At 62.7% G+C, this 67,859-nt stretch overlaps 2 protein-coding genes across 25 annotated transcripts; both read left to right on the top strand.

Annotated features, from left to right (window-relative positions):
- Window positions 1-19,523: 19,523 nt before the first annotated feature.
- POP4 (POP4 homolog, ribonuclease P/MRP subunit) lies at window positions 19,524-26,192 on the top strand. 2 transcript variants are annotated; one of them, XM_072783084.1, is made up of 7 exons: window positions 19,524-19,715; window positions 20,173-20,225; window positions 21,744-21,967; window positions 23,217-23,294; window positions 23,451-23,512; window positions 24,960-25,061; window positions 25,741-26,192. In XM_072783084.1, exons 1-7 carry the CDS (start codon window positions 19,709-19,711, stop codon window positions 25,875-25,877), a joined length of 663 nt encoding a protein of 220 aa, XP_072639185.1. In that variant the 5' UTR covers window positions 19,524-19,708; the 3' UTR covers window positions 25,878-26,192. The 2 variants fall into 2 exon arrangements, with proteins under 2 accessions (XP_072639185.1, XP_072639194.1); XM_072783093.1 differs by lacking the exons at window positions 19,524-19,715; window positions 20,173-20,225 and adding an exon at window positions 21,189-21,345.
- A 6,609-nt stretch (window positions 26,193-32,801) lies between these two features.
- Window positions 32,802-64,331, top strand: PLEKHF1 (pleckstrin homology and FYVE domain containing 1). 23 transcript variants are annotated; one of them, XR_012010263.1, is made up of 9 exons: window positions 44,615-44,923; window positions 45,271-45,341; window positions 51,631-51,757; window positions 57,192-57,278; window positions 59,673-59,743; window positions 60,127-60,218; window positions 60,959-61,402; window positions 61,821-62,424; window positions 63,330-64,331. XR_012010263.1 is itself a non-coding variant. In XM_072783202.1 (5 exons), the coding sequence occupies exon 5, from the start codon at window positions 53,984-53,986 to the stop codon at window positions 54,833-54,835; it is 852 nt and encodes a 283-aa protein (XP_072639303.1). In that variant the 5' UTR covers window positions 44,691-44,923; window positions 45,271-45,341; window positions 51,631-51,757; window positions 52,288-52,513; window positions 53,971-53,983; the 3' UTR covers window positions 54,836-55,399. The 23 variants fall into 23 exon arrangements, 18 of the variants coding, with proteins under 18 accessions (XP_072639254.1, XP_072639284.1, XP_072639265.1 ...); XR_012010248.1 differs by lacking the exons at window positions 44,615-44,923; window positions 45,271-45,341 and adding an exon at window positions 47,445-47,526 and having other exon boundaries at window positions 63,330-64,321; XR_012010251.1 differs by lacking the exons at window positions 44,615-44,923; window positions 45,271-45,341; window positions 60,959-61,402 and adding an exon at window positions 47,445-47,526 and having other exon boundaries at window positions 63,330-64,108.
- The last annotated feature ends 3,528 nt before the right edge of the window (window positions 64,332-67,859 follow it).

The following is a 67,859-nucleotide window of genomic DNA, read 5'->3' as shown; positions in this document are numbered from 1 at the left end:
CACCCGACCCCGCCCAGGCGCTGGCGTCAGCATCTCGGACGGGGTCTCGGGGGCGCGCTGGGGTAACGGCGACCCTCGAGGGTTGCTCGGAAGCAGAACGACGTGAAACGCGTAGATGTGGGGGCGCGGGGGGGGGGAGGGGCGTGACCCCGGGGTCCCGGGATCCAGGCCCGCGTCGGGTCCCCGCGGGGAGCCTCCTACTCCCCCGGCCCGAGTCTGACTCTCAGGGATAAAGCGTCTAAAGCAATGACGCACGTGGAGGCTGGGCCGGGGCGTGGGCCGGGGCAGGTGCTCAAGGACCGTGGGTGCTGACGTTGCGGCACCACTTCCCGGCCTTTGCTCCGCGCCTGGGACCCTCGCAGCGCGTCCTCGCTGGGGTAGCTCTTGAACACAGGCCTCCTTGCCTCCGTCCCGTGGAGGGAGAACCAGGCCCTGCGACCCCTCCAGTACAGCAGCCTCCGTGTGCTGCACCGCAGGAGCTCGGCCTGCTCAGCTCACCGGGGAGCTCGGGGCTAGCGGAGCTCCCGCGGGCCACGTCAGCCGCGTGGGCCAGTGTTGGGCCCTGAAACCGGGCCTCTCCCTTATACGCACTACACTGACACCCACGCTCCGTCCCCCGAGCCGTGTTGCTCTTCTTCAGACAAATTACGTAAGACACGGGAGCGTGCAAGCTTTAGGCGTGGAAACCACATTGAGACTAGGTTTTGAGCGTGAACAAAGACCTTCCGTGCTTTATCAGACCGTCTGCTGTATGACATCCCCGAGGTCACTGACCCTGCGCTGTGAAAAGTCCCTTTGTTTCCGAACATCTTACTGTTAACAAAACGTAATACTTCCAACCCTCCGCGTCCCAGGAAGCTCTAGCACGTGACTTATTTTTTTTTAAGTTTTACGAGTTTATTTCAGAGAGAGAGAAAACGCAAGACCTGGGGGGAGGGAGAAGCAGACCCTCCTCTCCTCCCCCTCCTCCTATCAGGGAGCCTGATGCAGCGCTCAATCTAAGACACTGGGATCGCGACCTGAGCTGAAAGCAGACGCTGCACCAAGTGGGCCTCCCAGCGACCCCTATCCTACAAGTTTCAACTGAGTTACTTAGATTTCTAGAGCAACCGTTCAAGCTCCTGACTTGCCGTATTCTGCACCAGTCACCTCCTGGTGTCGTCTACTGACCCGAGGTAGCATCTGAACTTGTTGCACGTGCAGGACCCGGGAGTGAGGCCCAAGTATCTACATGTCAGCAGGAACCAGCGATGGTTCCCACGTGAATTAGCGTTTGCAAAACACCATTTTATTTTTATTTCTTCTACCGAATGTCTGCTGGAAAGCACCCAGAAGCCAAACTGGCAAAGTCATTTGAGGAATTGCACTGCACAGGGACAGAGAAATGGAGCAGTGGCTAGAGAGGTAAAAGTTGCTTTTTAAACAGCTGTATTGGGATAAATCTCACATGGCAGAAAATCCATCCATCCGTTAAAGTTTGCCGTTCAGAGATTCCTGGTGTATTCACAGAATCGCGTACCCGTTCCCACTACTTGATTCCAGGGGATTGTTAACACCCCAAAAGAAACCCTACACCCGTGGGCACCCAAGCACATTCTCCCCTGCCCCAGCCCCTGACCCCTATCCATTGGTCTTCAATCTCTGCAGATTGCCTATTCGGACACTTGCTACACGTGGAATTGTGCTCTGTGTGGTCCTTTATGACGGGCTCACACTTCTGGTTTGTGTCACGTCCTGTTGCAGAGACACCAGAGAGAAGACCCCACATCCCAAAGGGCCCCCGGCTCGGCAGGCCCTCCTGCCCGGAAGCCTAGGTGCCTGTGCCACCCGCCTGGGGATGAGCGGGACCCGTTCCCATGCCAGCCGGGCCAGGCCTCCTAGAGGGAGGGCCTCCAGGCCAGTCGGGGCGGCGGTGGACGGTCCCTGGAGGCAGCCCCGGGAGCTGGGGGCCTGGCTGGTTCTTGTTTGGTTTCGGGACAGGTGCATAATCCACGTGTTTACACCCTGGAGTCCCCCCGGGCACGAGGTGCCACACCCGGAGATCCTGGTCCACCTGTGCGGCTTCCTCTGAGCCAGGCTCTCACTGCCCGGGAACCCGAGCGGTCCCCGGCACCAGTTCCCGTTTGTCTTTCTCTTTATTCCCCCCAAGCCCGTAAGTGTGAAGTTGCTGTGGGGCAGACGCGGTGTAGGCGGCCGATCTGAATCCCAGAGGCCAATCCCCGTCTCCTCCGCGTTAAAATCAGTGATGAGGCTGCCCAGGAGGCACCTTGACTCCCTCCCTGGTGCTCGGCCCTGGGGCGGCTCCCTCCTCTCCCGCGGCCCCAAACAGCAGGGCCCTGGGCATCTTGATCTGGTTTCCGTTGAGATTCTTGTCTCATCCTGTCTCCCTGAAGTGCAGTGTGTTGGCTGGAAAGTGTGCAGCTTCCTGGTTCCTGAGCCTTTTCTTCTTCAAGTCGCTCTCCCAGAGGACGGTGTCCCCGCGTGTGGTCGCTGCCGCTCTGTGTGCGTCGTCATCCTACGGCCCTGCCAGTTTGGGTTGGGTCTTTTGTATGGACGTTCACCCATTAATCGTTCAGGCCTTTGCTTCGTTGCACAGGAGAACGGGGAAAGGCCGTCCCTGAGACGCACACGAATGAAAGAAAACAGCCACCACGTCAGTACTGGAGAGAAACCCCTTGCGGCTCCCTGTGCCTGCCAGCATCTGGGGTCCCCACGGCCGCCCCGAGGCTGCCAGTCAGGCGGCCGGGCCCCAGCTTCGCCTCCTGACCTGCTGTTAGCAAGTCTTCCGAGAAGCCTCCTCTGCCCAGTAAAGCCATTTACCTCCCCACAGCCCCCTTCCCGGGGTGGTTTAGGCCAGTCCTGGCGGATCTTCATTCCCATATGTTGATTGTTCGGGATCGAGACTCGTTCTGGTTTCTCTGCAGACACGTTGCAGGACACATGGTGACGCTGTGTTCGTGGCTTATTCAAACCTCAGGAAAACCCCAGCCCCCTGCCCAGGGGAAGTCCTAACAGGGCATCCTTGAGGAGCCACCTCCTGGCCCGGCAGGTGACCCAGGGAGGCGGGAGGGAAGAGAGGATGCGCCGCCTTGCCCACTAGATGGCTCCTCTCAATGGGTAACAGGGAGAGGACCGTCCAGCCCAGACATCTCAGAAGACGGAAAAATAAGAGTTCATTCCAGCTAAAAATACAACCATCTGCCTGTGAAGAGCCTTGCTCGGCGCTGTCATGTCCACACCCAAAGCAGGTTAAAAACTGGCCTGAACAGATGATTTCTTTCTATAATTACCGGGTCCCCCCCCACCACCAAGGCTCCTCCTCGGCTGCCTCTTTGCCCTGCTGGCAGCCCCCTGCTGTTTCCGGCCACCCCGTTGTCACTGCCCACCTGGCCACCACCCTGCCAGCGTAGGGGCCAGCCCACAGCCAGCCCTCTGCTCAGGCTGGGACCCCCTCACCCCCTGCTGGGAGTCAGCCACTGGGCCTGGGGGGCGTGCGTCAACACCACCTGGGGAGAGGGCCAGCAGGAGGCCACCCCGGCCTTGTCACCCCCACTAGCAAAGAAAACCGAATCCCACCAGGATGTCCATAATCACCCATCTAATGAGGAATTTTGATGCACCATCCTCCTGTGTCTTGGTGCAGATGCAGTGAGATGTGTACCCCAGACCCTGTGGCGGGGAGGGCACCTTATGGACACTCCCTGTCTCGAAAGAACTTTGGTTGAACATAAGACCTTCAGAAACACCGCAGACTTTTGGCTCCGGCAGTCTTACTCTGGGGAACGTGTCTGTGCGAGTCCAAGATGTGAAGGAAGGAGGTTAACACAAAATGTTCGCTGCAGCAGGGAAAACCACACCGGGGACCCGGCTCAGTGCCGGGATGCTCCACGGCCATGACGCATATTTACGAGACATTTTAAAGGATGACGTCACAGATGTCAGTGTTAATTGGTAACAATGTTCAGAGGAGTCTGAGCGGGAAGAATGTGAGTATGTTGGAGATGCCAGATGCCGACACGAGGTGTTAGAGGGTGGGCTGAGCTGGGGGCATGTGTTAAGGGTGATTTTCTGGGTGGTGACACTGATAGTGGTCTCCTGATCCTTTTCTGCATTTTTCTAAGCTTTCATCAATAAACACAAGCGCAAGGAAATGATTATGGTTTCCAAAGACCATTTCAAGGGGAGTAAGGGAATACCCAAGACCGGGCACGGTGGCTGCCCCTGGGGAGGGGGCTGGGGTAGGCCTGCATGCTGGGGGAAGCCTCGCCTTTCCATCGGTCCTCTCTGGAGTCTTCCGAGTTTTGCACCAGGCTCTTATTACCTGTTAAAAGAATAAATAAAGGAAGATTTTGCAAAGGAGACACAGAAGGAAACACTAAAGCACAGGAGGCGAGGGGAGAGCCGGAGGGAGAGCCAGGAAAGTGCTTTCTCCTCCCAGGTTAGGACTGGAGGTCTGCTCTGCCCTCTTGGGCCCAAAGCCCATCCCAGGGCACCGCAGGACCCCGCTGGTCCCGGGTGACTTCACTCAGGAAGGGCTGCTCCATCTGCTTCAACTCTGGTCAGGAGTTGGGTCAGTGTCTTTCCCAGGAATAAAGGCAGGCGGGCCAGGGGGTGGGAGGGGCTCCCGGGGACATCAGTGTGGGCGTCTGAACCAGGACTCTCATATCTCATGGGTTCAGAGAGTTGAGCCCAACACATGAATAACGAATGGGTGAGGCTTACCCCAACTTCCCAATCACCTATGAATTAGGAGAACCATCTGATTGGCCTACTGTGCTATAGGTCAGGAGAATCATTTAGACAACGTACTGAAGTTTATTCGTTGAGGTACTTTTTCAGCTTCCACATCAGCTGCTGCTTCAGGTCCTCACTACCCCTGAACAGTCTGTTCAGCATCTTGTCATCTCCGGACTTCAGATCCCTGATGATGCCCTTGCATTCATCCAAGAGCTTTTGCTTCTTATCAGCTGGCAGCTCCATTAGGGCCTGAGGAATTGGCTTCGAGAGTCTGCTAATCCATGCATCTAAAGGACCCCAATCCGCCTCCTCTAAAAACAAGGAAGGTTGAATTAGTTGGGCCTTATGCGTGCACGAAGGCCTGGGTTCCTGCTGGGAGCACGCCCGCGGCCGTGACGAGTGGGCACATTCCCGAGCAGGCCAGCACAGCCTCGGCCTCGTGTCCCTCCACCCACAGTCGGGGGGCAGAGGTTTATGGGGACTGCGGTCCATTAGGCTCGGATAATTGACACCCAGCATGCCCTTCCCTAAGCTCTGCCCTCCCAGGTGCAGCACGAGGAGTCTCCTCGCAGCTGCGCCAACTGAAGTCTTCCCCAGGGCCTGGAGGTTTCCTGCCTCCCGCAGAACCCTCTCGTCTGAAAGCAGAGCTGAGAAGCAAGTGCATTTTCAAGGAGCATCATCTCCGTGGTGGGGCTGGGTCTTCCCCATCATCGCTCTTTGTCCCTGAACTTTGGAAATGTCAACTGAAAGCACGTGCTTAAGGGACCCTGGGCACAGAGGAGACCTGTACTCTGGAGGCCCTGGTTGTCCACGCCAGCCCCCCAGAGTTGTATGGTGATAATCATCCAATGTAGGTTACCTGCTCCTACTCTTCCCGTGACCCCAAAGGGGCATAATCGACATTTTTAAAGGAAAATTTAGGACCCAGTTTCAGGTGCACGACTTGGGGACTCGAGGGCTGTGTCGAGGGACGGTTGTATCTGGTCGGGTGGGCCGCAGGTTTGCTACAGGAAGGCGCCCTGGGGCGGGGGAATCACACTCGGGTGCCCTCTGGGGCCAGGCAGGAATGAGGGCGGCTCAGAGAGCCCGTGGGTGACCGGGAGCTGGGTCCCTGCCTAAAGGATGTGGCTACCCCTCGCCGGCCCACGGCTACCCCTCGGATGAGAGGTTTCTTCATTAAAAATCCCATGATTCTTAAACATCATGACGAGATGTTAATGGATGCAGCTCAGCCACTTAGTGACGCTGAAAGGGCAGAGCCTGGACAGGGGAGACGCTGGGGTCACGGTGGACAAACCTGGCAAGGACCCCCTGAACCAGAGGTCGTGGCGGGCGTCCCCAGGGAGGCCCCGTGGAGGTCACGTGTCCCTGAAAAGGGGCCATGAGCCGGGCGCCCCCCCTCCGAAGGTCTGGGACAGGAAGGGACCGTTGACGCGAGAACCAGCAAAGTCCCGATCGAGCGCGGGAACGGAGAATAGTGACGCGTCGGGGTTGGTTGCTGACTTGTGACAAATGCACCGCAAGGACCCAAGATGGGAATTTGGGGGAACGGAAGCGGCTGAGGGGTTTGGGGGGTTCCCCGCACGGTCCGCCAACCGCTCTGTGCTTCCATGGCCCGGTCCAAGTGAAGGTTTCTCTGAAAGGAGACGCCGGGGCCAGAGGGGCCCGGGCCTGGGTGGACCCCACCAGGAGGCGGGAGCCTGCAGCCTCCCAGGAGGCCCAGCGTGGACGCAGCTGGAAACCCGCTCCTCCCCGGGACGCAGCCAGGCCGGCCTCGGGCCCGGAGGCAGAACGCGGCCCCGGCCAGGCTGCCCCTCGGCTGCAGAGGAAGGAGGACCCGGGAGGGGAAAGCAGTCGTTCCCAAGGTCTGCTGAACGTCCCCCACGACGCCGGAGAGACGCTTCGAGCCGGCGGCAGGTGCGCTCCTCTGCACCTGGACGGCTGTTGCTGCTCCGGCCTGGGACCGTCTGCTCCCGGACCCGGCGGTCTCTCCCCACGAGCAAGTGGAGAAGGGCCCCCTCGGCCGTGCCAGCCTCCCCCCGGCTCCCTCTGCAGGGACACGTGATGGTGCCAGGGCAAGGAGGCTGGCGGGGACCCAGCACAGCCCCACTGTCGGACGCTGGGACACGTCCCTGCGGGGAGAGGCGCCCCGGGTCTGCGTGGACACGTGCCATTTGCAAGGATGCCCGGATTCCTGAGACATTCACACTCAAGCCCGTGTTTCCCATAGGATGAGTTAGGTACACGGAGACCGTGTCACAGAAGCAACCTCAGCTCAAAGCATCGCACACGGGTCACCCTTCCGTGGGGTCTCTGTGGTGTCAGGGGCTGTTTGTACGACACTCTGGAGCCTGGCTGCCCCCCGCGGAGCTTGCACTTACCAGCAGTTTCTTTGGGTTTTTCTGCAAAGAAATCCCAAAACCCTTTGTCCTGCTTTTTAGCTATCTTCTTTCTCCTCTCCTCAGCAATGGAGCAGAACACCATCATGATGTCGTCTTGGACAGGTTCCTTGGTGAGCCTGTAAGGAAGCATTTCAAAGGGAGAGTGTTAACGAGCATCGGAGTATTTCCGCCCAAACGCTAGTCCTCCTAGAGTCGAGGCCGAGTCTCGCGTGGACGGCAGCAGCTCGGCTGGAGCAAGGCCAGGACGCGCGTCCCCCGGTCACCCGTGGAGGCCAGTGTGCCCTCCTGGCGTCCGCGGCCTTCTGCTGGCTCCCGCATCCCCGGGGCCTGGAGCCTGGCGGGGGGCACGACGGCCCGGCCTCGATCCCGGCCCTGGGACAGGGCAGGGGAAGGCGCTGGACGCGGGGACCGCGTGTGCCCGCCCTGGGCCCCTGAGCACACTCGCCCAGTCCTGCGTGTGAAGTGCAGACACACCAGCTACAGGCTGGGCTCCCGAGGGTCCGAGGGGATCGGAGGCGGGCACCCGGCGGGGGTCAGGGTGGCCCTGGAGGATGTTCTCTCAGCCATACACGCTTCTGGCTTTTGTAGGAGCAGCCCCTCCTGATGCCAGTGGGGCTCCGCATGTGGGCTGCGAAGGCAGGGCCAAGTGACCCGGGAAGGGCCGCGACCCGAGAGGTGACACAGCCGCGGAAATGCAGGGGGTTGCACGTCGGGACAGACGGACCTTTGCAACGATGAGCTTTGAGGAGCTCCCTGAGGTCAGGAAGCTGTTGGCCACATGGGTGGGAAGCAGGCAGGCAAGCGGGGCACAGGCAGCGTGGGCTCTGCCCAGGTGGGGCGCGTGGGGAGCACAGCGCTGACGGGCCACCTGACGGGCCCCGGGAGTAAAGCCCAAGAGGCCGGGAACTGCTGCTTCTCCCCCGGCTTCAGCTGGACCCCAGGCGGGAAGGGCCCCTCCCTTCCATGACCCCAAGTCCTCAAGCATCCCTGAGGGACCTCGACTCAGCGGGGGGCAGACCCTGTTGCTCAGTAACGTCTGCTGACATCTTTCCCCCCAAGGGTCTTCCAGCACCAGGCTCTAAGGCGACGGTACCCTCCCGGTCCTGGGAGAGAACCCGGAGCCCTTACCACAAGTCTGCGGGTCTGCGGTGTGGCCACGGGCAGGCTCCAGGGCTTCTGTGCAGTCCTAGGAGGGGTCAGAGCATCCCGCACTCTGGCCCCCGCAGTTCCTGAGGTCCCAGGGTCTCCACAGTGCACGGGACTCCCTGCCCGCCTTGCCACGTATAGCCACGATGCGGGCTGAGCTGCTGCATTTGCCCTGGAGCTCACAAAGCGCCACCCACATCCCCCCAACGTGTCTGCTTGACCGGTGGGGTGTGGAGGCCGCGCAGGGTGCTCCAGGGCCTGGAGGAGGTTGGGTGCGCCTGCCCCGCCCTGGCTCCCTGCGTCCCGGACCTGCCAGGACACCCGTGGCGCCCCGGCTCCTTTCCCCCCACTGCAGCCCTGGCGCAGAGTCCAGGCCCATCCGCCACCCTGGAAGCGAGCCGCCGGGACGGGCGAGCCCCGTGCACACACAGGTCACAGTAATGCACTAGCGTCCTAACAGCAACCGGACTGCACCTGGCGCGAGTCACCGAGAGAGGAGGGGGCGCGGGGTGTGACTTGGTTTACCCAGTCCCAGGTGCTGCGCAGCTATGCCAATAAAATGAGTTTTGTGTCAAACACTACTGCATTTCGAGTATTGAGAACCCACGGGTCTCATTTCACGGTAGGTCCCTTGGTAGAGCGACGGTCCTCCCGGGTCCCCGCTGTGTCGTTCACACCCGGCTCATGCCGGCTTTCTGGCCGTCCGCTGTGCTGGGGAGCAGGGAGACCGCGGGCCGTCCTGGCAGGCCCTCTGGAGGCTGCGGTGAGCTGCCCGCTGCAGGCTCCCAAGGAGCCCACCATGGGCTGTGGGGCTGGCTGCCCGGGCGCTGCCCTCACCGGTGGGGAGGATGCACCCGCACTCACACTGCGTGGCGGGCAAGGAAATGTGCTAAAGGGGCAGGAGAGGCCCCGTCCCCCCCAGTGTCCCTCAGGGAACCTAGCTCCCCAGCTGCTCTGAATGACTTCCCAGAAGCGCCAGGGGCTAGGGAGGCCTCGTGGTGCAAATGGCACCCCCGGGCCCCCGGAGCCCAGCAGGGCCGCGCAGGGCACAGGCCAGGGCTGCGCAGAGCTGGGGAGCCAGCCGGTGTCGGGCGGTGGACGCGGCCCACCTCTGGCTGGGTGCAGGGGCTCCCCACCGAGGCCTCAGTGCGAGACACCCCTGGGTGAAGCTCCTTGGGGCCTCATTAGCAGGTAGAGCATCAGCCGACCCCGCGGAAGGGCTGGGACCCGGGGCCCGGGGCCTCGCTGAAAGCCCGGCTCCTGACTCGTGACTTCACCACGCGGGGCGGGAAGCCGGTGCTGCGTCTCCCCACTCCTCGCCTGCCGTCTGTACCGCAGGGACGCGGGGGGACAGGCCCAGGGTGGGCGGCACCTCCCCACGGCGCACCTGTGTCGCCAGCAGGTTCACACACAAACGGGCTCTGGGCCCAGAGAGCCCCTCTGCTGCCCGGGGGGCGGGGGGGGCAGCGCCAACTGGTGGCCCCGATGTCACCAGCACCAGGCTGGGGTGCTGCACCGCTGGTTCCGGGGAGGAGGGAGGTGAGCCCACCCGGGAGCGCAGCGCGGCTTCTGAGCTGGACCAGGTGGTGCGAGGAGGGGGAGGCTCCGGGGAGGAGGTGGCTCTGAGGAGGGGAGGCTCGGAGGGCACCTGGCCTTGTGGAGCCCGGATGCGCTCGCCCGTGGCCTCAGGCCCGCCTCTTCTCTGTTGGGCTCTATAGGGTCCTGCCCTGTGGCCCCGGCTCCCGTGGGCCTGTCTTCTTCCTTGGCAGGCCGGGGCACATGTCCCTGCGGCCCTGTGGCAGCAGCCCTGACTCCTGACAGACTGGGGGTGGCTGGTGCTGAAACCCCAGCGTCCACGGCCATCTGCGCTGACTTGTCCTGACCAAGCGCAGGGCCGCCCTGACCCCTCGCCCTAGGGGAGCAGGTGCCGCCTCCCTGTGCCCCAGGCCCTGGCTGAGTGGCTGTCCCTGCCCTCCCAGCTGTAGGGAGGTCACTCTGCGACCTCTCGGCGTCTCCCCGTGTGTTCTCATAAAGGCTAACTTCCAGCCCCCGGGGAATCTTTACCATCTTCCCATCCCCAGGACCTTCCGGTGGGCAGGCCGGGGTGCTGACACCCGCATCCTCCTAGGAGGCCGCCCTGCTCACCCGGAGGGGCGCACAGCCCGTGACCCTGGAGCTCAGGCACACCCGGCCACTGCGGACACCCCACTCGGCGCCAGCGCCCTGAGTCCCGCCCCCGGGGTCGCAGCCCACTAGGCCGCCTGTGTGCCTGGGCCGTGACTCGGCCTCTCCGTGCCTCAGCAGTTCATACGGGCCCTGGACACCTGGCGCCGGGGGCGGGCCCCGCAGCCCGTAGGTCTCCTGGCACCGCGCCCCGGGCGCTGGCCTCTCCCGTGGGTGCCCAGACCCTGCACCTGCCGGGCCGTGACCCCGGGGATGCAGGCAATGGAGGCCTGCACTCCCCTCGCCTCAGGTAACCCTCCCAGTGCGTCCCCCTTCCTCGCACCCTCCTCCAGCCCCCGCCTTCTGATCTCCAATCACCTTGGTGCCATGGCCACCACCGCTGTCGCCACCAGCAGCACCACAAATTGCTGCTCCACTGGCATCTGCTTCAGCAGTGTTGTCATTGTCTGCTTCAGCATCTCCAGTAATGTGTCCTGAACCCTTGTCCACGGCGGTTTTTCCTCTTCTGCCCTCATCTTCGCTTCCTTTGTAGGTGCCGACGTCTCCATCAAGTTGCGCTGCGCCGTCTTTGCCTCCACCGGCTTCCCCTCCTGCGCCATCCCCATATGTGTTAATTTACTCTGCAGCCACACCATTGGCATCACTCCTATCATGATCAATATCAACACCATCATCATCTGCTTCTTTGGAGCATTTTTCATGCTCTGCTTCCCTGGAGCCTTCTTACTGCTCTGCTTCTCTGCAGCCTCCTCCTTTGCCTCTGCTCCTCTGGAGCCTCCTTCTTCACCCCCTGCTGCTCTGCAGCCTCCTCCTTCGCTTCTGCTCCTCTGGAACCTCCTCCTTTGCCTCTGCTCCTCTGGAGCCTCCTTCTTCACCCCCTGCTGCTCTGCAGCCTCCTCCTTCGCCCTCTGCTCCTCTGGAGTCTTTGGCCTCACTCTAGGTGGCCTTAGCCTCTGCCTCCGGACCGGGGCTGGCCTAGAGCCTAGAGCCTGAGGGCTCTCCTCCTCCCCATGCTCTCCCTGAGGGCAGTCCACCACACCCACCGCCTGCTGGCACTCCAGCTGGCACTCCATCGGCACCTGCAACCCCAGCCCTCTACCGCAGCCTCCGCTCACTTAAGATGAGCTTACTTTGGACTTTCCTGAAAGGCCAAGAGGCCTCTCTCCTTGGCCTTTGATGCCGGATCTCTGAGCCTTGGGCCCACAGAAGCCCCTCCCTCCATTCATTGGACTGGGGAGAGCTCAAGGTGCTGAGTTAATATTTGCTAAATGTTTGGCCAAAGTCCAACATCAGGGGCTTTCCACGAGCTCCCCACTTCCGTCCTGGCAGCATTTGTCTCTGGGTTTGAGAGCTTCAAAGGCTAAGGGTGGGCTTTACTCCTAGGGTGTCAAGGGAAGGGGTGTCCAGCTTCCAGGACTAAGCTGGGGTTGGGGAACCTCTAGGGAGGGTGCAGAGGTGTGTGTGGAGGGACGCAGGGAATACACTACGGGGAGTATGGAGAACACCCCCTTTCCCCAGCCACACACGCACGCATCCCCCCCCGCCCCCCATGAACCGAGCCATCGGCGGGAGAACGACCCTGGAATTCTCCAGCACGGAGACGCCCCCACGGTGGGAGCTCCTGGGAGAGGGGCGCCCCGCAGTGGCCGGAGCTCTGTTGGGGCGCCGCAGCCTTGGGAGCTGCCTGGGGTCTCCCCTTGCCCCCACGCCCCTTCCCGCCGGCAGCTGGCTGTCCCTGCTCCCCTGGGGGGCACCCACCGGACCTGAGGCTGGAAGGCGGCGGGGAAAGGGGTGCCGTGGGCGCACATCCCTTCTCAGGCCCCCTTTCTGCCGGGACAGCAGAGACTCCGTCCGTGTTCCCCCAGGGCTTCCCGGCTGGGGCCTCAGGTGCACGAGGCTCCGTCACCCCCACGCGCGGCCCTGAGCAGGAGGACTCCAGGGGGGAGGCCTGGGCGGATAAACAGGCGGCGTCTGTGCGGCTTCCGTGGGTCGGGTCGTCAGCGATGCGAGGGGCGCCGTGTCCCCCAGGCCCTGCTCCGGCCACGGCTGCTCCCCCGTCCCCCTGCCTACGCCGGACCCGCCACCGGGGTTCCCTTGGCAGCTGCCCTCAGGCTTGGCCGCGGAGCCCACGGAGGAGCCAGCCCGGGGCGAGGCCCGCAGGCCCGGGGGCACCTGCCTGGGGGGCGGGGCGGGGTGGCTCGCGGGAGCCAGGCATTTCCGTCGCGCGAGCTCCTCAGAACATCTCCAGGAACCTCGCAGACGACAGGCCACGCGGTGGGACCAAAGCCACTTCCAGTGACGCCGGGGAGCCCCAGGCAAGGCCGAGGCGCAGGGAGCTCGGACGCGGCGGGCACCCCGTGCCCCACTCCCAGCGCCGGGCGGGGACCCCGCTGCTTCCCCCGGGGCCTCTGCTGCGCGCAGGGGAGGGCGCTGCTCTGCACCCCCCCCCCCCAGCAAGCACGGAGCCCCGGGGCGCAGCCTGGCCAGAGTGCGCCGGGCCTGCAGGAAGCCCCCGCGGACCCTCGTGTGTGTGGATCTGCGCAGATGGGGTGGGGGGCAAAGGGAAGGTGTCCTCCGGGCCAGAGCCCTTCAGTCCTCTGAGCCAGATCACGCATTGATGTCATATCCTGCCACATTGCTGAATTCCTGTATGACTTCTAGCAATTCTGGGGTGGAGTCTTTTGGGTTTTCCACCTAGAGAATCATGTCATCTGGGAGGAGTGAGAGTGAGCTCTTCTTTGACAATTTGGATGCCTTTTCTTTCTTTTCTGTTGGCCGATTGCAGAGGCTGGGACTTCTACTGTGTTGAACAACAGAGGTGAGAATCAACATCCCTCGTGTTCCTGATCTTAGGGGAGGGACTCTCAGTTCTTGCCCATTGAGAACGACGTTCACTGTGGGGTTTTTATAAATGGTTTGGGTGATATTGAGATATGTTCCCTCTAACCCCACACTGTGGAGTGTTTTCATCAAGAAAGGTTGCCTTATTTTATAAAATGCTTTTTCTGCATCAATTGGGAAGATCCTATGGTTCTTGTCTTTTCCTTTATTAATGTGATCTGTCGCGTTGATCGATTGAACCACCTTTGCAGCCCAGGAATACATCCCACTTGGTTGTGATGAATAATCCATCCAAGGTATTGTTAGTTCCTTGGTTAGTGTCTTGCTGAGAATTTTGACATCCTTGTTCATCAGGGATACTGGTGTGTAATTCTCCATTTTGGTGGGGCCTTTGGTTTGGGGATCGAGGTCATGCTGGCCTCATAAAACAAGTTTGGAAGTTTTCCTTCCATTTTTATTCTTTGAAACAGCTTCAGAAGAATATGCACTTGTTTTTCTTTAAATGTTTGGTACAATTCCCCTGGGAAGCCGTCTCTTCTCTGAACGGTGGAACGCTTGATCTGTTCCACCTTCCTTCACTGTCTATATCATTGTTTCTGCGCTAATCTTTATTAATTCTCTTCTCCTGTTGTGTTTGCTGTTCCTTCTCCAGCTCCTTTAGATGTAAGGTTAGGATGTATATGTGAGACTTTCCTCATTCCTAAGAAAGCCTTATATTGCTATGTAATTGCCTCTTAGGAATACCTTTGCGGTCCAGATTTTCAAATGATTCCATGAATTTTTTGAATACTTTAATTTCCTGGGAGATGCAATCCAGACTTTTTATACCCATTTAGGATTTGATCCTGCCTCTGCCCTCCGCAGCCTCTGACAGCTGTGTGAAAGCTCTAGGCCTTCCAGGCCGAGAAGGGATGGCCGCCCTCAGAACTCTCGTAAAGGGGCTGAAGCAAAGAAGTTTGAGAGCTAAGCTGCTCTGAGGGGCCCTCCTACGCTGCGCTGCCTCCCCACCCACACGCGACCCAGGAGGGGGAAGGGAGGAGGGTACGAGGCCGCTGTCACCAGGTCCCCGGGAACCAGCTTGGCAAAGCATCCGAGGGGCTGCCCAAGGTGCGAGGACGTGATCTGCCTGCAGAGCCTGCCCAGCTGCACGGCAGACACGGATCCCAGGGGAAGGCTCCTCTGATGCGTCTCGGCCCGAAAGCGACAGGCTGAGCAGACGTGAGGACTCCTAAAACCCACAACTGCTTTGAGACCAACTCCCTTTTTATGTAAAACAGAAGAAAAGGGGAAAAAAGAAATAGGTCTGTTTACTCTTTCTCCACATTGAGCTTAATGTTGTAGAAGCAGTTTTATGAACAGGCCCACAGACCATCATCTCTGCGGCATTAGTTCCAATCGCATTATTGCCTAATCGCAGAGCACTGGAGTGTGTAACGTGGGAGCTGCCATCAGGCGGGACACGGGGGAAGGAAGGTTTTCACGCAAAGCCCAGGGTTCAGGAAACTGGACCAAGAACAGCAGCAAGGATCCAGCTTCCCCCCAGCTGCCCTCTGGGATATCCCAACCGTCCACGTCAGGGAGGCAGCAGAGAACACAACGTCCTCAGGTGGCGCCTTATGCTCCCTTAGAGCAGAACCTCACGAGGAGATGCAAGTCCAGGAATGCTGGGTCATCCAGCAGCTACCGTGTCTGTCGCCAGGTGCATGAGCGGCAGGGACACACAGGTGAACGAGGCTCCTTTCTGAACACAAGGCAGCTGGTCTCCTGAAGGAGGCCCGTGTGTCAGCAGAACTCGTTGATGGAGACACCTGGAGGAGGTTTCTTCCAAAACAGGAAGCCTAGCCCCGAATCCCTAAAGGACGGGGCGGGAGGAAAGGAAAGGGGCAGCGAGGCCACTAGGTCCCCGCCAGCACTTGCCTCCCTTGGGTGTGACCGACTTGTTGAGAACGAGCTTCTGAAGAAGCCAGTGAGGGGTGGCAGGGAAGCAGGAGGAGAAGGGAGAAGACAGCAAGGGCGTGATTCCCAGTGAGCGGCACATTGGGGCGGACCCTTGGGAGGCTCCGAAGGATCCCTTACACCCCAGAGTTTGACCTGCCTCAAGGCAGAGATGGAAAGGGTTTCTTCCCCTACAGCGGGCACTCCTGTCTATGGGCTGCTCCAAGTGAGAAGATACTCTCCCCTCACAAGGAGGAGGCTCTGGGGCTCCAGCACATCCCACAGAAGGTTGTGGGTGTGGTCTGTGAGCCAAATCCCAGATGGTTGGGGAGAGGGGGGTGTGGTAGAAGAAAGGGACCCCAGGAGATCAGCTGGCCAACACCCAGTGTGTGCACAGACGGACTCACCTTGGCAATGAGATATGGGTGGACGACTGGCTCCACACCTGGCCATAAAACTCCAGGCCATAAAGCTCCAAGCGCAACTGGCAACACACCTGCTCCCTTTCTACTTAGTGCAGGTTTTCCAACTGGATTCTTCCTTTCCAAATCATGTAGGCGACCCTAGGACCTTCGCACTTACGTATACATTTTTAATTAACGTGTCCGTTTCTACAAAACACATCTAGGATTTTCATGGACATAACGTGAAATCCATAGATCAAGTTGAAGAGAATTGACAGCTTAACAACATTGAGTCTTCTGACCCATGAACATGGCGTACGTCCCCTCGTTTCTGCGAGTCCCCGATTTCTCTCAGCAGTGTCTTCTAGGTGTCAGTCTACAGGACTTGCACATCTTTCACCAAATTTATCTGTCGGTGGTTAGAACTTCTGATGCTATCATAAAGTGAGTGGTTTTAACTTTAAATTTCTCACTATTGCTAGTTTAAGGAAATGCAGTGTGCTCGTTCACGTTGATCTTTTTCTTGCAACCCTATTAAACCCCCTGTATAAGTTCAATAGCTGTTTTCTTGTAGATTCCTTATAATTTTTACTTAGGTGGATACTGTCAGCAAATTCATACAGTTTAGCTTTTCCCTTTATGAAATATACGCTGGCTTATTGTTTTTTCTTTTCATGTCTTATTGCACCAACTACCACCTCCAGCATAGAAGTGAATGAAAGTGGTAAGAATGAATGTACTTGTCTTGTTCCTGATCTTATGGGAAAAGTGCTTCCTCTTTCACCATGAAGGATGATGTTAGCAGGTTTTTCACAGAAACTCTCTATCACCATGACAAAATTGTATTCTATTCCTAGATCACCATGGATTTTTACTATGAATACTATTTTTTTTTTACAAGTTTGCCATGTTTGGATGTTGGGTTTTGTCAAATTAGTTTCTACATCTATTGAGATTATAGGATTTTCCTTTTTCTTAAAAATGACTACATTGGTTTATATTCAAATGTTAAACTGTGCTTGTGTTCCTTCCTACAATAAATGCCACTTGGCTGTGATATATTCTTTATGTTTTGTTGGATACAAGTTGCTAAAATCTTAAGAACGTTCACATCTGGGCAGCCCGGGTAGCTCAGTGGTTTAGCACCTGCCTTCGGCCCAGGGTGTGATCCTGGAGACCCGGGATTGAGTCCTACATCGGGCTCCCTGCATGGGGCCTGCTTCTCCCTCTGCCTGTGTCTCTGCCTCTCTCTCTCTCTCTCTCTCTCTCTCTCTCTCTCTCTTTCTACTGTGCCTCTCATTAATAAATAAAATCTTTTTTAAAGAAGAATGTTCACATCTAATGTGCATGAGAAATTTTAATGTGCCTTCCTCCATTCTTTTGTCTTTTCTGGTTTCAAATTAAAGGTAATGCTGGCCTCAGAATAAATTAGGAACTCTTCCCTCATCTTCATGTTTCTAGCAGAGTTTGGATTGAATTGACTCTATTTCTTCTTCAGTGATCGGTAGACTTCTGTACTAAAGACACCAGGGCATAGAATATTTTTAATGAGAAGTTGTTGGTGGGGGGGGTGGTTGTCTGTTTATTGTGTTTCATTTTGAGTAGGCTCCACACCCAGCATACAGCTTGACCTCATGCCCCCAGGATCAAGAGTCACACACTTTACTGACTGAACCAGGCAGGTACCCTGGGCAAAGGTTTTAAATTATACATTTATCTTCTTTAATAGATATTGGGACATTTGGGTTATCTACTTTTTTTCATGACTAGGCATTAGTAGTTTGTGTCTTTCAGGAAATCAGTCCATTTCATGTAAATTGTGGAGTCCTGAGTATTTTAGTACACAGGGCATTACAAGGTTTTTCCATGTTTGCTGTTGGGAGCAAGACTTATTCCAGCCCATAGGAGTCCAGAGATTTTTTTTCTACCTGCTTCTTTTCAGAAGTACTTTCAGATGCCTCAAGAATTTTCCTCCCATGCGTGACTGACTTGAGTGGAACGTGAGGACTCTGGGTGCTCCCTCTCCCTCCTTCCCTTCCTAGCTCTCTCGCTTCACACCCCCACCCCCGCCCCTCCTCTGGTAGGCTGCCTGAAAATGCCAGTCACTTTGGCCTCCCTGATTTTCCAACTCCGTCTCCTCATGTTGAGGAGAACCCTGGGCTCTGTATGGACCTCGCTCTTCCTGGAAACTCACTTACCTCATGGGGGAGGTTGGGACCAGAAATAAATATTTGGGAGCAAGTACACAGAGCTAGTAAATAAAACCGCAAGGGCAACTGGAAAGAGCTTGTGGTGGAGGCAGGACGGTGTCCTCAATATAAAACCCACAACGAGGGATCCCTGGGTGGCGCAGCGGTTTGGCGCCTGCCTTTGGCCCAGGGCGCGATCCTGGAGACCCGGGATCGAATCCCACATCAGGCTCCCGGTGCATGGAGCCTGCTTCTCCCTCGGCCTATGTCTCTGCCTCTCTCTCTCTCTCTCTGTGACTATCATAAATAAATAAAAATTTAAAAAAAAAAAAAAAATAAAAAAAAAAAAATAAAACCCACAACGACAAAGTACACACAAAAGAGACTGTGCTGTAGGAGGAGAAGAAAGACACCAGTAGAAGGAAGCTTGTCGGAGAATGAAGTTCTGGAAACCAGGGCAGGGAGAGTCTTAAGAAACTAAAGGGCTCCGAGTGTCCTTGCCCCAGAGGCCCTGGGTTTAGCGCCAGAGGGGCTTACGGGCACAATGCCACCCGTGCCATGGGCACATCCTGGGCTGTGACCTTCTATATGCCCTACATGCTTGTTTCACTGGTTTTGCCAACATGGAAAACTGGTCCCCTTCACCAGAGAAGACTCGAGGGGGGCGAGTGAATGAGTCGGGCAGAAGTGGCACAGGCCAGACTTTGAGAAGCTTGGCAGAGAAGAGGAGGAACGGGGAGCCAGGGCAGGCAGGACCAAGAGGCTGGGTGGGGAAGGGACGCCTTCTGCTCAGTATGCAAGTCTTCCGTCCGTGCGCGGTCTGAGCAAGGAAAGGCCCGGACGGGGCGAGCCTGACCTATGGCAGAAGGCGGATGACCTGGAGCCGGTCCCGGAGGTGGGGGCTTGGCCCTGGGCGGGAGGGAGGAAGGAGCGCCCGGGAGGAAGGCTGCAGATTGGAGCACGAGCAGGTCTGCAGCCCCCGCGCTGCTCGGTTCACCGCGACCGCCCGGAAGCAGGCCGCGCGGGTGTGTGCAGCGCGCAGGACCGCACCTCCGAGCCCTGCCCTGCAGCCGCGCAGGACGCCCCATCACGCAGGAGCCGCGGGCGTCTGTGCTGGGGCCCAAGGCCGCGGTCCGACCCCCTGGGCTCCCCACGCGGCGCGGCACAGACGAGACCCCAAGGACGTGCTTCTCCGGCCGCACGGAGGCAGGAGGCTCCACGGGGAGGTGCACCCCGAGGTCCACGACGCGGCGGCGGGCCCTGGGGGCAGGAGGCGGCCCCCCGAGGCGGCGGAAGCCGAAGACGGCCGATGGCGCTGGCCTGGCGCGGCTCAGGCCGGGGCACCCCGGGTCCCCGACGCACGGGCAGGGGCGGGCGGCGCTGAGCCGGGGACGCGGGCACCGGACCCCACGCGCTGCGGCGGCGCCTGCTTCGGCCTGGCCTGGCCGCGGGGTCGCTCCTCGGGACCAGTCGCCAGGGCCAGGGCCAGGGGCAAGGAGCCCACGCGCGCCCCACGCCGCCCCCGGAGCCCCGCCCCCCGGAGCCCCGCCCACGCCCCGCCCCCCGAGCCCCCGCGCGCAGACCCCGCCTCCCACGCCCTGACCCGCGGAGCCCCCTCGGGGGCGGGGCCGGCCTCCTGCGCAGGCGCGGCCGCGGGGTCGCGCGTCAGTGACGTCACAGGCGGCGCGTCAGAGCCCCGCGCCCCGAGCCCGGCTGCCGGCTGGAGCCTGCGTGTGCGGCGTCCGAGGGGCGCGGCGACGGGGACGGGGACGGGGACGGGGACGGGGAGGCCCGCGGAGCCCCCGGCGGTCGGAGGGACGCGGAGGCCGAGACGCGGGGCCGCCCCGGCCCGGCCCGGGAGGACCCGAGGATGAAGGGTAAGGGACGTGCTGGCGCGGCGCTGCGGGGGGAGGGCGGGGGGAGGGGCGGGGCTGCGCGGGGGGAGGGGCGGGGCTGCGCGGGGCTGCGGCCCCTCCTCCACCCGGCCCCGCCCAGGCGCTGGCGTCAGCATCTCGGACGGGGTCTCGGGGGCGCGCTGGGGTAACGGCGACCCTCGAGGGTTGCTCGGAAGCAGAACGACGTGAAACGCGTAGATGTGGGGGCGCGGGGGGGGGGAGGGGCGTGACCCCGGGGTCCCGGGATCCAGGCCCGCGTCGGGTCCCCGCGGGGAGCCTCCTACTCCCCCGGCCCGAGGCCCTGCCTCTCTCGGTGTCTCTCGTGAATAAACAAGCTCTTTAAAAAAAAGAAAGAAAGAAAGAAAGAAAAGCCGCGGGTCTCGGCCCTGCCAGCCAGAACTGATCACTTCTCGTTCTCTCGTCTGCTTGGATCCCGCAGGTGCCACCTACCGTGCGTTTTCCCAGAAAGAGGCGAAGGAGCTGGAGGTTCAGGTAGGGCGCGGCCGGGCTCGGCGCCGCGGGGCTGGTGTCCTTCGGAGCCTTCCTCCTCGTCTCCAGCGCGCGTGTCGGGCCCAGTCGAGGCCTGCTGTTCCCATGGCCCTGCCCGCGCTGGCCTCTTTGCCCCCCTGTCGGGTGAACTGGGACGCCCGGACCCGGTGTCGTCTCCCGCCGTGTAGGGACACTGGGCTGTGCCCCCCTAATCCTGCTGCTGAGCGCTGGCACCTCGCGAGTGCAGTTTACGGGGGACACCTGGATCCCGCGCACCTTCTTTGTCAGTTTGGCCGAAGCTCCACTGGTGACTCGTAATGAGGGACCCAACGTGACCACAAGGTCCTACGGGACCGATAGACCTTCACTTGGTTTCTTCATGAAGGAAGGCAACTTGAGTACCTAAAGGAAGCAAATAATTGTCCTGTCGCTGTGATAATAACGGTGATAGTGAACCTAGGTAGAGTCTAAAGCCGGCTGCCACCCTTGCTGTGAGCACCCTGAGGGTTAAGTGGATCCCATCTTCATAGCCCCGTCACCCCTGCTTCTCCATTACAGAGAGCTTGATGCCCGACACATCGGCCTCACGTACGTACAGCCTGGTTAGCATGTCAGGGCTTCAGGGAATGGCTCGGCCAAGAGGCAGGACTCGGGAAGACGGTGCTCCCCGGGGCTGGGGCCGACCCAGGACACAGGCGCCTGAAGGACGGGCGACCAGTGGAACTCCCACCCCGAGAGGCGGTGATGTTAGGAGTTCTCTCGGGGATCGCGCACAGCTGTGGCAGTTCTGTTGCCCACAAGTCCGAAGAGCCTGTGCTAGGTCAAGACCAGATGACACTGTGCCCTCTGTGGGGAGAGTGAGCATGGGAGGCTGGGATGCCCTGGCACCCCCTTTCTGCCGGTGATGTGCGAGCCGACTGAGCGAGCAGCCGTGATGCGTCCGTCCACAGGGCCCCGCGCAGGAGGACAGGAGAATTGCAACAGGGACGCAGCGTCCCGATTCCTACCCCCCGAGGCCCGGCCCACTCCGGGGCACCACGTGGTGCCCTGTTCCCAAGTGTTGGGATCATCTCACCCTCCAGGGCGTAGCTGGGCTCTACTCTGAGCTTGCGTTTGTCGCACTGTGAGTGAATGAATACCGTTGTCGTACGTTTCTCAGCCTTTCCTCCCTGCCAAGAGTCAGAGAAGCGTTTTATTCCAAGTATAAAGGGTCGGTTGTTATCAGGGTGTTTTTTTGTTTTGTTTTTCAATCCATACCAAAGTATGCCTCAGAGAAATAGGGTAGGAAGTTGAATTTTGACGAGGCTGTTTTGTGGGGCGGTCACGAGTCTGTACCTGAACGTGACTTTTGCATCTGGACAGCTGTGGGTAGCTGACCTGGAGCAGATGAGAGGCTGTGTGAGGCCCGGTGGGGAGGCGGGTGGTCAGGAAGGCACCCCGTCTGCGGGGTGTAGCGGGGCCCGGGATCTGGGGCTGCCCCAACCAGAGCGGTGGACAGCGAGCCGCCTTGTCCCCGTGCAGCTTCCGGGAGCGCAGCAGGCCGAGGCCTTCGTGAGAGCCTTCCTGAAGCGCAGCATGCCCCGCATGAGCCAGCAGGCTTGCGAGGACCAGCTGCAACGCAAGGCTGTGGTCCTGGAGTACTTCACCTGCCGCAAACGGAAGGAGAAGAGAAAAAGATCCAAAGGCCTGTCCGCCCGGCAGAGGAGGGAGCTGCACCTCTTTGACATCACGGCAGAGCAGCAGAGGTATGCCCGCCTTCCGGGTCCTGCTGGGCCTGGGGCGCTCCTCCTGCGTCGGCCACGAGGGGGCAGCCGGCCTTCACTTGGCTTTGAAAGCCTGTCTGGCGTCTGTCCGTCTGTCCGTGCCGTAGCTGAGGCCCCAACCATACGTGAGCCTGGCACCCCTGGCAGCAGGCCGTCTGTCTGTCAGCTTTCCTAGAGAAAGAGGACCTGATGCATCTGCACGTTACTCTTACAGCTTTCAGTGGCCCTAGACGGAGCCCTTCACTGGGGTTCTGCTGCCGGAGAACGTGCTGCCCACGCGAGCCAGAACTTTCTGGGCAGGATGCGTCCCTCTGGGGGGGGGGGGTTCCTCCCTCCAGCCCACGCTACATCCCTCCTTGGCCGTGGTTCTGCGTGCGCGTGTCTTCAGACTGTGTAGACTTGGCTCCAAGTCAGTAGCCAGAAAGCCGCCCACGTCCCTCGGGACCAAGTCAGTCACTTTGTCCGTGGCCCTTCTTGCAGAAAGAGCTGGGCTTCGGGTGGAGAAGGAGGAAGGGGCCACTGCTGCCCACGTTTTCCTGGCTGGTGTCTGCACCAGTAGAGCCCACTTGGAGTTAGAGCCTGAGGTTCCCGTTTGTCTGACCACAGTTTCCTGAAACAGGTTCCCCATGAGGCGCCGGGACCGTCATCATGACCCCAGACAAAGCCTTTGAGGTGCCCTCACCTGGTCCCTCTCCTCGGGCCTGCCCCTTGCTCACTCACCTTCCAGACGGACCCGTTACCTTATGTGGGGACGTGCACGACAGCCAGCAACTCCTGTGTACCCCCCGCCTCCCCCCGGGGTCAGCTCTTAGCACACGACCTCACAGCAGCGCTTAAGCGAGACAACCCTCATGAACGGAAGTGTGGGTGAGCACCCCCGCGGGCTGGTGTGTCGCCCTGGGTGCATCCTCGCTGCTCCGCGTCTGCGTGTTGCCTCGTGGTCTGCGGGATCCACTTGGGCGCCAGCTGTCCAGGCTGCAGCCGGCCGGCAGGAAGGACAGCGGGGCCAAGGAGGCCAGCAGCTTCCTCCCGCCGTGGCCTCGAGAGGGCTCTGGCAGTGGGACCGCTAGAGGTTCAGGGCCCGAAGTCCTGATTGTAGTCAGGTTCCCCACGGTACCACCGGGATCCGACCCGGCTCGCAGTCCTTGGCCTCAGGTTACGCGCTGGCTCTTCCGATGTTCCGTCCCAAGCTCACGTCGCCTGACTCTGCTTCTCTGTAACTTTGCCGCAGGTACAATCTTTTTCTCCCTCTGCATGAGCTCTGGAAGCAGTACATCCGGGACTTGTGCGGCGGTCTCAAGCCGGACACGTGAGTTGCTCTTCCGAAGCCTTGCCCTTTGCACAGCCCCAGTCCTACGACCACAGTGAATGGCCTCGGGGCCAGCTGGCCGCACAAGTTTGCGGACTGTGTGCTCCCTTCGGGACTCCTGATGGTCGTATACTGAGGCCTCTGTTTACCTCCCAGGCAGCCACAGATGATTCAGGCCAAGCTGTTAAAGGCAGACCTTCACGGGGCTCTCATTTCAGGTAACTGGCCTGAGAGCGCGTGGTCCCCCGCACGCCCGTGCCGTCACTCGGGGGCCGCGCGGCTCTGCTCGGAGTCAGGCACGCCCCTTGTCGCGTGATCACCCGCATTGAGGGTGGGAGGTGAGCAGTTCTGGCCACTCTGTAGATCCTCTAATGGTCTTTGTGCGCCCTTCCGCACGGGACCCTCCTGCCCCCCAAGGGCACAGCAGCTGCCGGCACTGCCCCCAGCCCTGAACAGAACACAACGTCCCTTTGGTCCGTTGCCCTGCAGTTTCGAGGATCCGCTCACAGTCCCCTCCGCAGGGCAGCCCTTCCCTCGCCTCTTCACTCCTCCAGCTGCCCCCTCCCCCCACAGCCACCCACAGGTCCAGAGGGCGCCACAACCTCCAATCCCACAACAACTCCGCCCCTCCTCACGTCAGCCCCTGGCGTTCCCATGTCCGCTCTCGGTACCGGTGCGTACCCTGGCTGTTCAGGCCCAAACCCCAGGCGGGATTGCGTTTTCTCTTTCCTGAGCCTCAGCACCAAGCCCTCCCGTGTCCTCACCGAAGCTGAGCCCACACCATCTCCTCTGCATGCCTCGAGCCTAACCCCTCCCCGCGGGCACGCCGCTTCACCCCCAACAGGCAGCCAGAGGGAAGGTCTTGTCCCAAAGCTCAGGCCGTGTTTCTCTCCTTGCCGCGTCTGAAAGGCACCCGGTCTAAGCACAGCCGCCTGCTTTCTGCTGCTCACACACCAGGGTTGGCCCCGCCTCGGGGCCTTTGCACTTGTCCTCTCCCTGTGCCAGGGTTGTGCGTTCACAGACTGACCGCTTCTCGGTGTTCAGGTCCCCAAGGGCCTGCCATCGCTAAAGCTGACCTTCGTCTCCATTACCGTGGCAGTTACGTGATCAGAAAAAATCGGTTGTCTGATTTGGTCCACGTTCCCCTCCTGCTCCTTGAGAGCAGAGCCCAGAACAGCCTTGGTCCCTGCTGCGCAGGCGCCGTCCTCCCGCAGTGCCAGGCCCATAGCTGCTGCTCCGTGAACGTCCGCCGGCTACGGGGGCGCGGGTCAGGAGAGGCGAGGGGCCGGCTGCCTGTTCACCTCGCTGCTGCACAGCCTGTGGCAGGATTCCGTTGTGGCCAGAGCTCGGGAGGTGGTGGGAAGGCCACGACGGACGGGTGCGCTTTCAGGTCCCGCCAGGCTGCCTCTGGGTCTCGGTGCTGCTGGACCCCGTGACCTCTTGGCTCCACGGCCCTCCCAGGCCCCGTGGCCGCAGGCCCTCCAGGGGACGCCGCGTCAGGGCAGCCCAGAGGCTGCGGAGCCACAGGCGGGGGGGTTGGGACCTTGCTTCTCATCGTTTGGGCCCCGTCCCGCTGACGACCCTTCCCCAGCCGCCCCCACCCCGCTGGTTGTGGCTCCCCCAGCACCAGCGACGCTCAGGCCTTGAATGTGCTTCCCTCCGCAGTCACAAAATCCAAATGCCCCTCCTATGTGGGTGTCACGGGAATCCTCCTACAGGAAACGAAGCACGTTTTCAAAATCATCACCAAAGAAGACCGCCTGAAAGGTAAGTGCGTGTGTCTCGGTGACGTGGCCCGCGGCCACCCGGCTCCGTCAGCCCTGTCCTCGTGGCCCCTCGGGGCAGTTTGGCCTCCCACGTCAGCACAGATTGCAGGTCGCTGCTGACTGCGTGCCCGGCTGCGGAGGGCGCCCCTGACCCTGCCCTGTGCCTCTCCCTCAGGCGTCCGGGAGCGCGGCCAGCAGCCTCGGCCAGATGGGATCGCAGGAGGGGCCGCCTGGTGTGCTTGCAGCCACGGGGGTCTGTGTCCATGGCTGGGGCGTCCCTGCCCAGAGGCTGCTGCCCCGGAGGGTGGAGCTTAGCTAGCGCCTGCCCCTGGAGTTGCAAGACCTGGGCCTGCTGGCGACCCTGGGGCTCCGGAAGCAAGTGCAGGCTCTCGCTCCAGTGTGTTGGCACGTCCACGCCCCTTGCCCACGGGCCTGAGACCAGCACCACCCCGGGAGCTGTTCCTTCTGGAGCTTGGGCCTTTGACCCTAGAAGCTGGGTATCGAATTGTGTTTAAATCTGAATAACGGCCAAGAGCGCCTGTCGTCCCGGTGCTGCCAAGCTCTGTGGGTCCCCACTTCTCGAGCTTGCGTTCTCACGAGATGTTTTAGGGATGACGTTATGTGCCAACGTGACCTTCACTGTCGGGATTTTTTTGTCCTTTTTCCTCCTTTTCTTCCAGTTATCCCCAAGCTGAACTGCGTGTTCACAGTGGAAATCGATGGCTTCATTTCCTACATTTATGGAAGCAAATTCCAGCTTCGGTCAAGTGAACGATCAGCAAAGAAATTCAAAGCAAAGGGAACAGTGGACCTGTGAGGTCTTTGCTGCGGAGGCGACTGTGTGTGCCCCGAGGACTGGGACCGCCTGCGTGCCCTCCTTGCACGAAGAGGTGGCCGGGCCGGCTGTGGTTCTCGACCAGCGCGGCGCGTCACCACCAGAGTTAGGAACCATTCATCGGGGGGTCCCTGGGTGGCGCAGCGGTTTGGCGCCTGCCTTTGGTCCAGGCGTGATCCTGGAGTCCCGGGATCGAGTCCCACGTCGGGCTCCCTGAGTGGAGCCTGCTGCTCCCTCTGCCTCTCTCTGTGTGTGTCTATCATGAATAAATAAATAAAATCTTTAAAAAACAGAAAAGAACCATCCATCATCTGGAAAGAAACCCTGCCCTGAGCTGCGGAGCAGGGAACGCGGGGCTGCATGTGTCTGGATGGCGTCGAGTCGGTCCCGCCCCCGGGGGAGAAGAGCCTGGCAGGACCCGCACACCGTGACCTGCCTGGTGGCAGTAGTTGGGTTTTACTTCTTTTTCATCCTTTTCTGTGTCTCGTGAATGCTCTGCGATGAACCCGTCGTTGACGTCACAGTAAAACATCCACGTAGGCGCTGAGAGGCTGTTGGTGAAAGGTGGTGCCTGCTGGCGGCGCCGCTTCAGGTGCAGACAATTGCCCTCAGGCGCCCGTTCCCGAGGACAGTGGCTGCTTTAGCTCACGCCCGCCCTCGACCTCTGGCCGACTGCGGTTTCCTTTGCTGTTCCGGGAAAGCAGATGAGCGACGGCGACGTTGCCGAGGGGCTGGGGCTCGTGGGCTCTGGGAGGGAGAGCTGGGACGGCCCGGGGGCAGGGAGCCAGGTCAGCGGTGCTCCTGGTGGCCCTTCACCGGGAGCCCGGGAGCTCGGTCCACAGGGATCCGCCTTCCCGTGGCTCTTGGGCTCCTGGACTCCGGGGCAGGGGTAGGCGGACGGGGGCGGGACCGCAGCGCCCCCGAGGCTGACCCCAGGGGCGTCCCCAGCACTCCCTGCTCAGCGGAGCCCTCGCCTTCTGCGGCCGGAGGCCCGGGCTCTGGGGTCAGGCTAGGCCCGTGTGGCGGGCGCCTATAGCCCACGAGCGCGGCCCCGCGGGGCAGGCCCGGGTGGGGACGGGGTTGGGCTGGCTTCCGTGTGCCTTGCTCGGAGCGCCGCGCGCTCAGGACCGACGGCCCCTTTCGGGGAGAAGTTGTTGTGCCCCCGACCGGGCGAGGCCAGAAACATTCCTGGCCGCAAACCCGCAGCAGAGCACGGGCTGCTGCTCCCTTGGCTCCAGGAGCAGCAGCAGGGCCGGACGCGTGGTCCCTGGGTCCCGCGGGGCTTCCGCCCGGGAGGACAAACCCCCTGGGACGGGAAACGTGAACTGGGACTGGCCGGGCAGGAAGGCCTGCCTCGGCGCCTCCCAGGGCTCGGGGTCGCCGCGTCCGTGCCCACGGGGCCTTGCCCCAGGGGTGGTCGCTGCCCGGGCCGCAGCTCTCGGCCCCCGGCACCGCCTGAGCCTTGTGCGCCCACAGCCTTGCGGCACCGCGGACTGGCTGCCGAGCCGGGGTCTGTGCGCAGGGATGAGGAGGCTGCTCTGCGGCGTCACGCGGGCCTTTAGCACCTGCGCTCCCGCTGGGGCCGGGGGCGTTTGCGACGCCTGCCTGTGCCCGGTGCCCACGGCCGGGGCGCCGTGACTCCCTAACCGCACTGCGCGTGCCAGCCCTCAGCTGGGGAGGGCGCCCCTGGGTGCACATGCGGCTGCTTTCCAGAAACGTGGTGGTGCCACTTGCCTCGTGAAACCCGCTCTTGTTTGGTGCAGACTCACGTCTGCGGTGAACGGCTGTTTCCTCTGTGGGCTTCCGTCCCCTTCCCCCAAGGACGCTTGCGGAGAAGGCGCCTGCCTCTTTCTAGGATGCCCTGGGGTCCTGTGCCCTGAGGACCGGCCATCCTCCAAGGGCCCAGCCCAGGCGGACACTGGCTCTCAGGCAGCGCCCCGGGAGGCCGAGGCCCAGGGAGGTGGACGGGGCCGCTCGTGGAGGGCGTGTGGTCGTTTGCAGCCCAGGCCCCTCCTCCACGGCTGGAGCAGGACCGAGCAGGGCCGAGGCCGTGTCGGCCTCCTGCGCCCACCGTCGGGCACCGGAGACCCCGGAGGGCCGCACGGCAGCAGAGCGGTCACCTCAGGGCGAGACTCGGGAGCTGTGGGCCGGGGGGCATCAGCCCGGGACCCTCTGTTCTCCCAAATGCGAGTGGGCCGAGCGGCCAACTGCGGGGCCCACAGGACAGGCCGGAGCCTCTCCAGGGATGGTGCAGGACGGTGGGGCCGGCACGGTCGTCGCCGCGGCGCTGGCTCGGGCCGCCTAACCGCTCTGCCGTCGGCTGCGTGGACACCAGAAAATTCTTCACCTGCTGCCCCACGGCTGGACGCCCAGGACTCGGGTGGGCCGCAGGCTGGGCCCGCTGAGCGCCGTCTCCCTGGCCGCCTTGTTGCCGTGTCCCCACCTGGCCTCTGCAGCTGCGGGGAGCGCCGTCTGGCGTCTCTAACTCTTGTTAGGACAGCGGCCCTGCGGGTTACGGCGCCACCTTTAGGGCCTCCCTCCACCTCCGGCACCCGGGGCAGGAGGCCTGCAGGGAACTCGTGGGACGTCGTCGAGTGCACGTGCCGGGGCCCCTGCTGGAGCCCCTCCGCCGCCTGCAGGACGCCGTCCCACGAGCCCGGCCGGCTCCCCCCAGCGCTGGGTCAGCACCGCTCAGGAGCCCAGCTGCTGCCGCCCGCCGTCGCCAGCCCCGCTCCCGCGTCCCCAGACCACCGAGCCCCTCCGTGCCCCCGCCAGCGGGCCAGGCTCGGTCCCCTCCTGCCGCGGGAGCCTGGGCCTTCCTGCGGCCCGCGCTGCTCTGCTCCGTCACGCGGGTGAGGCCCGTGGACTCCAGATGGGGTCTGGCCGCGACGCCTGCCTGTGACGGAAGATTGGGGCTCGGGGTGACGGGTTCCAGATGCTGGGAAAGATGGTCAGAAGGGCTCATCTCAGGTTCTGAGGAGGAAACAGTCACATTCCCCAAAAAAGCCATAAATTACGGTAAAGAGCTTTCTTTCTGGACAATGGCTTTTGTTTTAATTTAGTTTGCATTTCTTCGCCATAATGCCTAATTAGGACATCTGTTAAATGTCTATAATATTAATTTAATGGGGGGGGGTTCCTAATAGAACTGTTCTGGAATTGTCCGTTTAATTAACCTCACGGGCCCCTAATGGATGTCTTAAATAGGCGTCATTAACACGAGTGCTAGACAAATTAGAATTAGAGTCAATAACATTCTTGGTAATTTTTCCTGAGCCGTGAAGGACGCGCGGTGCTAAGTAGACCCGCAGAGGCGGGCGCACAGGGCGGTGTGGGGCTGGGTCCCCAGCAGGGTCCGGAACCGACCAGGCCCCCCCGAGGGGCCCAACCCCCGTGGCCTGGCCTCCCCTTGGTGCACCTGCCACCGCGGAGCCGGAGGGCTGGAGGGGGGGCGGGGGGCCGGCGGACGTGCCTTAGTGGGGGCGCACCGCGTTGCCCCCACCCTGCACGGAGCAGGTGCGTTGCTGTCCCAGAGCCAGCGCTCGCTCCCCGTGGGCACATCTCCTGTGGCCTCTCGGGGCACCTGCCGTGGCTAAGCCTTCACTCCGTCCTGAGGCGTCTGTGTCCCCCGCCCCCCACCCCATGGCCACAGCACAGCCCGGGGCCTTTGTCACCGTCCTGCTCCAAGCCCACACGTGGGTCTGACCCGGGTCATGGCCCCCCCAGGGTCCCGCCCCCCAGACCCACCCTCTTGAGTTACAGCGACCACAGCGGCCTGCCCTCCCTGTCCCCTCCATCCCCTCCAGCTTCACCCATGGGCCCGGTGCGGGCGACCTGCCTGGGAGGTTGACCTGCCTCAGGAAACCCGAGCTCAAGGCCCCCCTGACCCCTGACCTCCATTTTCAGCCCCGAATGACGTGATTCGGGGAGTGTGGTGGTGGTGACCCATGCATTTGATGCATTTAACCTGCAGGAGCTGAGCCCTGCAGGGGGTGCAGCCCCCCTTCCCCCCTCCCCCCCTCCCCATTCCCCAGTGTGAGCTGAGATGGAAAGCACCCTCCTGGCTCTTTGTCTCCCCAGGACGTCTGACCCTAACGCTGTTCCGGTCACGCTGCCGGCCCAGGAGCGCAGGGTCACACCTCCTCCTGCCTCTGGGAGGGTCGGCGCGCTCGGCGTGGGCTCGTCCCCAGGGACCCGCCAGCCCTGGGTGCAGGAGGCAGGGACCGGGTTCCAGCCCGGAGAGCCCACCTCCGCGGCCTCCCGCAGGGCACGGAAGGGTCCCCTGGCTCGTCGGGGAAGCCCAGGTTCCCGCTGTTTCTCTGCGTGTCTTACTCCTACTGGAAACGTGGGTGAGCAGAGGAGCCCGAGTCCGCAACGTGGGCACCTGCCCAGCATCCCGACGGGAGCGTCTCCCACCCGTCGTCTTGCTCCCGCCGCGGCCTGCCTCTGCCTCAGGTCACCCTCTGGGCCCCCTCTGCGCAGGGAAGCCCCCGTTTCTGGAGAGGCCCCAGGTCTCCGCTCCGGTTGCAGTCGGCCCAGGGCGGACTCTGGCCACGGGGCTCCTGCGCGTCCGTGGTGTAGGGGGACGTGGGGGGAGGAGAGTGAGAAGGGCCACCTGGGGCTCAGCTCCCTGCGGAGCCCTGAGTCCAGGGCCAGAGCTGCGGATCCAGTCGCAACAGGCAACAGACGGGGGAGCTCTATGTTCTCGTCGCTTCTGAGCGCGGTGCACCGGGGTCGGTGCCGAGCATAAGCCACGCTGACCTGCACACGGCCTGACTCGCCACGGAGAGCTTGGCCCCCATTTCTCGGTGATTTGGGTTTATCACGGCGACAAAATTACTTCTGGACGTCTCATCCCTCATTTTCGAAATTAAAGTCTCCGGGAAAATGTGAATTGAGTTGGTGAAGTTCGTATATACGTAATTTTTAACAAGTGGAGCGCACAAGCTCCTTGGCGCGTGAACACTTAGGAAGCACCTGCCAGGCGCTATTCTGAGCGTTTGGCATGCTTTGTCCTCCCAGCTACCTGATGAGGTCAGTGCTGTCTTGTTCCCATTTTGCAGATGAGGACATGGAGGCCCAGAGGAGTGAAGTCAGGGGCCAGAGCGAGCTGGGAGCTGAGGCCCTGCAGCTTGGCCCCAGAGTATGGGACAAATACGCTGGCACAGGGAGCCCCCGAGCCGCTGGCCCTCCCCGAGGCTCTGCACCCACCGACAGTCTCCCTTGTCGCAGCCTCTCGGAGCTGGGGCTCTCGGCTCCACGTGTAAAACCCCAACGGCGCCAGAACGGCCCTCCTCGTCCTGGCGAGCGGGAGGAAGCGCCAGCTTCTCCGGCTCCGCGTCCAGTCCGGGGCCCTGGTGACCTTGAGATGCAGCTGGGATCTGTCCCTCAGGTCCAGGCGAGGGCGCTGAGGCCAGGGTCCCCTCGGGAGACGTCGGCGGGGGTGCCTGGGGCGCAGACTGTACCTTCGCAGGGAGCAGCAGCGCGGGGCAGGGGCCCAGGGACCCCGGTCCCGCCCTCGGGCCACCCGCTGTGCCCCCTCACCCTCGGGACCCCGCAGGGCCCGGCCCCACGGCAAGGATTCCCCGAATGTCAACCCCGGGCGGGAGCACGAGCCTCAGCTGCCTCCCCGCTTCTGGGCTTCCCCCTCGCCTTCCTGCGGTTTTATGGGGGGACAAAAAACAGTAACAATAAAATTTAAAAAAACACACAAGGATCCCTGGGTGGCGCAGCGGTTTAGCGCCTGCCTTTGGCCCAGGGCGCGATCCTGGAGACCCGGGATCGAATCCCACGTCAGGCTCCCGGTGCATGGAGCCTGCTTCTCCCTCTGCCTGTGTCTCTGCCTCTCTCCTCTCTCTCTCTGTGTGACTATCATAAATAAATAAAAATTAAAAAAAACCACACACACACACACAGAAAAATAAATTACTCAGGAATTTGTTTTTCATTAAGCAAGAAGGCTGGATGGGGCCTGGCCGCGGCCTCAGGAAGCCGCTCCCGGGTGCGGAGGTCTTGGGTCCAGGCGCGAGCCCCACATCAGCCCGGAGCGCTCAGGTGCTGCCCCCCAGGTCCCGCGAGACGCGTCCCCAGGGGTCCTGTTGCCGCCACACAGTCCGCAGGCCGGAGGGAAGCGGCCACGAGTCAGGGCAGCCCGGCCGAGCGCCCACGCCGCCGCACCTGCTCACGCGGGTCTGTGGGTGGCCCCGGGCGGCGCCTGCCGCATCGCTCAGAACCCACGGCCTGAGCCGGGACTAGGCCACTCGGCGGTCGAGCGAGGGCAGAGGTGCAGGGCTCGGACTCCGCCACGCTTGCCTCTCCTGTGTGACAGCGGCCTCGCTCCCAGGACCCAGGAGGGAAAAGCCTCTTCCCAAATCCCTCTTCCCCTCCCCACCCCACCCTGTCTCTCCCCCTCGCCCCTTCTCTTCCCCTCCTCCCATCTCTCCCCCTCCCCCGACTGTTCCCTCCCCTCCCCCGCTCCCCCTCCCCCATCTCTCCCCCTCCCCCCAGGCTCTCCCCCTCCCCTGACTCTTCCCTCCCCTCCCCCGCTCCCCCTCCCCCATCTCTCCCCCTCCCTGTCTCTCCCCCTCCCCATCTCTCCCCCTCCCCCCCAGGCTCTCCCCCTCCCCTGACTCTTCCCTCCCCTCCCCCGCTCCCCCTCCCCCATCTCTCCCCCTCCCCCCAGGCTCTCCCCCCCACCCCGTCTCTCCCTCCCTCTCCCCACAGCTCCCCGGGGAAGGCTTCTCTGTCTGAGTCACGCAGTGACCCGTCACCACGTGTGCTGGATCTGGACGGTCGGAAAACAGAAACCTGGACACACAGAGGTGGGAGGGGGAGGAGGGAGGAGCCCAGCGCCGGGAGACAGGGGTGGGGAGAAGGTCCGCCCCCACCCCCCACCCCTGCTAAGGCCCCGGACAGACGGACAGACGGGAGTGTGGAAGCCTGGCTCCACCGCCCCGCGTGCCTCCCGGGCGTTTCCTCGGAGCCTCGCTCCCCCCAGGCCCGGAGCCGTCCTCTCAGGTATCCCGACTGCGGTTCCCCGTGGGCCCCGGTACCTCGGGTCCCCCAACAGGGATGAAGGCGGCTCCGGGAGCCTGAGGGTGGCGGCTGGGACTTGCACCCCGGCAGGGACAGACTCAGAGGGGAACCGAGGAAGCCGCCGCAGGTAAGGCGGGGCTCAGGGCTCGTGGGGCAGGTGGCCGGCCGAGGTTTGCATGCAGGTGGCCTGCGTCAGCCTCCGTCTAGCAGGACGAGCCCCCCTCCCCGTGTCACGGTGCCACCTCCACGGGGACGCCGGCCGCCTGCACCTCCTGCCAGGGCCCGGGGCACCCCCCCTGGCCAACTGTCCCGACCAAGGCCCCAGGCTCCGGCCGCTCGTCAGTCACGCGTGTGCGGCTCGGAGGCCGTGGGGTCTGTTCGGGTCGCCCCCGAGACGGGCGCTTTCGGGAGACTTTTCTCCCGGGCTCTGGGTTCTGTGGCGCCCCGGGGGAGAGCGGCACGAAGGCGGTGGGTGCTTTTAGGTGAGAAAGGCACCTACGCGCACGCCGCAGACGACATGCAATTTCACGTCATGGAACAGACTGTTTGGGCCACATTCGTGTGCCCGAGGATTGTTTAGCAAACACTGACACTGTGTGTGTGTGTGGGGGGGGGGGTAATGATATTAGCATCAAGGAATAGAACTCAAGGTAACATACGTTTTAAAAAATGTCTCATTTTGGGATCCCTGGGTGGCGCAGCGGTTTGGCGCCTGCCTTTGGCCCAGGGCGCGATCCTGGAGACCCGGGATCGAATCCCACGTCGGGCTCCCGGTGCATGGAGCCTGCTTCTCCCTCTGCCTGTGTCTCTGCCTCTCTCTCTTTCTCTCTCTGTGACTATCATGAATAAATGAAAAAATTTAAAAATAGTCTCATTTTGGATCCCGGGGTGGCTCAGTGGTTAAGCATCTGCCTTCAGCCCAGGGCGTGGTTCTAGAGTCCCAGGATCGAGTCCCGCGTCGGGCTCCCTGCAGGGTCCTGCTTCTCCCCCTGCCTGCGTCTCTGCCTCTCTCTCTGTGCATCTCTGATGAATAAATAAGTAAAATCTTTAATAAATAAATAAATGGTGTCTCTTTTTGATAAAATGAACAAATCATCAAGAAAACCTGGGACAGACCAGACAAAAGTCGAAGAACATCAACCAGGATAACGACACGCCAGGCGCTTCGGGAGAGAACGACTTGAATTTCAGTGGGTTCAGAAAATTGATAACACAGTTGCATATTTTTGCAAAGCAGACTCTTGCGACCCAGAAACAAGAGGCGCCCGTTACGCAGAGGGTGTCCCACCGCGCGACCGCACGGTGCTTGACCAGGGACGCGGCCGCCCGACCGCCGTGACCCGCGCTGCGTCAGCCCCGAGAACATGCGTCGGCTTCGATGGGACACGAGCGCTCACGGAGCTTGACCCGACTCCTGCAGGACACGTCACTTCCCCTTTTTAAAATTTCTCTCTGATGAAGAGTGACTCCCGTTACGGGATTCCCCCCCCCCCGCCCCAGATCAGAAGGCCCTGCACTCGCCACAGACCCGGGTGGGGCCGTGGGGCTCCCTCCTGCGGCACGAGACTCGCAGGGAAACGGCCCCGTAAGTGGCAGCCCCACGCCAGGCTCTGGAGTCCCGGGGCTCCTCCCGCAGAAACCAGCTCCCGCGTGCGTGGCTGCACAGGAGGCGGCTGCCTCGAGCTCCCCGCGCTTCGGGACACACCCACGGCGACCACACGTGTGAGCACACACGAGGTCCTCGGGGCCTTCGTCCCAGGTCAGGAGGCTGAGCCGCACAGCAGCGACCCGGGCCGCCCGGGCATCAAGGGCGCCTCGTGCTGGGCGGCCAGTCCCCCGAGGCCGGAGGCTGCCTCTCCCAGGTGGAACTCCCACGGAAGAGAGTTCCAGAAAGCAGCGAGAATCCAGACGTGCGAGGAGGCCGCCGGCCAGGCGTGGACACGGGACCCAGGGGTGCTGTGAGACCCCGGGGGCCCCGGAAGGAGCCGCGGGCAGGGCCGCCCCCACCCAGGAAGGAGGCCGCAGGGGGGACACCCGCCCCGCAGAGGCCGCTGGGCCCGCCGCCCAGAGAGGACACGGGGGCTCCGACCCTGGGGGAGGCCTTCCCGAGGGCCGGGCAGGAGGATGCGGCCTCCCAGCTGCAGCCCACGCGTGGGCCGGCCGCATCCCGTCGGGGGGGCCTGTGCTGCCGGCACTCTGCGGCCCGGCTGTCCCTCGCCTCTGCTGTGCTACTCGGGCGGTGAGCAGGCCGCTCGGCGTGTGCTGCGATGTTGGAGGGACGCCCCGGCTCGGGGGCACACCTGCCGCGGGGGTCAGCGGCGGCGCTGCGGGGTCACAGGCCATGGTGAAGTCGGGGAGCGGGTGACACAGCCGGACGCTTGGGCTCTAGATGGTCCGACACCCTCTGGCCGGGGGAGCCCGGCCCTAGTGGACGCGGACTGCAGCGGGGCCGTGCGACCTGTGCGACCCTTGCTGGCGCCAGGGAGGGGTGCGGAGGGGAGGGCTCAGGGCTCTGCAGCTTCCGCACCGCAGGAGGGAAACCGAGCCCCCAGGTTCTCCACGGGGCATACGTGTTCCCCAGTCCTCGTGCTCAGGACGCAGCGCGGCTGCCTTTGTGCTCTGAGCTCCGCTGCCCCCTGACCCTCCCCTGCCCCCTGAGGCTCCCCTGCCCCCCTGAACCTCCCCTGCCCCCCTGACCCTCCGCTGCCCCCATGACGCTCAGCGGCCCCCTAGGCTCAGCTGCACTAACGCCCACAACCTGAGGGGGCAGATCCCTTCCTCCAGGAAGCTGCAAGTTCAGTCTGTAAGGTCGCACTCAGTCCCCTGAGCTCCAGGCGCTCAGGACGCCCAGCTCCGGCTGAGGCTACAGGCTTTCGGGCTGCATGGTGTTTGGGGGGGTTGCATGAGTGCGGAAGCTGCTCTGGGTAGGGGAGACATCGCACAATGAGACCCCGCCTCACACCGGTGAGAAGGGCGACACTTAACAGGACAGGAAACCACAGATGTTGGAGAGGATGCGGGGAAAGGGGAACCCTCTGCACTGTCGGTGGGAATGTGACCTGGGGCAGCCACTCTGGAGGACTGTGTGGAGGTTCCTCAAAGAGTTAAAAATAGATCTGCCCTACGACCCAGCAATTGCACTGCTGGGGATTTACCCCAAAGATACAGATGCAGGGAGACGCTGGGACACCCACACCCCGATGTTCACAGCAGCAATGTCCACAATAGCCAAACTGTGGAAGGGGCCTCGGTGTCCATCGACAGGTGATGCATAGAGAAGCTGTGGTCTGTGTAGACAGTGGGATATTCCTCAGCCATTAGGAACGACAAATACCCACCATTTGCTTCGACGTGGATGGACCTGGAGGGTATGATGCTGAGTGAAGTGAGTCAGTCAGAGAAGGACAAACATTATATGGTCTCACTCATCTGGGGAATATAAGAAAGAGTGAAAGGGATTATAGGGGAAAGGAGGGGAACTGAGTGGGAAAAATTAGAGAGGGAGACAGACTGACTCTGGGAAACAAAGGGCTGCAGAAGGGGAGGTGGGTGGGGGGTTGGGGTGACCGGGGGACGGGCACCGAGGAGGGCACTTGATGGGATGAGCACTGGGTGTTACATGTTGGCAAATCGAATTTAAATATAAATAAGTAAATAAATATTTTTTAAAATAAAATTAAAAATCAAAAAACTTTAAGACTTAAAAGCCTGCACGGCGGAGGCCAATCAGGGAAGAGCTGCAGGTGTCTGGCTGGGGGAGGAGAGGGGATGAGGGAGGCACTTCAAGGTAGGCCTCTGGGGGCTGCTCTGCTTGGTTTTTTTAAACCTTGAGATTTAATTTGATGAAGCGTTTGGGACGTTTTGTTGCCATTATTTTTGGTCTGTTGGTTTTACGGTCAGTATTTTCCAGTTCTGTTCCCGCACACACTCGCCCACAGGCTCCTCACAACCCTGACCTTGGTGGTGGGAAGCTCTCCGGCCGCTGGAGCTGCCCCAGCCTGGTGAGGGGGCTCGGGGGGGTGGGGGGGGCAGTGTCCGCCGTTTGGTGGACATCGGTCGCCCCACCGTCCCCGCAGGGGTCTGGCCACAGACTCCAGGCAAGAGCCCTGGGTTCCAAAGAGGCGCTGCCCTCCCAGGATGGGGAGCAGGGGTGCTGGGAGGCCCAGGCAGGCGGGGGCACCCAGTCCCGGGTGCAGCGGGGTGCTCACCTTCTGGGGTCAGCACAGTTTCTGCCTCTGGGGCCTAGACATGTATTTCGTTGCAAGCAAAGGAAATCCGGGAGCTAGCCGGGCAGACGTGGCAGGTGTCGGGACCCAGGGCAGGAAGTGGGAGCGCTGTGACGTGATTGTCCCGTACCTCCAGGGGACCGTGGGGGCGCGAGGGCCCATCTCTCCCCCAAGCCACTCAGGACCCGGCCTGTCCGCCTCGGATGCGGGGTTACGTCCCGCGGTCCCCGACCCCGGCCCCCCTTACAGGCTGGGGCTTGGGGCGGGGGCTCCGCAGCCTCAGGCACTGCTCCTTTCCCCCAGGATTCCGGAGCGTGGGAGCGAAGGTCTCCGGGCCTAGCTGGGGTTTGAATTGTTCTGTTCTGGATCTTTCTAGTCGTACTTGATTGCACTTGGCGCGGCGGAGCTGTGCGTTGCTGCTGCTGTGGTTGATGGCACGTGTCTTTCATTCTTGCTGACTCGTTTTTATTTATTCCGAGTCCTGCTTGCTGGGGTTGGGGACGGAGGCCGCGGCTCTGTACCTGGGAAATGCCCCCCGGTGGCTTCCCCAGGGGAAGGGAAGTTCCTACCCCGCTTCCCAGTCAGGAAATGACTGAAGAATTCCTAGCAGAATGGAAGGGGGCCCTTTCCCTAAGGCCTCTGGCCACAACGGAAGACTGAGCCCGCTTTTTTTTTTCCCCTCCTCACTAACAATAGGTAACTTGGAAGTTTTCCAGCATGATTTTCTTTTCTTTTCTTTTTTTAAAGATTTTATTTATTTATTCACGAGAGACACACAGAGAGGCAGAGACACAGGCAGAGGGAGAAGCAGGCTCCCCGTGGGGAACTGATGTGGGACTCGATCCCGGGACTCGGGGTCACGCCCTGAGCCGAAGTTAGACACTCAACGGCTGAGCCCCCAGGTGTCACCAGCGTGATTTTCTTTAGTACCTAGATGGCCACTAATCCACAACTCCCAGATTTTACCATTAAAAAAAAAAAATCTAATACATTAAACTCTTGAAACACACACACACAAATTCGAAAATAATTGGCAATCGTGCAAAGAACAAATGTGGGAAGTGCTGTGTGCTCGGAGATCCTAAATCACAGATGACATAGCTGTGTATTTTACTAAGACTCGTGGTTATTTTTTAATTGACTTCTAGTTTCACAAAAGCACACCCATCACCCCTAAGTCGGCCTCATGTTGCTCCCGTGCAGTCAACCCCACACCTGACCAGCTACAGGGCCGGTCGGGCCTTCCTCTGTGTGGTCCTGTTAACAGGTCTGGTGTGGACGAAAGTCTCTATTTCTCCGAGGTCGCGCCCGTGAGCTTGCCGGGCCGTACGGTGGGAGCACGCTTAACTTCCCCAGACACTGTGGACCTGTCCGTCCCACGGTTGGGCCATTTTGCACTCCTCGGAGCCAAGTGTGAACGCTTCGGTCATGACAACCTCGCCAGCACCCGGTATTGCCGTCTGTTGGGTCTGGTCCCCAAAGCCATTCAGAGGGGGGCCTAGTGGCTTCTCAGGATGGTTTCCATTTGCTTTCCCTACTGCCTAACGGCATGGAGCATTTCTCACTGCTTACTTGCCGTCCCTAAACCTCCTTTGGTAAAGCATCTACTGAACTATTTTGACCTTTTAAAAATCGGACAGTTCTCTTTCGGTCCAGTTTTGGGAGTTCTTTATATACACTGAATATTTATCCCTTTGTCAGATGTGTGATTTGCAACTACACACCCCTGGCCTGTGGCTTTTCTCTTTTTTTTTTTTATTTTTTTATTTTTTATTTTTTGCTTTTCTCTTTATTTAAAAGTGTATCTCACAGAACAAGAACTTGATTTTGGTAAAGTCCAATTTTTCATTTTTTTTTTCCTTTCTGGATCATGCTTCTGTTATCTATCTGAGGACTCCTTGCTTCACCCAAGCTCAGAGATATTCCCCAATGTTTTCTCCTAACAGTTTGATGAGTTTGATGGCTTATGTTTAAATCACCAATCCACTGTTAGTAAATGTCTACATAAGATATGAGATATAGCTGGAAGTGGCTGGAAGTTCTTTTTTTTTTTATTTTTTATTTTGCATTCGGACATCTAATTATTCCAGCACCCCATTTGTTAGGAACACTGTCCTTCTTCATCCTCTTTTTTTTTTTTTTCCTTCCACATCCTCTTTATGGAGTCTAAGCAGAGAAGTTCGATGAGATGGCTTTTGAAGATGCTGCCAGAGTTTGTCTCAAGAAACAGGAATAGAGCACATCATGAAGGAGGTGACGATTTTTGTTTTCAAGAAAACTTCCAATAGCCAAAGCAATCTCGGGAAGGAGGAACAGAGCTGGGGCATCATACTCCCTGATTTCAAACTACATTACGGAACCACAGTCACCAAAAGAGTATGGTGCCGGCCTAAAAAGAGACACGCAGCTGGGTGGAACGGAATCGAGAGCGCAGAAATGAACCCACACGTACGTGATCAGTTATTTTACAACAAAGAAGCCGAGAAATACGACGGGGAAAAGACAGCCTCTTTAATAAATGGGGTTGGAAACCGGACGGGCACGTGCGAGAGAAGGAAACTGGACCGTGACCTCACACTATCAACAGCAATTAACTCAAAATGGATTAAGGACTTGACTGTAAATCCTGAAACCATGAGAGTCCTGAAGGAAACACGGGTGCTGAGCTCCTTGATATCAGTTTTGTTGATTTTTTTTTTTTTTTTGTATCTGATGCCAAAAACGAAGGCAACAAAAGCAAAAATAAACAAGGGCGGCTTAGTGCAGGGATCACGACATATATAAATATCGAATCATTATGTTGGACACCTGAAGCTAACAATGTTATATGTCAATGATAATTAAACAATAAAATGAAAAATTTGGGGATCCCTGGGTGGCTCAGCGGTTTAGCGCCGCCTTTGGCCCAGGGCGTGATCCTGGAGTCCCGGGATCGAGTCCCACGTCGGGCTCCCTGCATGGACCCTGCTTCTCCCTCTGCCTGTGTCTCTGCCTCTCTGTGTCTTTCATGAATAAGTAAATAAAATCTTTTTTAAAAAATTAAAAAATAAAATGGAAAACTAAAAAAGAAAATTAAATTTTTAATCAAAAAAGGAAAAAGAAAATTTCGCTAGGTGAATTAGAGCTCTTCCATTTCTTCAGTTGGAGAGGAGGAGAGAGATGAGGGTTTGGGAAAGTGCAGAGGCAGGGAGTCTGGAGACATTAAAGGTGTCTGGAGGTTGCGGCCTTGGGTGGCGGGAGTACTACCGGCGTATCCGTGTCTACTTGGGGTCTTCCAAGAAGCAGACACCAAGACGGGGGGCGCCTGAGTTGGAGGGAAGACCCGTGAAGGATAAAGAAGAGGTTTCCAGGAAAGGTGGGGAGAGCCTGCAGACGGCTCTGTGGTGGGACACCCAGAAAGAGGGGGAGACGGAAGATTGGGGGAGAAAGAGTCTCAAGCTGCAGAGCAGCTCCAGGAACGCTTCGGCCGGGCCAACGGGGAATCCCTGAGCCCGCGGAGCCCGACATGAACTGAGTGTGTCCCCTCCAAAATGCGTGCATGGAGGCCTAATCCCAAGGTGATAAGGTTTGGTCCTTCGGGAGGGACAAGGTCCTGAAGGTGGGGCCCTCATAGGAACGGGATTAGGGCCCTCATGAGAACAGGCCAGAGAGCCAGCCTGCGCCCTCTCCCTCATGGGAGGGTTCAAGGAACCGATCACGGTCTAGAACCCAGAAGAGGGCTCTCACCGGAACCCCACCACGCTAGCACCCTGATCTCAGACTTCCAGCCTCCAGGGGGGTCACAAGTCACTGCTTCCTTTCTAACCTCCCCGTCTATCACTTGTGAAAACAGCCCAAAGTAAGACCTGGCCCGAGAGGCCCACTTCTCACGGGATTAGACCCGTACCAGCACCCTGGATGCTCAGCCTTTGGCGGGAGCACGTGGACGCAGCAGGGTGTCGGCACGGAGGGAGGGAGCCGAGCCATCCGCCTGGGCCACCCACCCCCGTGCAGCGGTGGGGGGAGTCGGGGGGCATCAGGTGTGTGCGTCCGGTTGCAATGGATGGGGCTTCCCCCCCACATCCAAGCGGTTCTCGGCCACCAGCTGGGCGTCCTACGATCCTACTCTATTCTGCCACGACCTACCTGGAGACGGCATCAGATCCCACGGGTCAGGGACTCAGTCCCACAAGACGGACTCCCTCCCTGTCACCTGTTTCAACGCATCCCTCTTTGGCTTGGATTAATTACTGTTATGAATGACAAGCGTGTAGCATTCTTGCACACTTACCTTGGCGGGCCCGTGCTCTCATTCTTCTCGGAGATAAACACTGAGGAGTAGAACGTCTGGGCCACAGGGTCGCAGAGGTTGAGCCCAGGAGACTCTGCCAAATGGTTTTCTGAAATAGTTGCATCCATTTACACTCCCTCCAGCCACATATGCAACACTTGACATCGTCAACATTTGTGATTTTGGCAATTCTGGTGGGTGTCGAGTTCAGATTTTATTATTTTATTTTTTATTTTTTTCGAGTTCAGATTTTAAAATTCAGCGTGCTGGCCAAACAGAGAGGGTCTGTGAGCCTGCAGGCAGCTAGTGTGAAACTTCTGCACCCAAGCGCTGCTCAAGCTCTGCACGTGGGCCGTCCTCCCCGCCCCCCCAGCACCCCTGGAAGTCACTCGACTCCTCCTCCCCTTCGCTGAGCACTCACGTGGAGCCCCCTTGGGCCAGGTCTCATTGCCCTGCACTGGCTCCCACCTCTGCAACCCGCTTCGACCCGCCGGAGATTATCCCTGAATGCACAGTCCATGGTGAGCACTGGATTACGACCAAGATTACGACGACGAGCATCACCACCACCACCACCATTTGGACGTGCACGGACGCACAGGCACAAAGGCTAAAGGAAATAAAAGGATGGGAAGTTATCTGTTCACATAAGAAATTATCTCAAAATTTGGTGGCTTGAGATAATAGGCAGGTCATGGGGCATCTGCGGGTCGGGAGCTGGGGGGGCTCAGCTGGATCCTTCTGCCCCAAGGCCGCCCAGGGGGCTGCAGGCAAGACCCCATGTGGTGGGGCCCCGCGGCCTCCCTGGGCCCGGACAAGCCCCCGCGTGGTGCTGGCGCCGGCGGGAGGCCTCGCGTCCTCCATGGGGCTGCTGGGCAGCCTCGGCACCAAGGGGTGTCTCCCCCTCGTGCCAGTGATCACGAGAGCAAGGCAGGCGCCTGGGAAGTCACGCACAGGCGTTTCCACGGTCTCCGCTGATCACGCAGGCTCAGCCGCGAGGGTGCGGGGGAGGCAGACAAGGGTACGAGTGTGGGTCCCCCCAGCGACGGTCCGCACCTCCCTTTGCCCTTCCGGAGGCCACCGCTGGGACCAGTTGCCCGTGAGCTGTGCCTGCAATAGTTTTCACACCCGCACAGGAGGTCACACGTGCGTGCATGCTTTTGCATCTTAAACTTCTCCTGCTCCGTAGGTCTTGGAAATCCTTCCACCTCAGCCCGTGGAGACCTGCCTCCTTCCCTGTCGCCGGGGCAGCCCGGCCACCGTGTGCACGTGCCCTGACCTAGGTAGCCGCCTGCGCTGGGGATTGGGGTTGGGCCATGACTTCCCTGTTGTAAGCGGAGCCATGACGAATCAGTGTGAGCGTATATCCCTTTGCACAAACACAATAATGTCCAAGGATAAGTTTCTCGGAGGCTCCTGGTCCCTAAACTTCCTGTTCTTGACGTAAATGCAGCAGAGCAAGAGTTCCCTGCCTGCCAGGCCCCAAAGGCTGACTTTCTGGCGCCAAAACTCTGCTCCCAGACGTGTCATCCAACACAGACAGTTGTCACCCGGGACACCCTGTGCCCTGTGCTCTGGGCGAGCGGCCCCGCTCCTGGGGAATCGCGAGGCTTGCCCAGGTCTGCCCTGCTCCGGGGAGCCTCCCGACGCGGGCGCCTCTGCACACCCCGCTCGGCCGCGGCGCCCGGGAGCTGCCGAAGGAATGAACGCCCGAGAGGGAGCCTTGTCACCCGGGGCTGCCGGGGCCGCGCGGCCTCACGTCTCCGAGGGCGTCGGTGAGCCTCGGCCATCCTGAAGATCCTCTTCAGGGGCGACATTCATTTCCTGCATCTGAAGCCTTTGTCGAAGGGCAGCCTTTCTCACGGTTCTCGTTTTCCCCTTTGGCCTGGTCAGAGCCTCACGGGGACACCCGGGATGGGAAACAGGCAGGACGGCGCCCGCAAACACGACAAGGATGTGCAGACTCGGAAGGACAAACACGGGCAAGCGCACACCCAGCAAATATTGACACTGCGGGGCCGGGCCGGGGCGTGGAGGAGGGGGCCACGGCTGTCCTGCCCACGGGAGACCGGAGGTTCCCTCTCGGTTTCAATCCGATCCTGCAGCAACCCAAACTCCAATAATCCTTCCCATTAAAAAAAAAATTGCAATCTTGAGAGATCTTCCTGTGACATCAGTTTCCAAACCTCTCAGGGGCTCCTCCTGCAAAGCCAATCTCAGAGCCATTCCAGGAGGAATCGTCCCCGGCGTCCCCCGTGTCCACGGCTTGCACACTCAGCCTCAGGCGCGTCCTTGATAAAGCAAGCCGCGTGCAGAGTGGTGGCCAGCGACCCAATTTGAGGTCGAGTCCACGACCTGCCCGTGATAAGTAGGACAACCGCTGTTTCGCTTTTTTTCTTTATTTGTTCCCCCAACCTTCCGTTTTGAACACTCTCAGGAGAGCACAAGGGTCGTAAGAACCGTCCGAGGGACATGTCAAGTCGGGGGTGGGCCAACCCCAGCCGGTGGCCTGTTTTCGCGTGACCCGTCAGCTAACAATGGCTTTTATATTTTTAAGCGGCTGGAAAAAAAGGAAAATAATGTTTCACAACACACGGGCGGTCACGTCGGCGGTGCTGAGGGAAGCTTGCCCACAGGCCGCCGCCCCGGCCAGGCTGCTCTGTGCACCGCAGCGCCGCTTGCTTGCCAGGTCTGGGCTATTTGACCCTGTTCAGGACAAAATCTGCCGACCCTGACCTGGAGTCGTCACCTGTCACTACTCTGCCCCATTTGCCTCCCCGCCCTCCTGCTGCCACATTTCCCTTGGTCTTGATCCTTTGCCCCAAATGCTTCGAGTCCGAGTCCACCTCCCTTTCCCAAGCTCAATGCGGGGAACGACGGGCCTAGTCCGGCCTAGTCCGAGCAGAGATCAGCTACTACGGACGACGAAGCCACAGCGCTTGGCGCTTAGACCAAACTTAAGAGGAAGATCCAACACGCATTTCTGGCATTTTCCACCGGGGTGATTGCCCGAACTCCCAACCTAACATCCCGAGCCTCGGCAGCCCCCCGAAGAAAACCTGCTCCCTGAAGTCTGGAAGGCAGCTTCCCTCCGAAAGTTCTTCTTACCCGAAGTGCAAATTTAAAAAAACAAAACAAAACCAAACCCTCGGGGAGAGCTCATTTTTTCCACAGCTTGTGGCTTGGCTGAGTCACCCTCTGCCTTTCCCGGAGTCACGAGTTTTTCCTCGTACTTGCAGGAGCGCGGGCCTCCGCCCAGGTCTGTCCGCCCACAGCTGGTCCCTGCTGGGAAGGGGCGGATGGACTGACAGACAGGACAGGCGGACCAGCAGCCTCCCCACGGCCGCAGGGCACTTCCCAGAGCTCCAGCCGGAGGCGGCGGGGATGGCGGCGCTGGAACCAGGGACCAGGAGGACACTGAGACCCCGGAGGGTCCTGGGCCAGCGGGGAGACCAGCCCCCGGGGGTACTCACCCCTCTCAGCTCCAGGGCCGACGGGTACGCGTCCTCCCTCTGGCCACCTGCTCTGTGCCAGGCGCAGGGCTCGGTGGCGGGGTGCAGTCACACACGGGACGGCCCTCCTCCCGAGGCCACCGCACCGCAGCCAGGGCCTTCCTTCCCCCGAAGTCCCTCTTGCCGGGGAAGTGGGGGACCTGGCACGGAGGCGGTCGCGGAACACTGTCCCCCTCCAGTGCCACCCCCTGGCCCCCGGCCCCCGGCCCCCGGCCCCTGGCAACAGGCAGTGTGTACCCTTGGGGCGACGTTTCCCAGGGTGTCAGGGTCCCCACCGGCCTCCCTGGGTCTGAGTCGGCCCCGGGTCCTTGGGCCTGGTCTCCCCTCCGCAGGTACAGAGGCCCGGCTGCCCCATCGGGACTCAGCACTGCGGGTGCTTATTCATCCGGAAGCACCTAAGAGGGTAAAGTGGGGCGGAGGGACCCACGGACAGGGTGGGGACTGTCGCGGATGGGGTCACGTGCCCAATCTGAAGGGGACAGTTCCACCCGGAGACCGGGGACCGTGTTTTCTGATCCTCTGATTTACCAGAAGGTGAAAATCCTGATCCGAACGTGAAAGCTCTCCCTGCGAGTCGGGGGGCTCTGTGAGGCCGCGGCCTGTCCCCGTGCGGAGCTAACCACAGGGAGGGTGGGAGCGGCCCTCCCCGCCGGCCACCTCCACCCCTTCCCTCTCCGGCCTCTCCCGCCGGCCCTTCTCCTCCCCTGCCTCATCCCCTTCCCTCCTTAGTCTGCCTGCCAGCCGCACCCCTGGCTGTACCCCAGGCCTGGAGGGGTGCATCCCCTCCATCCCCTCCTCACGGGCTGTGCCCACCGGCCGCACCCCCACCGCTGCCGGGCTCAGGCCCCCTGGCTCCAGCCTCCAGCCTCCAGCCCGGAGCAGCTCTGGCTCCCGCCTCCCCGCCCGTGGACACCGCGTGGCCCAGCCGGCTCCTCTCCGAAGCGCCCGGGGCCTGCCCTTCTGCGCGCGTCTAGGGAGCCTGGCCTCGCTCTAGCGCTGGACGCACGGAGGGAGAGGAGTACAGGGCGGCCGGGGGCTCCCTGCCCAGCTGGGGGGACAAGCCCTGGGCACTAAGCAAGTGAGCGGGTAAGATGTACACACTGTACACCTGGGTGAGGTCGCGCGGGGTGGGGGTCGGGGTGCGGAGCTGCCCGAGGGCCGGGGAGCGAGGGCCGGGACCCCAGAGCCAAAGGTGTAGCCATCCCAGGAAGGTGTAGGGGGGAGGGACGTGCAAAGGCCCAGAGGTGGGACCGCCTTGGGGTTTTGAGGAAGAGGAAGAGGACGTGGGAGATGAAGTGCGGGGAGTGGGGTGACCAGAGGGAGGCTGGGCAGGCCTCCTGGAGGGGCGAGGACTTGAACTTCCTTCCCCGTCCCAGGAGGCGGGAGGGCCTGGGTGGGGACGCAGCACATGAGGAGCCTCGTCCACCAAACCCGATTCTCCTTCAGGCTCCGCTCAGGTTTCAAAGGTCCCGTGATAAGGTTAAAATGTAAAAAGGATTAAACGCTGCCGGTTTGTCGGTTTGTCACACGCGGAAACCTACAGTAGTTGCTGAGGGAAGACTGGCAGCCGGCAGCAGGGAGCCCCCCAGGCAGTCGCGCCCGCGGTGACACCCCCGCTGCCCTCGGGGTCCAGTGAGCACCCTCTCCAGCGCAGGGCGAGCAGCCTGGGTGTGGGGTGCGTACAGCAGGGGACCAGGGGGCAGGGGGGACCCGGGGGAGTCACCCTGGAGCAGCAGCCCTGGGAGCAGCCGGGGTGCGGGGGACGCAGTGGGGGGGCCTCTCGGGGTCTCCCTGGAGCAGCAGCCCTGGGAGCAGCCAGGGTGAGGGGGTGCAGGGGGGGACCCGGGGGAGTCACCCTGGAGCAGCAGCCCCGGGGAGCAGCTGGGGTGCGGGGGACGCAGTGGAGGGGCCTCTCGGGGTCTCCCTGGAGCAGCAGCCCGGGGAGCAGCCAGGGTGAGGGGTGCAGGGGGGCACCCGGGGGAGTCACCCTGGAGCAGCAGCCCCGGGGAGCAGCCGGGGTGCGGGGGGCGCAGCGGGGGGGCCTCTCGGGGTCACCCTGGAGCAGCAGCCCTGGGAGCAGCCAGGGTGAGGGGGTGCAGGGGGGCACCCGGGGGAGTCACCCTGGAGCAGCAGCCCTGGGAGCAGCCGGGGTGCGGGGGACGCAGTGGAGGGGCCTCTCGGGGTCACCCTGGAGCAGCAGCCCTGGGAGCAGCCAGGGTGAGGGGGTGCAGGGGGGCACCCGGGGGAGTCACCCTGGAGCAGCAGCCCCGGGGAGCAGCCGGGGTGCGGGGGGCGCAGCGGGGGGGCCTCTCGGGGTCGCCCTGGAGCAGCCCGGGGTCTCCCGCAGGGTCAGTGCGTCCGGGTCCGGGGGTCCCGGCCTGGGGCGCTGGGGCTGCGCGCACGTCCCGCCGCGGGCTCGAGGTCGCGCCCAGGCCCCCCTCCGCGGTCCGGGAGCCCGATTGGCTGGGCCGGCGGGGGCGTGTCCGGGGCGTGTCCGGGGCGTGTCCGCGGGGAGGCGGCCGGGGCGGGCGGGGCGCAGACCCGGAGCGGAGCGCGGCTGGCTCGGCGCGCAGGGCCCCGCGGCGGAGGTAGGGCCGGGCGGGCGGGCGGGGGCGGGGGCGGGGGGTCCCGGGCTGACGCGGCCCCGGGGCCTGGGTCCTCGGCCCGGCTCTGGGCTCCGCCCCGGGACGCGGGGGCGCGGGACCGTGTGGGGCTTGGGGGGAGCATCCTGGCCCCGCGGCCTCGGGCTTGTGCCAACCGGGGGGGGGCGTGGGGGCCGGCGGGACCCCTCTCCGGGCCCGAGGCCGCAGGTGCCCCCGAACCCCGACGGGTTACGCAGGGCAGCGGTGCCCTCAGCCGGGCCGCTGGTGGGAAGAGGAGGGCTCCGAGACCCCAAAGTTGGGAGGCGCCCGGACCCGACCTCCGCGGGGCCAGGGGGACGCTGGTGCCCCGCGGGGGGGGAGCCGGGGGCGGGGGAGGCCGGGCCCTGCCGGGGTCACTGCGGCGCCGCTTCCCCTTAGCCCGGGCTGCTCGGCGCATAGTTTCCACTGGGGTCTGTGCAGGCGGGAGGTGACTGCCCTCGGCCTGTGTCCTGCACACGTCAGCCCCGGGGCTGCCAAGGGCCTGAGGCGCCCGGCTGGGCTAGGGGCCTGCCCGGACCCCCGAGGGACCCCTGGGTCGGGTGCAGCAGGGGTCGGGCGTTCAGAGGGCGGGAGCTGCCCTCTGGACTAGAGGATTTCCGATTCTTTTTTCTTTTTTTAAGATTTTATTTATTCATGAGACACACAGAGAGAGGAGCAGAGACAGGCAGAGGGAGGAGCAGGCTCCATGCGGGGAGCCCGAGGCGGGACTCGGTCCTGGGACCCCGGGTTCACGCCCTGGGCCAAAGGCAGACGCTCCACCACGGAGCCCCAGGGTGTCCTGAGGATTCCGGATTCTGTCTTGGGTCGGGAGCAGCCCTCCTGGAGCTGGGCCCTCGGGCAGCAATTTTGATGAGGGAGGTGGAACCTCCCCTGGGGGGCTTCTGCCGGGCGCAGCCTCGCCTCCTTCCCGCTCCGGGCCAAGAGCACCTGTGGCTCACTTTCCTCACTCCCAGCTTCTTCGTGGAGAAGGGCCTCCGGGAAGCGCGGCGGGGAGGGGGGGACACGGGGTCGATGCCTCTGGAAGGAGGGGCCCTTGGGTCGTGGCGCCCTCCGACTGCCCTTGGACAGAAACCCAGATCCCCGCCTGGGCCCAAGGCCCCTCAAGCGTGGCCTCTGCTGGCCCCTTCCATGTTACCTCCTGCACCTCGCTCCTTCCTCTGTGGCCGCCGCGGCTCTGGAGCTGTTCCCAAGGCCCAGAACATTCTCCCCCCCTCTCCGGGCTTTGCAGGACTGGCTCTTCCCGTTCCGTCAGGTTGGTGTAAGGTTACTTCCTCGCGGCCTTGCCTGCCCCCCTCCACCCCCCGCCGGCCAGCTGACCCGCCCTCGGCCTCCTGCACTCGCTCAGAAGTGGCCTGTCCCGCGGGGAAGTCTGCAGGACGGCTGGGGGCTGGGCTCTGCTGCTTTGCCCTAAGCTGGTGCCAGCCCGGTAGGACCGTGGGGGGCGCACGACGGGGCTTCCAGGCCATATTAGGAAGGCGAAACCCGGCAGGTGTGGGAGCTCGGTGGGGCCTGGGGCTGCAGGGAAGGGGGGAGGCCGTGCGTCAGCCTGGCCCCAGGCAGAGAGGCCAAAGGACGGTACAGGGGCCGCGTCCTGACTCCAGGCCTCTGACCCTGGCCGGGGAGCCCCCTCTCGATAAGCAGTGTCCCCAGCTGTAGGTCTAACAGAGGGTGGCCCTGGGTGCCCCGCCGAGGTCCTGCTCTCCAGGGTTCCCGGGGGCGGGGGCGGGGGCGGGGCAGACATCGCTCTGAACCACACAGGCTGCTTCTGAGCGGAGGACAGGAGAGAACAGGGTCCCCCGGGGCGCATCCCCGGAGCCGGGCCCTCTCCCATTTGCCGCCTCGGGGGTGTAGACCGGGGATCTGCAAACCTTTCCTGTAAGGGGCCCAGCGGTAAATATTTTAGGCTTTGCCAGCCAGTCTCTGTTGCCGTGTCCCAGGGAACTGGATTTAGAAAAGTGGGCAGGGGTCAGACTGGACGCGCACCTGCCGGCCCCGCTGTAGCTGGCGTGCGAAGCCTCCGCCGCGAGGCCCAGGACCGAAGCCACCCCGCAGTGCTTGGGGCACGGCTCCGAGACCCAGTGTTCGCGGGGCACCGTCAGCCCCCTCGGGGGGATCCCCTGTGTCTGGGGTCCACCCAGGAGCCTGGCAGCCTCCCAAGCCCTCCCCCAGAAAGCAGGTGTATTCATTTCCCTGCGCCACACACCGACCCTTCCGCAAAGTCCGCCCCCTGCCAGCCCCGGGCGGGGCACCGCACCGCAGGCACCCGAGGCAGGCCGCCCCAGGGACAGTGGGATCAGCCTGTGTCCCCAAGGAGGGAGGCTCACCTCTTTGGGGAGAGCAACAAAAGCAGGACTCCCCATCTGCTTGGGCGCGGGGCTGCTGCATTTACAAGACGAATCACCAGGCCGCATCAACCAGGGTGAAGTGACGGGCGTGGGAAGGGTGGGCACACGGGGGCGGGGGCAGCTCTCCCCCCAGTGGGGACCCGCCCGAGGCTCCTGGGGGGGAGAGGGGCAGCAGAGCCTCTGGGTACCCCAATCCGCATATGCGATCGGCTCAGAGCCCAGCTCCCCTGCACAGATCCCGGCCTTCCCGGGCCAGCAGCTGGCCTGGGACCCTTGGGGCCTGCAGAGGGTCTCAACGCTGCCACTGGGGCCAGGTAGCAGGGCCCCTGGCGCGGGGGTCCCGGCCCCCCACAAGGGACAAGGAGGCGGTGTTGTGGGCCCTCTCTTGCCTAAACCTCTCCGCTCCCCGGGTGCTGCTGTGCGCGTCCTCCGTGCCGCCCACCTGGGCCCCTCGGGTCCGAGCGGGGACCTGGGCGGGCTGGCCTCTCTTGCTCACCGGACCCCGCAGGCCGGATGGGGGGCCGTCTCCCTCGGCGCAGAGCCCGCCCGCCTCCGTGCCAGATGTGTCAAGCCTCGGCCTGTAGCCCCAAGATTGGGTTTCCGGCCGGTTCCGCCAGGCAGCTGGCCCCGCAGGTGCGCCCGGAGGGAACAAGCGGCATCCGTCCTCGGGGCCCCCTCCCGGCATCTCCTGTGTCCCTGTGCCCGGACACCGCGGTCCGGGGGGCCCCGCCGAGCGACCCAGTGCAAGTCTCACGGGTGGAGCCCCAGCCGGTGGCGGACACCTTCCTCCTACGAGGAGAGGGAGTCGCCCAAGCCCGTGTTCCCGCCTCCTGGAGTTGCCGTCCTGGGAATCTGTCCCTTTGCTGCTGCTTGTTTTAAAGAAAAGCAACAGAACGTGGTAGATGAAGGTGGAGTCGCACGCGCCCCCGCCCGTGGCTGGTGCCCTCCAGGTGCCCTCCCCGGCCAGCCTCTCCCGACTGTGCTGGGTCCATCATTGGGGTCCAGCGGCCTTCACCGTTCGTAGGGGGTGAAGTGTGTGTCACCCAGTGAGACATCCCGCGAGTCCTCGGCCTGGGCGCGGGACGCCTCTGCCCTATGACGTCACAGCCCTTCTTCCCCATCCCCCCGAGGCCTGCAGCCACCTTTCTACCTGTGCCCCTGCCTTTGGCTGCGTGTGATGCCGCAGGGGAGGGGACCCAACCTGTCCCACTGCGGCCGGCTTATCCCACTGAGCGTCAGCGTCTTCGGGGTTCCTCCGTGTGGTGACAGGAGGGGTCAGAGCCGCCTTCCTTTTAGGGCTGATTACTCCTCCGTTTGCACATTTTGCTCAGCCTTCCGTCCGCCGATGGACGTGTGGGTTCCTGGTACGGCTCGGCTGCTGCGGCGATTGCCCCGTGAACACAATGTGCCCCCCGGCCTGGAGGCCCTGCTTTTGGTCCTGTGGGGAGACCCCCAGGATTGGAATCCCGGGGCCGCATGGTTTCTGTGCTCGTCCCCTCCCGCGGAGCCTCTGCACCCTGCACCGCACCCCTTGTAGTTCCCACCGGGAGCCCACGGGGCTTCGACTTCTCCGCATCCTCCCCAACACCTGTTATTACTGCCTGGGGTTTTTGTTATTTGGGGTTTTTGGGTGTTTTTTTTCTTTTTTTTGATGGTCGCCACCCTCATGAGTGTGAAGTTCCATCCTTTCCGTCTTCACTCGTAGGTCGAGTTCTTGAACACTTGAGACGTGTGATGTCGACACGGACGCTGTCACATACCGTTTGGCAGGTTGCTTTTTCCGCTCGGCCTGTGACGTCTGTGCTCACTCCGTCTTGAGCCGCGTGGACTGGGTGAGTGGTCGTAGGTGCCGACGGCCGCCCCGGGTGCGAGCCGCCCGGCCGGGTGCCCCGTCCCATCCCCCGCCCCGTGCTAGGCGTCTCTCAGCTGGGCTGCAGGTCGCCAATCCCCTGCTCTTGGCTGCGTCCCTGTGCTGCGCCCTGAGCCCCCCTCCCCCCCAGGGAGCCCTCAGCCGGCCCGTCCCAGCCCCCAGCCCCCAGCCCAGGGGCCAATAATCAGCTAGGTTTGCAACACACGGCCAAGATCAGCAACCTAAAAGTAGTGGTTCTTACATAAGGCAGCAGGGGCAGCACTCCTCAGGATGCCTGTGGTCTGAAGGGGGCAAGTGGCATGTGACTCGGGGGGCCCCCAGCACCCCTCTTGTGCAATGAATGCATGCAGCCTGCACCCTGGGCCCCGCTCTGGCTTCCCACAAGCCGTCTGACTTAGAGAACTGCAGCGTGGTGACCCAGAAATGTGTGATCTGCGTGGCCGGGCGCACGGAGGCGGCGGTGAGCTCAGCTCTCACCTGCTTCCTCTTCAGGAGTCCGAGCTGACTCATGCACAGCGCGCCCTCGGGCAGCTTTGCAAAGGCTCCTCCGCTCACTAGCGACTCCCGACTCCCGGGACGCCTGTGCTCGCCCCGTCCCAGCACCGGGGCTGCTCTAGTGACCCAGAAAGGGCCCCTGGTCTCCCGGGGCGGGAGATAGGAACCCCAGAGAGACAAGAAGACGCTCGGCCCTCCGAAGTCCCGTGGAGAGAAACACAAAGTAGGGTAACGTCTTGGAGAACGACGCCGGCAAGCGTTTTCCGTAGAGGCCAGGGGGCATCCTAGGCTTTGCGGCCGGGGCTGTGTCCGCCGCGGCAGCACGAACGCCGCCAGGGACCCGGGTAGCTGAAAGGGTACGGCTGTGTTGCAATAAAACTTTATTTACAAAAATAGGCTGTGGGCCAGATGCGGCCCTCAGGCCCCAGTTTGCCGACCCTGTGCGGGGTTAGGGGAGGCTCCCTGAGCTGGGGCTGTCGCAGGGCCTTTCTGGGGGGCGATGAGAACCCAGAGCCCAGTCACAGGAAGGAGCCGGCGAGGGACGACGTGATGGCACCTTGTTGTTGCTTCAGTGTGTAGCTGCCTGGTGAGACGGGGTGTGGGGGATAAAACTGTGGAGCTGGGGCGCCTGGGGGCTCAGCGGGTGAGCGTAAGCCTTCGGCTCAGGGTGCGACCCCGGGGTCCTGGGATCGAGTCCCGCATTGGGCTCCCTGCAGGGAGCCTGAGTCTCTCATGAGCAAATAAATATTTTTTAAAAAATGGTGCAGCTTGCTCATGGGTTGAGTGTTGGGGGTACAGGAAGGAGGAGGTTCAAGGATGTTCCTGGATTTGGGGCTTGAACCAACAGGTGAGCAGTGGTTCTGTTCATGGAAAAGAAGAGCTGGAGGGAAAGGCGGGCTTTGTGTTGGGCTTGTTGAATTTGAGGAGCTTCTCCCATGAGCAGGTGGGAGGTCGTGTGGGCAGGTGGACGTCGGTGCAGAGAGGCCAGGGCTGGAGACCTGGCCTGGGGAGTCAGGGTATTTGGGGGGCGGGTGAGTCTGGGGGGTCACCGGGAGGGTGTGTGGCCGGAGCAGAGGGGGCCTGGGTGAGATCTGGGCCACCAAGTTTTCGTGCTTGGCAGAGGGGGATGGAGGGGGCCTCACAGTCCATGGAGGAAGGCCCCGAGCCCCCTGCTTACCCACAGAGCCTCAGTTTCCCCCGGCAGCAGGTGGCTCTGCCTCCGAGGGCTGGTGTGAGGATCCATAAGGTAGTCGCTCGGCGCGGGGTGCCTGGGGCGCTGGCAGGGGTGACCCCTGAGCCCCAGGCCGAGGGAGCGGCTTGCAGGCCTGTGAGGGTGGCGCAGTCCACGGTGGCCGAGGGGTGCAACACCTGTTGCCTGGCCCTCACCGTCCCGCACGCGCGCCCGCAGCCTCCTGCCCGGGGAGGCCCTCCAAACCCCTGCCCTTGGGCGGGCAGCGTGCAGTCGTGTCCTCGCCGGGCTCCCAGGCCCCGCGGGGCGCCAAGCCCCACCCCCCCGGCCTCCAGGGGCTTCCCCGTGGTCCCCCAGGTTGGCCTGTGGCCTCCAGGGCGGCGCGTGTGCGGTTGGGTGGCCGCTGGGGGTGACGCGCGGCGGGTCAGCGCGCGGGGGGCCCGGGCGGGGTGTGGGCCCGAGCCCCCCGCTGACCCCCCGGCCCCCGCCAGGCCGCCGGCGACGATGGTGGATTACCTGGCCAACACGGAGATCAACAGCCAGCGCATCGCCGCGGTGGAGAGCTGCTTCGGGGCGTCGGGGCAGCCGCTGGCGCTGCCGGGCCGCGTGCTGCTGGGCGAGGGCGTGCTCACCAAGGAGTGCCGCAAGAAGGCCAAGCCGCGCATCTTCTTCCTCTTCAACGACATCCTGGTGTACGGCAGCATCGTGCTCAGCAAGCGCAAGTACCGCGGCCAGCACATCATCCCGCTGGAGGAGGTGACGCTCGAGCCGCTGCCCGAGACCCTGCAGGCCAAGAACCGCTGGATGATCAAGACGGCCAAGAAGTCGTTCGTGGTGTCGGCCGCCTCCACCACGGAGCGCCAGGAGTGGATCAGCCACATCGAGGAGTGCGTGCGGCGGCAGCTGCTGGCCACGGGCCGCCCGCCCAGCACGGAGCACGCGGCGCCCTGGATCCCCGACAAGGCCACGGACATCTGCATGCGCTGCACGCAGACGCGCTTCTCCGCCCTCACGCGGCGCCACCACTGCCGCAAGTGCGGCTTCGTGGTCTGCGCCGAGTGCTCCCGGGAGCGCTTCCTGCTGCCGCGCCTGTCGCCCAAGCCCCTGCGGGTGTGCAGCCTCTGCTACCGCGAGCTGGCGGCGCGGAAGCGCGAGGAGGAGGAGGAGGGGGGCGGGCCGGGCGGCGGGGGCGCCCCGGGGCAGCCGCGGGCCTACCTGGGGGGGGCCGAGTGCGGGGCCTCCAGTGGGGACGACGAGGACTCCGACGAGGACAAGGAGGGCGGAGGGGACGGCGACTGGCCCAGCCGCGTGGAGTTCTACGCCTCGGGTGTGTCCTGGTCAGCCTTTCATGGCTGAGCGGCCGCCAGGCGGGCCCCCGGGTGCCCCGAGACGGCGGCGGGGCGCTGGGATCGGCCCCGGGGCCTTCGTGCCGGGCACGGGCACCCTCCTCTGGCGCCTCGGGGGATTCCCTTTCGCCTTGGCCTCCTGGGAACTCGTGCCTTTTCTCACCTGCGGCCCCAGGTGACCCCTGGAGCCAGACAACGCCAGCACCTTCCAGGACCAGAGGGAAGACGGGACGGGAGGGGGCCGCTGAGGCCCTGCAGCCCTGCGCCTGCCTCCCAGACGCACACACCCGCGGGAGGGCCGGGGCCTTGGAGACCGGGTCGGCCCCCGCCCCTCCCGGTGCCCGTGCCCGCCTGGCTGGCCCCTCGCCGGCCCAGAGCCTGCCCTCCAGCCGTGGGGCCCGGCCTCCGGCCCCATCTCGCCCCTGCCCGGGCGTCCGGGGCTCTGGCCCCCCTCAGTCCTGCCCTCATCCGTCCCCGTGCCCGGGAAAGCAGCGTTCTCTGTTAGGACCCCTCCTGGCAAGTGACGGGACCCCTGCCCAGGCTCTGCCGTCACAATAAAAAGAACGTTCATTGACTCGTGTGGTCTCGCCTCAGTCACGGCTCCTCAGGGGCCGAAATCCTGGCAGGTGAGCCGCCCGCCACGCCGGGCGCCCCTGGGAACACTGGCGGCCCAGTGGGTCGGACACGATGCCACACCCGTGGTCCCCGAGCACGTGTCCCGTCCACCTGGGCCCACCTGGGGCTCTGACCACCGCCCGGCCCCCGCAGCCCCGTCCCCTGGCGTGAGTCGTCTAAACAGAAGGGCAGGGAGCAAACGGAGCCCCTCGTCCAGCTCCCCCGGGCCTTCCCGGGTCAACGCTGCCCCTGCGGCCTCCCCCCGGCCTGTCCCGGGGACGGCACGTGGAGTGGGCGGCGACTGGCCTCGCTCAGAGCGAGCGTGTCGGGGCTGGGCCTTGAACGCCAGCCTCCCGGGGCCCGTCCCGCAGCTGGCTACGGGCCGTGGGTCCTTGGATGGCCGCCTGGCGGGCCTGGGCCAGAGCCCGCCGGGGCAGAGGGGACGAGGGCAAGGTCGCCGTCTGCTCAAGTAGCGACTCGGGCCAGGAGAGCGTCCCCAGGCCACGTGGCAGGTGCCGAAACCCAGCCCGGCCGCTGGGCCCCGGGTCACAGCCGCTCTCCTGGAGCCTCCGGTGCCTGGGAGAGGGGGAGGCGCCGGGCAGCCTGAGGACGGGGAGGGAAGGAGGCCGGCCCGAGGCTGCTGGGGGGCCCCTCCGGCTCCTCGACAGGGACCTGCCACACAGGGACGTGCGCGGGGCCCAGAGCACAAGACCCTCCGTGCAGGGCAGGTGGCCCGAGCCATGCCCTCCCCACCGGACCCCTGGAGCTGCTCCCCTTGTCCCCCCGCCCAGGACTGCAGGACGGGCGCTGCCTCCTGGGGCCACGGTATCGGGGGCTGCGAGGACTCCAGGGCTCGTGGCCAGCGACCCTCGGGGGCCCTCAATCATGCGGGCTCGCTGCTCTGTGCCTGCCTGGGGGGACACGGTGCGGGTGAGACGCGCACGGTCCCCCCTCTTAGGGTGTCTCGCCTGGCGGAGGAGTCAGGCAGGCCCAGGAGCAGGTGGGGCCACGCCAGGGACAGGGACGGGGCGTGACGCCGAGGGCAGGCGGGGGGCGCACTCCACAGGCCAGTGCCCCGCAGGGGTGAGGACAAGGGGAGGCGGCGCTCCTGACCAGGGAACGGCAGTGCAAAGGCCCTGGGGAGAGGAGTCCATGTGTCCCGGAGCAGTGGGGCTGGGCTGCGGCCAGACGGGTGGTGGGGCCAGTTCAGACATCCCAGAAGCCTCTAGAACCTTCCGCAGGCAGCAAGTGTGCTCTTTGGTTTCAAGCCCCGGCCCTGATGGCTGTGTGCAGAGGGAGCAGCTGACGGCCACCCCAGACCCCAAGGATCCCCGGGAGGGGAACCGGGCCCCGGAGGCCACGGAGGCCCGCGGTGGAGGGTGATGGACGGCAGCCGTGGCTGTCCCCACTCCTCCGGCAGGCCTGGCCGCTCCCCTGTCCTGGACGGCGGCCGACGCTGCACCCTGGCCGGGGGCTGGCAGGACCCGAGGAACCTGATCCCCTTGGGATGGTGGGGCGGGGGGTCCCCGTGGTGACTCTGGCTGCCACTGACTGGGACCCATCTGGCGCTGGGACGGGGAGGTGGGGCCAGGGTACACGAGGCCATCCTGAGTCCTGACAGGGACAGGCAAAGCCAGTGGCCACAGGTCCCAGAACAGTCATGCGATCCGGGAGGGCTTCCTGGAGGAGGGGAGGTGTGGTCGAGCTCCAGGAGGGCAGGACTTTGCCAGAGAGGACAGTGCTCTCCACAGGACTGCGGCTCGGGCTCTCCCTGTTTCCTGTCCCGCCTGTCGCTGCCCCTGGAGGTTTGTGGATTGACCGAGTGAATCAAGTAGGAGGTGAGGTCGGGCCCTTGGGGCAGAGGTCGGGGTAAGGAAATGGCCCTTGCGCCTCCCCCTGGGAGGGTGGGGAGCAGCCCCTCTCCCAGACCCTGGCCGCAGGGGCAGGAAGTGCCCCCCCAGCTCTCTGGGCGCCGCCGGGCCTGCTCTTGGGGACTCAGCCAGGAAGAGGCTGCGGGGGGGGGGGGGGGCAGCCCCCGCCCGGCGTGAGGGCAGGGCTGACCCCATTCTCAGCCGGGATCCGGCACCAGGCACCCACTTCCGCGGGCCCGCGACACCCCCAGGGCTGCAGGAAGGGGCCTCCCGAGGCCTGCGGGCGGGGAGGCCGCCTCCGGGTCCCGGGGCTTCACACCGGGCGCCCCCGGCCCTCTCCGCGCCCAGGCTGCCCTCCACGGGTCGGCCCCCTGCACACTGCAGGACCCCCGTGCCCGGGGCGGCACTCGGGGTGCAGGCTGCGGCTGCAGGAGGGACTCCGGCCCCGGGCTTGTCCCAGTGACTTGCTGACGCTGAACCCGCCTCAGCCTTTGCCTGCCGCCTCTGGCCCGGCCTGTGCACCCCAGCGCCGCCGCCACCTGCACCCCGCAGCCTCCCTGCTGCCCGGGCCGGCATGGCCGCCCCATCTGCCCCCCAGGGCACCTGCTGCCCTGCTCCGGCTCCCACCCTCCGTGTTTCATGAGGGGCCTGGGTGGGCCTTCGAGGCCGGGCTGCTTGAGGGCTGGGGGCCCCTCGCTCATCATTCGCCGGCAGCCCCGCAACTCAGCGGGTTCCACAGACGCCCCTCCTGCAGGGTGGCCTTGGAACTTCCCCGAGTTGTGGGGGGTCGGCTGGGGTCACGGCGCCCTCAAAGGCCCTGGGTCCCGAGCTGACCCCGCCGGCTTCCCCTAACCAGCTGGTCCTGCCTCCGTTGGCACCTGCACCTGCACCTTTGAGCCAGACGCTGGGGGGCCCTGACCCTCCCCTTGCCTGTCCCCACCCTCCTGTGCCCTCCTCCGCAACCCAGGCCCAAGTGGGGAGCCTTGGAGCACTGGGGCCCCAGAGCCGGGCCTGGCCACGCCCCTCGAGGTAGAGGCCTTCCTGCCCGACAGCGACAGTGAGCACACACGCACACCCCTCCCGCCCCTCCCAGCCTGCCCCCCCGCCTTCCTGCTACCCCCCCCCCCCCCCCCCCGGTCCCCCTGGCTCTGGAGCAGCCCGGAAGGGAGGAATAGAGGGTGACGGTGGGGCTCAAGTCCGGAATTGAGATGAAAATCCAGGAGGCACCGCTGGGAGGCCGAGGCCCCCGGGGCAGGTGCACCTGACACTCATGGGGCAGGGTCGGTGCCAGGGAGAGGCTGTGGCCCGAGTCCTGTCCCGTGTCCCTCCCGGCGTCCCCGCTCCTGCTGGCTCCCGTCACCACCACAGAGCCCGGCTCTGACTGGAATGTTCCGATGCTGAAAGCAGGCGGGCTGGTGGGCAGGGAGGGAGAGACGAGGGCTGGGGGGAGACCAAGCCAGACATTTCTGGGCAAAAACAAGGGGAAATTTCAATCCCTGGAGTGTCTCTGTAGGGGGTCCTGCCAGATGTTCTGAGCCCAAGCCCCAGGAGCAGCTCCCAAGCTGGGAGGGAGGCGCGGTGGGGGGGGGGTGCCCGTGGTTAGACTCGGCGCTGGTGCTGCCCGATGTCTCCACACAGTGGGGCTCCACGGGACCCCCACACCCCGCCCACAGCCACAGCCAGGGGTGGGGCCCAGGCTTCCAGGGTTTGGGAACCCCACACACACCGGTGGGCACATGGTCACACACACGCTCTCCTTTGTGTTACACAAGGAAGCTTTATGCAGTTTGCAAACTGCCAACATTCTTCAAATGCCAAAATGCTTTCCTTTGCATCCCACCCAAGCCTCCTGGAGCCCCCCCCCGCCCCCCCAGAACTAGAGGAACCCTCTCGGCCTGGGGCCCAGCTAGCCACAGGCTGGAGCTGGAGCTGGTCTAAGAGAGGAGTCAGGCAGAGGCGCTGGGTGAGAGGAAGCCCGGCAGGGCCGGATGCAGTCATCCCCCTCCCCCCGGGACCTGCCCCGGCTCCCCACGCCCTTCTGTTCTGCACTCACGTCCTCACCCTGGTACCCGGTGGGCTCCCACCTCCTTGCCCCCCTGCTGGAGGGGGTTCACGGGCTGGGGGGCGCCTGGGGCTTTCCTGTGCACTCGTTCCTCCTTCAGGCGCTCACCCCCTGCTGTTTCCTGCCTGAAATAATAAAAAAAAAAAAGCGGGGGAGACTGGTCTCTACTCCCAATTCCTAGCACAGAGCTCCCAGATGCCTTGGAATGTCCTGGATGACAGGGGGCCTGTGCCCTAATGAGGCAGAGCTTAGTGGGCACCAGAAAGACCAGGCCGTGCTCAGAAGCTTGGAACTTGTAGGGGGAGGGCACCAGAAACTCATTTAATGACCAGTCCTGATGAAGGTGCCATGAGGACCCCAGAAGCACGAGGTTTGGAGAGCTTCTGGGTTGGGGAACCTGTGAAGGTGCTGGGAGCAGGGAGGTGCTGGAGGGAGGAGGTGCTGCAGGGGGGGTCGCTCTGGGAGGGGGGAGGTGCTGGAGGGAGGGGGGAGGCACTGCAGGGGGAGGCCCTGTGGGGGGGGCTGGAGGGAGGAGGTGGTGCAGGGGGGAGGTGCTAGGAGGGAGGAGGTGCTGTAGGGGGGAGGCCCTAGAAGGGGGAGGCTCTGGGAGGGGAAGGCACTGGGAGGGGGGAGGCGCTGCAGGGGGAGGCACTGGAGGGGGCAGCCCTGGAGAGGTGAGGAAGCCCGGCCCCGCCCACGTCTTCCCCGGGGCGGGGTTCATGTGTGTCGTCTGCTCTGTCCTTTATCATAAAGCAGTGAACTAACATTTTCCCCTGAGTTCTGGGGGCTCTGCCGGCAGATTCAGCCCCCGGAGGGGATCGTGGAAGCCTGATTGCTCTGCGCAGGTGAGGAGGCCGGGTGACCCCCGGGGCTGCCGCTGGGGGACGTGGGAGCAGCCCGGTGTGGCCCGCACTGACCTGGGGGACTTGGGGCACCGCGAGCCGGCGTTGGGTGCTGGGGAGGGCGGGCGCGGGGTGCGGGCCGGGCCGGCCGGGAGCGCCGGGAGCCTGCAGGGGCCCCGCAGATGAGGCCGGCGCGGGGGTGTTCGTGGGGGGGGGCCGCCTCCGGCTGTGGCCACTGGCCTGGGCGAGCCGACCGTGCACACCTGGGCACCGCCGGTGGGGCTGGGGCCGCCTGCACCTGCCCCTGGTGCGGACAGGGTGGCCCTGGGTCCTGCAGCGGGGGCGCCCGGCCTGGCCCTCCGGAGAGTCGGGGCCCAGGTTGGGCTCAGGACGAGGCTGTCGCAGGCTCTGGGCGGATGTCACTTGAATTTGGGAAAACAGCTCGTGGAACAGAGCCTCGGGCGTGGGGCAGCGGGGCTGCTCCCTTCATGCGAGGCGGAGACACGGCGACACCTCACCAGGCGCTCGCGGGTGGTTGCGGGGCTCGGGGCTCTGGCCAACACACCCAGTTCAGGTGCAGCCCCGGTTTGGGGAAACCAAGCGTGGCCAGCCCCGTCCAGTTAGGACACCGGAGAGGCAGAGGCGTCCAGAGCGCCCAGAGCACCCAGGGCCCCCCAGGGTCCCGCCTCCAAGGGTAACTGTTCCCCGTAAGTCGTCCTCTGGCTTTAAGATTTTTTTTCTAGCTTCATAGGCACAGGACCCCGCTGTGTGCATGGTCTGTGCCTTCAGATGAAGCGCAGGGCACCCCCCCCCCCACGTCGGCGCCTGCGGCTGGTGCTTCTCGGGGCGGAACAGTCCGTGGGGCCAAGCCTGCGCAGCTGTGCCCACCCCGCTGTGCACGGGCACCGCGTTGTTCCCAGGAGGCCGCGGCCACCGAGGAAACGCCGCGACCCTTCCCGACCGACCGCGGGGCCCAGGACAGGCGTCCAGGTGGTGCCAGCAGAGGCCGCCGGGCAGGTCCCCGCAGGGTTCAAGCGGTTGGCGGCCCGCTCGGCAGAGGCGGCTGCAGGTGCTCCCGCTCCTCAGCGCCGCCCGGTACCGAAGGGCTCTGTCCCTGCGGTGACCCTGGAAGGTCACTTGGAACCCGGGCCTCAGACGCCAGCCTGACTTCAGGGCTCCCCTCGGGGGTGAGTGGGAGGCAGCCTCTGCCCGAGTGGGTGTGGGGGGAGGGTGTGGGGGGAGGGCGTCCGGAGGAGGGGGTGCGGGAGGAGCAGGGGTGGGAGGCGCGGGTGCAGCGCTGGGCCTGTGGGCTCACAGGGGAGATGGGAAATGAAGCCCGAGGAGCCCCGCGCAGCCTCTACTCTGCTTCCTGGGTCCCCAGGGCGCTGAGGCCACGGCTGGGAGGCAGGCAGGCAAAATCGCCTTCGTGGAGCTCCCGCGAGTGAAGACGAGTGAGGGCGTCGCACCCTCTCCTCTCCGTGGGGGCTCCTCCAGCACCGAAGGGCCCAGCCCTGGGGGGAGCTGTGGAAGCACCCCACCGGGCCCTCCCCAGCTCAGCTCCAGGGGTGCGCCTTTATCCACTTGTTTCCTTCTTTTTTTTTTTAGATTGATTGATTGATTGATGATAGACACAGAGAAACAGACCCAGGCAGAGGGAGAAGCAGGCTCCATGCCGGGAGCCCGACGCGGGACTCGATCCGGGGACTCCAGGATCACGCCCTGGGCCGAAGGCAGGCGCCAAACCGCGGAGCCACCCAGGGATCCCCTTGTTTCCTTCTTTTAAAAATTTAATTTAAATTCAGTTAATTACCATATGATGCATCATTGGTTTCAGAGGTAGAACTTAGGGGTCCGTCAGTTGCACACGCACCTGTGCTCACCCCATCGTGGGCCCTCCCGGAGCCCCTCCCGCAGTCCGCCCGCACCCCTCCCCTCCAGGGACCCTCAGTGTTTCCTAGGCCCAGCGTCTCTTGTGGTTTGTCTCCGTCTCTGTTTTTCTTAGTTTTCCTTCCCTTCCCCTGTGCTCGTCTGTTTTGTTTCTTAAATTCCACGTATGGGCGAGATCACATGAGAACTGTCTCTGACTTACCTCCCTCAACACGATAGCCTGCAGCTCGCCCACATGGCCCACGCGGTGCCATCCCCCCTCCGATGGCGGAGTCCTGCTCCGGGCTCTGCACCCTCGGCTGCTGTATCTACTCTCCCACCGGTTTGTGTTCTGCAAGGGTGATCTGGGCGCTCGTGCCCTGGATGGAGATGCTCTCCGCGGGGTGGGGGGCGGCCGAGGACCGAGTGCTACACGGGGGCCACGAGGCCCGGGTACAGTTCCAGGCCGAGCGGCCAGCCAGGCGTCACTGAGGTGCGCCCAAGTGAAGGCCTGAAGGACGTGGGCCGGCCTTTGGGAGAAGAGCATCCAGGGCAGGGGAAGCGGCGAGTGCAAGGGCCCTGGGGTGGGTGGGGGGATGTCCCCAGCCTGGTGAAGGAGCAGGGAGGAGGCCGGTGAGGCTGGCAGAGCTGGGGGGGTGGCGGGCGGTGAGGACCCTGCGGAGATGAAGTAGGGCCCGGAGGCGTCCTAAGGACTCGGCTGTGCTTGGAGTGAGAAACAGAAGCCGTGGGAGCTGTTTCGGTGGAGAAGTGGCACCGACTCTCCTTTGAGGGCGTCACCAGCTGCCCTGAGCCGGGTCGGGGTGGGGGGTGCGGAGGGGGCGGGAGGGGAGGCCGGGAGCCGGGGAGGAGATGGGTCGCCAGGGCCCGGCAGTAGGAGCAGCAGAATGTGCTGGTGGCCGGGGTGCGGCTGTGAGCGGGTCCGGGGCTGGGGCCTCCGCTCCTGGGGCCCAGCTGCTTGGTGGCGGCGGGTGTGCTCGGGGCGGCTGTTACGAAATAAAGCTGCCACTTCACATTCGAGGTTTCGTGTGGACATGTCTTGGGTTCCCCGGGGGGCATTCCTGGGCCGGGAGTTGTTGGGTCATAGGGCAACTCTGTGCTTAATATTATCTTGAGGAACTGCCCAGAGGTTTCCCAAAGTGGCTGCAGCATTTTAGGTCCCACCCGCATCGTACAGAGGGTCCGGTCTCCTCCCCTCATCGACACTTGTCATTTCCTTTCTAATTTCAGCCACCAGAGGTGAGAAGCGGCGTCTCGCTGTGGTCTTGACGACGGAAGGCGTGCAGCACCCTCTCATGCACCTGCGGGCCGTCTGAATGCCATTTTTGGAGAAATGTCTGCTCAAATCCTTTGCCCATTTTTGAACCGTTTTTGCCCATTTTTGTCTCTTTATTGCTGGGCTGGGAGTTCTTCGTATATGCTCCATACTAGTCCCTTACCAGATACATGATTTGTGATTCTTTTGTCCCATCTTGTGCTTTCTGCCCCTGCCCCCCCCCCCACTTTCTTGACGGTGTCCTTCGAAGCACAAAAGTTTTTAACCTTCATGAAATCCCACTGGTCTTTTTTGTCCCCTGTGGCTTTGCGTCATATCGACAAACCACTACCTCATACAAGGTCGTAAAGACTGGTTCTCATGTTTTCATCCAAGAAATGCCCTATTTTGAGTTCATTTGTCATCATATGGTGCAAGACAGGGGGTTGTCCGGCTTCCTTTTTCTGCACGTTGACGAGACAATTACCCCCCCCCCCCTTGGAATCGTCCCCACACCTCGTTGAAATGTTCTTGTGCTTTGCTCCGGGAGGAACGGAGGCAGGTGTGGATGGTGGTGAGCGGGAAGGAGGGAATGACGGGAGCAGCGGCGTCCGGAGGGAGAGGGGTGTCCAGCGGAGGGGCTGGCGCCCGCCAAGGTCAAGGCCAGTGAGTAGGACCAGGAGGGGACATGGGCACAGTGTCCACAGGGACCTGTCTCTCGTGTCCGCACGGAAACGGGCGCCAAGGCAGCACCACCGGGGCCGAGGCCGAGGCCGAGGGCCGGGAGCCGGGGACGGGGTGAGCGGCAGCGGAGGTGGCTGGGGAACCCAGGGTGCTCGCCGGCAACACAGCTGCGCCCGATGAACCGAGTGACCCCGATCCGTGGGGTCACGTGCTGTTCTTTGGCCGCATCAGGGAGGCAGGTGCAGGGGGAGAGAGTGCAGGGACCCGAGGCCTCTGAGGCTCTCTGTGGGGGCAGGAGGACAAGGCCGGGTCCAGTGGCTGCAGCAAGCAGCCCTCTGCTGACGATGGTCAGGGTCAGCCAGGGAGGAGGTCTTTAGCCTGCAGCCGCCAGCCGGTCCCCTCGAGACCGGGGGACAGTGCCACTGCCCCTCCATCTAGTGAGAGAGGGCGGGCAGGGAGTCACCAGTAGGTCCTCGCTGTCCCAGGGCCCCTCGTCCGTCTCAGGGGGCTTGGGCTGCCACAAGGAAGCCCCGGAGACCAGGTACTTAGCCTCTCGGTGGACGTTCGTGGCTCACGGTGTGGAGGCTGGGAGCCCAGGAGAGGCGGACCCTGGGGGGGCTCTGGCCTGCAGCAGCCCTCTTCCCACCTTGGCCTCCCCCTGCTTCTCCCCCCTTCCCCTCCGAGAGGCCCCTCCTCTAAATGCCATCACACTGGGGGTTAGGGCTTCAGAATTTGGCTTCGGGGGACACAGTTCAGTCCACAGCATCATCCCAGCTGCTCTTGACCTCGAGGGAGCCCAGCTGCTGGGCTTGAGACTAGGGACGGGGGGAGGAGGCTCCTACCCTCACAGGGAGAGTCTGTGTCCCCGGCAGCCCAAGTGGAAAAGGACCATCTTCCAGCTTTATATTTTCCCTCCTGTATCTTGCGGAGCGGTGAGGCCCGAGGTGGCGGCCACTGGCCATACGCGGGTGGCACGTGGCTTCAGAATGGAGATGTGCAGGCGTAAAAGCTACACAGCAGGTTCCAAAGCCTCAATATTTTTAAAAAAGGAAAATATCCCAAGAGCCATTCATCTCAATTACACGTTGAGGCGATAATCGCTTGGGGCGCTGGGCGAGACTCTATTATTAAGTGAATTTCACCTGTTTCTTCTTACTCTTTAAAAATGTGGCAAGTAGGAAATCTGAAGTTATGGTTGTGGCTCGCACTTGTGGCTTGTGTCACGTCCTGTTGCAGAGACACCAGAGAGAAGACCCCACATCCCAAAGGGCCCCCGGCTCGGCAGGCCCTCCTGCCCGGAAGCCTAGGTGCCTGTGCCACCCGCCTGGGGATGAGCGGGACCCGTTCCCGTGCCAGCAGGGCCAGGCCTCCGAGAGGGAGGGCCTCCAGGCCAGTCGGGGCGGCGGTGGACGGTTCCTGGAGGCAGCCCCGGGAGCTGGGGGCCAGGCTAGTTCTTGTTTGGTTTCGGGACAGGTGCATAATCCACGTGTTTACACTCTGGAATCCCCCGGGGCTGGAGGTGCCACACCCGGAGATCCTGGTCCACCTGTGCGGCTTCCTCTGAGCCAGGCTCTCACTGCCCGGGAACCCCGAGCGGTCCCCGGCACCAGTTCCCGTTTGTCTTTCTCTTTATTCCCCCCAAGCCTGTAAGTGTGAAGTTGCTGTGGGGCAGACGCGGTGTAGGCGGCCGATCTGAATCCCAGAGGCCGATCCCCATCTCCTCCGCATTAAAATCAGTGATGAGGCTGCCCAGGAGGCACCTTGACTCCCTCCCTGGTGCTCGGCCCTGGGGCGGCTCCCTCCTCTCCCACAGCCCCAAACAGCAGGGCCCTGGGCATCTTGATCTGTTTCCATTGAGATTCTTGTCTCGTCCTGTCTCCCTGAAGTGCAGTGTGTTGGCTGGAAAGTGTGCAGCTTCCTGGTTCCTGAGCCTTTTCTTCTTCAAGTCGCTCTCCCAGAGGACGGTGTCCCCGCGTGTGGTCGCTGCCGCTCCGTGTGCGTCGTCATCCTACGGCCCTGCCAGTTTGGGTTGGGTCTTTCGTATGGACGTTCACCCATTAATCGTTCAGGCCTTTGCTTCGTTGCACAGGAGAACGGGGAAAGGCCGTCCCTGAGACGCACACGAATGAAAGAAACAGCCGCCACGTCAGTACTGGAGAGAAACCCCTTGCGGCTCCCTGTGCCTGCCAGCATCTGGGGTCCCCACAGCTGCCCTGAAGCTGCGAGTCAGGCGGCCGGGCCCCAGCTTCGCCTCCTGACCCGCTGTTAGCAAGTCTTCCGAGAAGCCTCCTCTGGCCAGTAAAGCCATTTACCTCCCCACAGCCCCCTTCCCGGGGTGGTTTAGGCCAGTCCTGGCGGATCTTCACTGCCATATGTTGATTGTTTGGGATCGAGACTCGTTCTGGTTTCTCTGCAGACACGTTGCAGGACACATGGTGACGCTGTGTTCGTGGCTTATTCAAACCTCAGGAAGACCCCAGCCCCCTGCCCAGGGGAAGTCCTAACAGGGCATCCTTGAGGAGCCACCTCCTGGCCCGGCAGGTGACCCAGGGAGGCGGGAGGGAAGAGAGAGGATGCGCCGCCTTGCCCACTGGATGGCTCCTCTCAATGGGTAACAGGGAGAGGACCGTCCAGCCCAGACATCTCAGAAGACGGAAAAATAAGAGAGTTCATTCCAGCTAAAAATACAACCATCTGCCTGTGAAGAGCCTTGCTCGGCGCTGTCATGTCCACACCCAAAGCAGGTTAAAAACTGGCCTGAACAGATGGTTTCTTTCTATAATTACTGGGTCCCCCCCCACCACCAAGGCTCCTCCTCGGCTGCCTCTTTGCCCTGCTGGCAGCCCCCTGCTGTTTCCGGCCACCCCGTTGTCACTGCCCACCTGGCCACCACCCTGCCAGCGTAGGGGCCAGCCCACAGCCAGCCCTCTGCTCAGGCTGGGACCCCCTCACCCCCTGCTGGGAGTCAGCCACTGGGCCTGGGGGGGGGGCGTCAACACCACCTGGGGAGAGGGCCAGCAGGAGGCCACCCCGGCCTTGTCACCCCCACTAGCAAAGAAAACCGAATCCCACCAGGATGTCCATAATCACCCATCTAATGAGGAATTTTGATGCACCATCCTCCTGTGTCTTGGTGCAGATGCAGTGAGATGTGTACCCCAGACCCTGTGGCGGGGAGGGCACCAAGATGTGAAGGAAGGAGGTTAACACAAAATGTTCGCTGCAGCAGGGAAAACCACACCGGGGACCGGGCTCAGTGCCGGGATGCTCCACAGCCATGACGCATATTTACGAGACATTTTAAAGGACGACGTCACAGATGTCAGTGTTAATTGGTAACAATGTTCAGAGGAGTCTGAGCGGGAAGAATGTGAGTATGTTGGAGATGCCAGATGCCAACACGAGGTGTTAGAGGGTGGGCTGAGCTGGGGGCATGTGTTAAGGGTGATTTTCTGGGTGGTGACACTGATAGTGGTCTCCTGATCCTTTTCTGCATTTTTCTAAGCTTTCATCAATAAACACAAGTGCAAGGAAATGATTATGGTTTCCAAAGACCATTTCAAGGGGAGTAAGGGAATACCCAAGACCGGGGCACAGTGGCTGCCCCTGGGGAGGGGGCTGGGGTAGGCCTGCATGCTGGGGGAAGCCTCGCCTTTCCATCGGTCCTCTCTGGAGTCTTCCGAGTTTTGCACCAGGCTCTTATTACCTGTTAAAAGAATAAATAAAGGAAGATTTTGCAAAGGAGACACAGAAGGAAACACTAAAGCACAGGAGGCGAGGGGAGAGCCGGAGGGAGAGCCAGGAAAGTGCTTTCTCCTCCC

This window comes from Canis lupus, chromosome 1, assembly GCF_048164855.1.
Source record: "Canis lupus baileyi chromosome 1, mCanLup2.hap1, whole genome shotgun sequence".
Lineage (NCBI taxonomy): Eukaryota > Metazoa > Chordata > Mammalia > Carnivora > Canidae > Canis > Canis lupus.
Note: the sequence above shows the minus strand (reverse complement) of the source record. Positions and strands in the feature narration are given on the sequence as shown.

What these genes read in the sequence shown, in the direction of transcription:
- POP4 (XM_072783084.1), top strand. An exon ending in TCACGGGGCTCTCATTTCAG is followed by an intron (nt 23,513 to 24,959) that starts GTAACTGGCCTG and finishes TTCCCTCCGCAG; the next exon opens with TCACAAAATCCAAATGCCCC. An exon ending in CAAAGAAGACCGCCTGAAAG is followed by an intron (nt 25,062 to 25,740) that starts GTAAGTGCGTGT and finishes CTTTTCTTCCAG; the next exon opens with TTATCCCCAAGCTGAACTGC.
- PLEKHF1 (XM_072783153.1), top strand. Translation starts at nt 53,984, where the DNA reads ATGGTGGATTACCTGGCCAACACGGAGATCAACAGCCAGCGCATCGCC.